The sequence below is a fragment of the Primulina eburnea genome, chromosome 4 (genome assembly GCF_022965805.1).
Source record: "Primulina eburnea isolate SZY01 chromosome 4, ASM2296580v1, whole genome shotgun sequence".
Classification (NCBI taxonomy): Eukaryota; Viridiplantae; Streptophyta; class Magnoliopsida; order Lamiales; family Gesneriaceae; genus Primulina; species Primulina eburnea.
In genome coordinates, this window is record NC_133104.1 from 39,627,323 (window position 1) to 39,699,411 (window position 72,089).

General features: G+C 32.6%; 5 protein-coding genes across 7 annotated transcripts in view; 3 read left to right on the forward strand and 2 right to left on the reverse strand.

Annotated features, from left to right (window-relative positions):
* Positions 1-11,398: 11,398 nt before the first annotated feature.
* On the forward strand, positions 11,399-22,537 carry LOC140828847 (kinesin-like protein KIN-UA). Of its 2 annotated transcripts, none has more exons than XM_073191706.1 (19): positions 11,399-11,795; positions 12,779-12,882; positions 13,006-13,128; positions 13,441-13,626; positions 13,781-14,002; positions 14,094-14,250; positions 14,893-15,042; positions 15,846-15,934; positions 16,161-16,364; positions 17,244-17,390; positions 18,635-18,769; positions 18,871-19,002; positions 20,004-20,142; positions 20,236-20,328; positions 21,005-21,130; positions 21,222-21,347; positions 21,461-21,604; positions 21,884-22,012; positions 22,089-22,537. In XM_073191706.1, the coding sequence occupies exons 1-19, from the start codon at positions 11,594-11,596 to the stop codon at positions 22,250-22,252; spliced, it is 2,772 nt and encodes a 923-aa protein (XP_073047807.1). In that variant the 5' UTR covers positions 11,399-11,593; the 3' UTR covers positions 22,253-22,537. The 2 variants fall into 2 exon arrangements, with proteins under 2 accessions (XP_073047807.1, XP_073047808.1); XM_073191707.1 differs by having other exon boundaries at positions 12,782-12,882; positions 22,089-22,536.
* Positions 22,538-25,297: 2,760 nt separating this feature from the next.
* Positions 25,298-27,012, reverse strand: LOC140828848 (AT-hook motif nuclear-localized protein 22-like). Of its 2 annotated transcripts, XM_073191709.1 has the most exons (2): positions 26,690-27,010; positions 25,298-26,395 (listed from the first exon to the last, which is right to left on the reverse strand). In XM_073191709.1, the coding sequence occupies exon 2, from the start codon at positions 26,308-26,310 to the stop codon at positions 25,570-25,572; it is 741 nt and encodes a 246-aa protein (XP_073047810.1). In that variant the 5' UTR covers positions 26,311-26,395; positions 26,690-27,010; the 3' UTR covers positions 25,298-25,569. The 2 variants fall into 2 exon arrangements, with proteins under 2 accessions (XP_073047810.1, XP_073047809.1); XM_073191708.1 differs by having other exon boundaries at positions 25,298-27,012.
* Positions 27,013-31,523: 4,511 nt separating this feature from the next.
* On the reverse strand, positions 31,524-35,716 carry LOC140828849 (ATP-dependent Clp protease ATP-binding subunit CLPT2, chloroplastic-like). The gene is made up of 5 exons (XM_073191710.1): positions 35,408-35,716; positions 34,863-34,901; positions 34,609-34,718; positions 32,304-32,483; positions 31,524-31,854 (listed from the first exon to the last, which is right to left on the reverse strand). The coding sequence occupies exons 1-5, from the start codon at positions 35,638-35,640 to the stop codon at positions 31,697-31,699; spliced, it is 720 nt and encodes a 239-aa protein (XP_073047811.1). The 5' UTR covers positions 35,641-35,716; the 3' UTR covers positions 31,524-31,696.
* A 23,127-nt stretch (positions 35,717-58,843) lies between these two features.
* LOC140828850 (ACT domain-containing protein ACR8-like) lies at positions 58,844-61,979 on the forward strand. Its single transcript, XM_073191712.1, has 8 exons — positions 58,844-58,960; positions 59,042-59,116; positions 59,811-59,856; positions 59,941-60,055; positions 60,193-60,260; positions 60,368-60,934; positions 61,037-61,141; positions 61,233-61,979. The coding sequence occupies exons 2-8, from the start codon at positions 59,055-59,057 to the stop codon at positions 61,593-61,595; spliced, it is 1,326 nt and encodes a 441-aa protein (XP_073047813.1). The 5' UTR covers positions 58,844-58,960; positions 59,042-59,054; the 3' UTR covers positions 61,596-61,979.
* A 9,295-nt stretch (positions 61,980-71,274) lies between these two features.
* LOC140828853 (germin-like protein subfamily 1 member 16) overlaps positions 71,275-72,089 on the forward strand; it is a 1,053-nt gene continuing 238 nt past the window's right edge. Inside the window, exons 1-2 of the mRNA XM_073191715.1 lie at positions 71,275-71,489; positions 71,666-72,089. The exon at positions 71,666-72,089 is cut by the window's right edge and continues 238 nt beyond it. Coding sequence (XP_073047816.1) covers positions 71,369-71,489; positions 71,666-72,089 — 545 coding nt within the window. The 5' untranslated portion in view covers positions 71,275-71,368. The remainder of the gene's footprint in view (positions 71,490-71,665) is intronic.

Sequence of the window (72,089 nt, forward strand, 5' to 3'; positions counted from 1 at the left end):
AATGTTTAGACTTGTCGTGTTCTGACAGTTAAAAAATCGTATAACCTCATTTAACAAAAACATGTTATGACGGTTGATTCCATCATACATGTAGGAGCACTAACTCACATGATAGAATCAAGGCCCAAATTTAGCTACACATACACGGAGTCCGCTAATTTTTTTAAAATCACATATGTGTGTGAATCTTGTCCATCCAAATCATTTGGAGACAGTGTCCCCTTTGGTAGCATCAACTTAACCAGTTCTGACAGTTAAAAAAATAACTTCGATCAAATGTTTTTTTAAAATACATAATAGTATGTCAAGAAGGGTTATTTTTATGTTAAAAAAAATTTTGATCAAGATTATTTTTCTAAATTTTACAATATTCTGTCTATGAATGGTGTCATGTCGTGTTTGATGGAAAAATAATAAAAAATTTTAATATGAAAAACGAAAACGATGTCAAAATTATAAGTCCAAAAAATTTGCAATAATTCACTTGTTTTTAAAGCATATAATTCACATTTTATAACCTGCAGTTCGTTAGTGGTTGATATTGTTTCGAATAAAAATTACATGATTTTATAAAATAAGTCAGGGATTATCTTATATTTCTCAACGTCTCATAAAAATTTAGTATCTCATTTTTTAAACATTATATATTTGTTAAAAATTAACAAACTCTTATAAATATCAGATTAAAATAAAAAGGGTGAAATCAATTTATTCAATTCAATTCAAAAAGTGAGCAAATACAAAAGACGAGTTGAAATATGTGTATGTATCTTTTACAATATATAAAAATCTACATTAATATATTTTCAATATAAAATAAAACTAATATCAAACACATCAAAATGAATTTAAGTAAAAATAAAACAAAACGACGCCTAATATTTCAAAATTGGTGGAAAAATTTGTCGTTTTCTTTTATTTTTTTTAGATAAATGTTAATATATAAAATATATGTTTTGTTCTTATTACATGAGTCATGTATGAAAATATCAATTCTAAATTAGTAATATTTAATAGATTTACTAATCGAAAATCGAATTTTTTTTTACTTTATCCACTTAAATGTCTTCTCACAGAAGATGAAAAGACGGAAGCAACCTTCCCACATCAATCTAGATTTTAGCTAGGGGCGTTGATCAATTGGTTTTCTTTCCATTTTGTACAATTTATTTACATTTTCGGTTTTGTAAATAAATAATATGATATATTTAGACAAAAATTTGTGTCAGACGGTTTCATGGATCGTATTTTATGAGACCGATCTCTTATTTTTGTTATCCATGAAAAAATATTATTTTTTATGCTAAAATTATTATTTTTATTGTAAATATCGGTATGATTGATCCGTCTCACAGATAAAGATTCGCGAGAGCGTCTCACAAGAGACATACTATGATATTCAAATCATTTTATTTCTGATTATTCTTTCTATTAAAAATGTTCTATTATTTCAGTTTAGATATTTTTTAAAATAAATAATTGGAATATATTTTAAAATATAATATATTATCTTCTTATTTAATTTTTTGGACGAATCTTTTAAATATAAATCCTACATGAATTTAAAAAATAATAATCAACGAAAAGTTAACAAAATTTAGTTAATTCACTAGATATCATTTTGTAAAATATATGATCTGAATAAAAATCTAAAAAAAAAATAGTGATCTAATTAAACTTCGTATTTGACATATATAATTCAAAACCAAACCATATAAACTTCGGTTTTAACATGTGTATTAAAAAATTTTGATTTTCGATTTGACAATTCTGCTTTTTTTAGTTTAAAACAAAATTTGAACGCCCTTGTATTTAGCATACACCGATCTAGTTGTCGAGTTCAAGCTCGAATTTTATACCAAATTTTTTTATATATATTTATCGACCACGGTAATATTAATGTATGTCAGTATGTGTTCTAAATTATTCGTTAATGTGATAGAAAGTGGAGTGTTTCCTCTTTGATGTTGATTCAAAATTGTTAGTTAATGTGATAGAAAATGGAATGATTCCTCTTTGATGTTGGGCAAAAACTTGTGTGAAACGATCTCACTGATCGTATTTTGTGAGACATATATTTTATTTAGGTCATTTATGAAAAAATATTACTTTTGATGTTAAAAGTATTACCTTTTATTATGAATATCGGTAGGGTTGACCCGTCTCACAGATAAAGTTTCATGAGAGTGTCTCACAAGAAACCTACTCTTGATGTTGACTCGAATGCTCTAAGAACACTTCAATTTTTTCTTTGGCATTAAAACAGCGAAGAAACGGTCAAGGCCTATTGGGATTCATGGATTTCCTAGATGAAGCTCATTAGTTTGATATAACAACGTAAAATGTGTTACATATGATTTTCATGTGACATAATATATTCATGAAAAACGTAAAAAATCGAATATAATACTTATTACATCATTGAATAAACTTTGGAGCAATGCATTTAACGTATGATCGAATAAATCTATTTGGGAGTTCATCGGATAACGAGTGAAAAAAGATTTTTACGTTACAAGAGAGGGAAATAAACTCTTTAACAATAAGCTAATGTATCACAGCTATTTCAGAAGGTATCATTTTTTAAATCTATAAAAGTAGTTTTTTCTGAGAGTCTCACAGATTTTTATCTGTTAGATAAGTTGACTTGATTCATAATTATCATAAAAATTAATACTTATAGCATAAAAATTATATTTTTTTATGTATTAAGTCGTGTCAAAAATTTATCTCACAAAATTGATTCGTTAGACAATTTCGCGGAGTTTTTATGATCTAAAATCGATGTAAATCTCACCGACAGTCGAACTAGAAATTTAGTTGACACAAACATCAAGCAAATGATGAAAAGACATATATCGTGACATTTAATACTTCTTTTTTAATTATTACTTTTACCAAATATATTAATGTCAGAAATATTTTATTTTAATTTTATAATACTTAACAAACTAACTATAATTTTTACAATATATTTTAAATGAGTAATATACTTTCTATTTTACCACTTGTGTAAAAAAATTGTTTCCACTGATGTTTATTAATATCGATGCTTCATGATTTTTTTTTTAGAAGCAACTTGTAATTCTATTAATACATATACCATATTATTAAATTTGAGATACTTGGAGTAACTAAAATTTGATATCATATTTTGTTTTAATAATTATATTTATATATATATATATATTAATAAAATGTTAAAATTTTAATGTAAGTCATATTTAGTTCATCAGATAGAGTATTTATTTATCATCTTTATTTCTCATCAAGACGTAAGTTCAATTCTTGGGTCTATTTTTTCTTTTTTTAAAAATTTATTTTTTAATTCATATCAAATTGCAGTATAGTCCATCATTATTTCATATAATTATATTTTGATCATTATTTAAATGTAAAACAAATGAATTATAAAAAATATTGTATAAATACGCTATACATGCATTGATACACTAGTTATGTTGGGTGTAATAATTGTCTCTGCTTGTTAGAGCGATCGAACCGTGGTGCTTGAGCTGTTGTGCGGTTTAAAAGATTTGAGTTGCACTATTATCACTAGCTATAGTTTTTAGTAAAGAGATAAGTACTCGGTCGTACAAATTATTACAATGAAAGGTTTGTCATTACAAAGTTTACAAACCAAGTAGAAAAAGTTTCTGTCACAAAAAAAAAAAAAAAATGAGCGAGAAGAAATAGTAAATTTAGAATTAACAACTCGGTACTTCAATAATTTAAATAATAGAAAAACTGAACACATTAATTCCGATCCTATCAATGTATTTTAAACACTTCTAACCATGAAAAATAGTTTGTGAATCTTCCACCCATACAACCCCCTAATCTTTCATGGAAAATATTTAGCATGCACAAATATGTGATGCCTAAATTATTTTTTCTAGCCCAAATTCGAAGAATCCAAAACTCATCTAAGGTTTACAAACTTTTTAATACACCAAATATAGATTGAAGAAAATATCTTTTGTATTTGAAACTTATGAGAATGATAGATTATGTCCATATAATCGGATTTTATTTAGATAAAGAAATTTATGCTTCTAACTAACATTATAGACTATTCTATGCAACTGTCTCATTAATATATTTCCGTGAGAAAAATTGACTCGATTCATACATGTGGTCACTTTTAATAATATTATACTATCATAGAATGTCTATAAAACAAATATTGAAGAAAAAAAATTAAATAATAAAACATATTCTAAAAGCATCGTCTCCTATAGCCACTGACATTTTGTCTGGACCATCTAATCTGAGACCTGTCCCCTGAAAATAAGGTGTTCAAGATATAAAAGTAAGGACATAATGTATGCGTATAAAAACATATGGGTGCATGCATAAATCATGAACCGTTGATAACATATCAAACTGCAAACCTATGCTTAGTCTAGATGCTGAGTATATAACAAGTTGCCGATCGAATTAGTTGGTGGCTCCTACACCCACTCAAAAATCTTGGACCTGAAATGTCATGGGTCACCGTAGCACGCTGACTGTAAAGTCAGTGAGCATTTTCTTGTACTCAATCAGTCCTAGAAAAGAGGGCCGAGCGACCTTACTCAACAAGGTTATGTCAAGGATAACACACTCAACAAGATACGCAAATATCATATATAATCTGATATAAAATGCATGCTTCGTATGACATGTGAAATGCAACGCATAAGAATGCATATTCATTCGGATATCTCAATCAGTGTTTACGTATCTCTAAACAGTATTGGAAATACTGGATGTCTACTCACTAGTTCTAAGCATAAAAAAAATAACATTGCTGACTTCTCATATTCTCGTTTTTTTTTTTATTGAATTTGCTCATACTTTTAAACATGTTGTAAAATCAATATCCCCAAACTTTTTCTAAGACTCGCGGATGATACCTTCGTCCGTTCTCAGCCTTTTGAGGATGTTTGCTTTGTCGACCGATCTTGCACTGTCGACTAGTTCGGAAGCTCGTAACTTCTCGTAAGTCTTCAGTGCACTAAATTTTGAGGGAGACTTGTATAAATCGTGTGAGAAATGAGAATCTTGCATGACCTATTCATAGGCGGAGCTCATAATCTCCAAACCGACATTTGCCCAACGTGTGATGCTCACCTTGACAGCCCATCGGATGATGGAGATTAGAAGCTCCGATCCAAGGTTCGAAAAGTCCGCACTGTTACATGTCGGTGCCCATTGGACATGTAATTGCCTTGCTGGTCGTGTAGGCTCGGAAGGTCTTAACTATCCGAGGGTTCCGAAATGACCTTCGTTGATTCCGAACTAGCTATTGATTAATTGTTCTAATTTGCTTAAGTAATTATACTATAATCATATTAAATGATAATGAGTTTGAGTCATTATATTACGTACAGTACAAGAAAAAATACTTATGGTGACATTCATAAATGTCATCATATTCAATATTTAGTGATATTTAAGTTTTAGTGACACCTCTAACAAATGTCGTCTATTCCAATGTCGTCTTGAATTTCTGGCATTTTTTAATGTCATTATAAGATGTTAATGACAACTTCATACGTGTTACTAATTATTCATATAATGACAATTTTAAATTTCAGAAAAACTTATGTTTTAAATACATTTATACATGCCTTGTTATTATAGTAATAATGACAAATTCATATGTCAGTGAGTCAGTCAAAATCATTTATAATGACAACTAAAAGTGTTGTTTATGTTATTTATAGTGACAACAATAAATGTGAGAATATTTGGGTTGGATATATATTAGAGGAGGGAAAAATAGATAAAATAAATGTGGGAATAAAAAAATATATTAGATTAGTTATCTTAACATTTTTAATTGATGTCATTTTTTATATGGAGGGAAACAATTATTTTCCCTCCTCCAATATTTATCCAACCCAAATATTCCACATTTATTTATAATGACAAATTTTAGTTTTTTAATGAGTTTTTACGATGTGGGAAAAAAAATGTTTCTCTACATATAAAAAATGACATCAATTAAAAATGTCAGAGAAACTAATCTAATATGTTTTTTATTTTACACATTATTAATTTTTTACAAGTGTCATTATTAAGTATTTGTAACAATATTTAATTAAAAGTATCTACAAAAAAGTGTCACAATAACCATTTATTGTTGTAGTGGTAAAAGTAATTATGTTGATATAAAAAATAATATTTTTGCACTCAAATCATCAATATTATGCAATATTTTTTAATAATATAACTAACCAAAAATGAAAACTTTGCAATGAAATATATTTTGTACATGTGGTATAATACTTTTAACTCAAATTAGAATATATTACACAATATTTTGTAATAACATAGCAAAAAATATGAAACTTTGGACATAAAAGTAATATTTTAATGGGTTGAATACTTTCCATTCAAATTAACATATATTACACTATATAACTAAAAAATTATACATTTTCAGTGAAAATAATATCTTAGACATAAAAAGTAATATATTTCGTGGTTAGTTCGGAGATTCATCTCATAAAATTGAACTGCGATACGGTCGTATTATAAAACTTATAAATAATATGTATCAGCTAAGTTACTTACGAATTCATTTAAATACTACACACGCACAGACATACATCTATGTATGTGTGTATATATATACATGTATACTATTAATTAAGATGAACCCCTAGAGTGGTTAATTTTGGCGTGTTGGTTTAAATATGTTATTTAACCACTCAACTAGTTCATATTCAACACTTAACTTTCAAGCGTATTTTTTCTCAATAACTTGTTGAGTGCAATAATTGTTCTTGTTTATTAGAGCGATCGAACCATGGTACTTGAGCTGCTGTGCGGTTTAAAAGATTTGATTTACACCATTACCATCAGCTATAACTTTTGATAAAGCGGTAAACACTCGATACTATATAACTTTTAAGACATACTTGGTAGAAGAGAATGATACGAGAATTCATGACCATTCTCATCTCATTCCTTGTAACCATGATTGATATGACATTGAAATGAGAATGTCCATATCATCATTCTCATATTCATAGGAATAGTCGTTCCATCCATTTTGGACGATAATAGTCATTCTTACTCCTCATTTACTCATATTTTCTATATTTGTAAACTGTTTTTCTTATTTAACTTAACTAGCATACATCTATATCTAATAATAATAATAATAATAATAATAATAATAATAATAATATAAAAATATACAAATAATTGTAAAATAGTAATAATATTTTATTGAAAGACAATTATTTAATAAATAAAAAACTACTTATAAAAATAAAATTAAGGTCAATAGATATATTAGTTTTAAGATAACGATAATTTAATATAATAAAACGAATATCAATATTTATACATTATTTTTTAATAACAAAAATAATAAACAATATATTTGAGTGTTTTGAAATTTAATTATGAAATTATTTGATAATTTCATTTAATTCATGTTTCATTTTTTACCGATTTTTTGACTGAAATAAACATATCATTACATTCATATTCTCATTTCATTCCAAATTTGATTTCGTTCATATCTTATTTCATTTCAGTATACCAATCATGACTTTATATTAAAATTTCTAAAAAACTATTTTGACATTCTCCATTTTTTATATGGATCACAATATAATATAATGATAAAATAAATTGAGAATATATATAAATTTGGACCCACGCATCACACGATATAATAGTGAATTCTACCTCAATTAAATGGCGATGCAAAGTCCCTATCATCGATATATCCAACTCATCTTTCCTTCGAGGCTTTTCCACTGCTCTAACTATATTCATTTCATGAGTTGTAATTGATCAAATTCATTGTAATTCAACGTTCTATCCCATGGGCCGAGCTTCCATTGCATATCCTTTTATTATCTCTATCAAATTTAATCAAATTTATAAATATCGTGGACTTCTTAAAATTATAAACTTAAACATCTTACGTCATGTGTTAATCAAATGAGTGATGATTGGACGATGTTTGTCTTGTTGTCAGGGTGAACATTTGATCGGTTCGGTTACCGACAGAACTGAATTAGCCATAACCGAATCGAACCGAAATATTTATTCATAACCGAATTAAACCGAATTAATTTTCATAACCGATGAAAACCGAACCGAATTAAAGTCGGTTAATTCAGATTAGTTTTAAAAAAAGTTATGATTTAATTTTAATTATATATGTAATTTTTCTTGAGATGAAGTCAAAAGTGGAGAATAGAGAAGTGAGAATAAAAATTTCGGTTAGAGAAGTGAGAACGATACCCTATATTAAAATTAGGGTTGATAAAAATTAAAAATTAATATATATATATATATATATATATATATATTAATATATTTGATAAAATAAAAATAAAAATTTATTAAATAATAATATTTATTATATCGGTTAATTCGGTTTAACCGAAATATTGTTCACCCTACTTGCTGTCTATGTAGAGAAAGAAATATTCTTAATAGTTGATAATGAAGTTATTCTACAAATGTTTCAAAATTCGAAAACTTGAAAAAATCAGTTGTAAGATAATTATTTTGTGTATGAATACTTGATTAGAAGATTTTTATTTTTCAATTATTATTTATAATATATTATGGCATTATGCATACATGAACCAAGATTCTACCTCGTCTATACTCACACATTATCTATAAAATAATGGGTTCAATATAGGTACACGGCCTTTCTGTTTATCTATATAACTCTGCCTGTAACATGGTTTTAAAAAATTAGTGTGATTTAGAGTCTTAAGTTTTATTTGTAACATAATTTCAAAATTGCTGATTCATAGCTCAATTTAACATAAAAAATCTCTAGTTCGAAACGATATATTTTGTTCGAAGCTTAATTGTACCAATATCATCTTCGATTTTAAAAAAACGTAACATAATTTTAAAAAATCAGTCACTTGTAGACAGAATTTTAACTTTTTGAAAAATTACATAAAGTGGCACGATTGCTTGCATATTCAGCATGTTTTCTTTTCATGAAAAATCATAAAGCAAACATCGGGCTGTGCTTCTTTATAAAGAAGTTAGGTAATATTTCACTATTATCTTTGGTACATCGCGCACCTTATTTTCTTATTACAAATGCACTTACCTTATAATAAACTTTTTCGGATTTGCAGTTCACTTTATAAACAAAATTCCCAATGGTCTCGATCGTTTAATATTGCCATGAAATAATATGCAGCAGGATTCCGTCCACGAATGAGACTGTGAGAGTAATAATAGGACGAGTAACCTTATGAGAAGTTTTCGTGCGTTAAGCTTCTGCCATTGCGCTGTTTAATTTGGTTGGTTTGGTGAGCCGTAAAAAAATAACGTGAGATCTTAACTGGGTAATAACGTGTCTGCTGAGGACATGTCCGACTGTAAGGAAATAGTAAGACTGATATCTAAGATATAAGAAACAATATCAACAGGTAGACACACACCTCCTCGAACTCATGGATCTAACCGCTCGGCCTATTACCATCTACGTAGATACACATTGTGCTACCACTAATATAAAAAATAAAATTATACATTGACTAACAACCATAATTTTGATCTAATGATAACTCCTTGATCCTAACGTCCAACTTTACTTTATAAAATTCACAACGTTAGTTTCTGCCTCTAATTAAAAAACACAGAGCAATATAATCTAAAGCTATTTATTTTTTATTTGATGAAAAATTACAATGATAAAAAAAAAAGAAGAAAAAAAGGAGTTATTTGCAACTGAAATGTTTAGATTTATGTGAATGAATTCCATGACCCACCCCTGCTTATGAAATTCTTACCTTAAAAACCGCAATCCATTAAATTTTTGAAGAACATGAACGCAACAAATGCAGTCGGTGGACCATATTTAATTGGATTTCGCATCTTCGAATTTAAAATAAAGTTGGATGCATGGCCTTTTGGAGTTAATCGACCTCCATTATTATTTTCCCTTTAAACAATTTCTAACGTATAATTAAAAAAAGCAACATATTTTATTTATTAATATACGGGAATAGCGTATTAAAATTCACTAAAAAAGAAAAACGAAATGTAATCAACCACGTCGCAAAATGGCAATCATGCCAAGGAAATGGGGAAGTGGCCGGCCCTCAAATTAAGAATACATGTTTCTGTAAAATAACTCGTTAATTATTAATTTAAAACAAAACAGAAACTTATAAAATTAAACAACGTCCCTGGCACACGATACATATATACATATTAAAATCTTTTTATGTTAAATAATATTTGGTTTAACTTCTAGAAATATATTATAATAATTTTTTTTGTTAGAGATGATATAAACATTTGAAAATTAAAAAATATCGATAAAATAAAAAGATGTTGATAAAACGACGAGTGTTTTAGCTTTTAGGCAAATTTAAAATTACTTCGTTTGTTTAGTATAGAGGACTATCGTATTAAATATAATATGTTTCTTTTGAGACAGTCTAACAAATCTTTATTTCTAAGATATTTTAAGCATGTCTATAATATTTTTGACGTAAATTTTTTTTTTTTATGAGTGACTCAAACAAAAGAACCGTTTTACAAAATTATTTTAATTATTTTTTTGTATTATATAATAATATAGATGAAAACTGTCACATCTGAAATAAACAGCCCTTTTGGCGCCTTCGAAGTTCCAATGCTCCCCCACTTTATAAAATTGTGCCCACTTGTTTTCAAATTAATGACCATCAAATAAAATGGTTGATTTAAAAAACCGACTAAAACGTGATGAACGATTTTCTTTATTGGCGATTTTTTTTATTGGTTGGTCGAGTTTGTAATAAACAATTTATTTTAATATAATTATAAGTTTATCTTTCAAAAAAACACTACGGTGCGTTTATACAAAAACTAACGATAAATTCGATGGATATGTATTTTAGGATGTTTAATATCAACTTCCTATTTAATATAATCGTGACTCAATTTATCTAATACTACAAAATATCAAAAAATTATTACACGGTGTCTTACGATGTTTAGAAATAAATAAAACCAAGTTAAATGAGTAATAAAGTTGGTTATAAATATGAGAATAATAAATGAAAATATATTTACTATTAGTACACACATTTAGTAACGCAATAAAGATCTATTTTTGTCTTTTTCCACGAAAATTTGCAAATAATTTCATAATATAATTCAACTGTTATTTTGATTTAGACAAAAAATTTGTGTGAGATGGTCTCACTGGTCATATTGTGTGAGACAGATATCTTGTTTGATCATCCATAAAAAATATTGTTTTTTATGCTAAAAATATTAATTTTTTTATGAATATCGATAAAATTGATGGATCACATAAAGATTCGAGACATTCTCTTTAATTTAACCAAACAAAAAAAATATTATTACTGAAGAAAAGAATAGAGAAGATGCAAAATAGTAACAATACAAGTCCCGCTGTATTCCCTTTTTCCGATAACTAAAAAATAAATAAATTCCAAGTTTCAGTTCATTTCTTCAGCTGTGTGCAACCAAAGCAAAGCAAATCAAAAGTCTCTTTCATTCAAAACTCTCTGATCACTTTACTGGAAAGTTATTAGGAGAAATTATGTGAACTGTAGAAAAGTTGGAAGAAAGAAACCCGGAGGAAATGTCGAGCTCTAGTTTCAGAAATGGCAGCGGCGGGGTATCTAGAGGAGGAGCAATGAAGATTGACATTTACAATCCCAAATATTCCCCTTCTTCTTCCTCGTCATCTTCTTTTAAGTCAAAGGTGCAGCATTCGACTGCTTCTTCCGGTTTTCGGCGCAGCAGCTCCGGTTCACTTGGTTCAAGCCGAGATGATTCTGCTGGTAAAGTTTAATTGATGTACTTGAGTGAGATATGAGATGGGTGTTGGTTGTTTTTTGTGTAAAATTGTGTTTAAGGCTGAGGTAATTCCGTTTTTGGAATATTTTTGTGCGTGTCAGTTCTGGTGCGATGTAAAGATTTGATTTTTATAGGTTTCTTTAGAGAGAGTGTGTGTGTGTGTGTGTGTGTTTGTCTGTGTATGGTAGGTCATAGTTGGAGAAAATCAAGCGAGAATTTAGTGTTTACTCCATTGTTATTTGCAAAATTAATTTGAGAGGACTGTGTTTTTCTCGGATGCATCTCAGCTTTCTGCAAGAAAGTTTTTGATGTTCCCTTGATAATTTCCTTTAGTAGACTTTGGTGCCTGTTGCATCGATTGTTAGCGTATTAATTTCTTTGAGAGGTTTCTATAGTTCAGCTGTGGCAGAGTTATCTGCTAAGAAGGGGAAGGTATTTTTGGAACCGGTAAAGGATATATTTGTCTCATTCGGAAACTAAGAGTTTTAACTGTAGTATGCAAATCCCTCGTTCTTTTCATATTTGGGCTTTCCTTCCTGTTCTGGTGTATTTTGTTTGCACAAATTGCATTTATCAGTTATATTTCAATCACTAATTTATCGTCTGCTTTGCTGCATTTCATTCCGCTGTTCTTTCATTGATGTAAGCTGATTTGGCACTAGATATCACACCCATATTTATGTGTTTTTCATGGTAATAAAACTACTGAAAATTGTTTTAAGGCATTTTCCATTCAAAATAGTGAAATTATATCATTGTGAAAGTTGTATAGAAATGGGAATAACTATTACCCCTATGATACACCACTTCAAATAATAATATGAGTGATTTCACCATGAATAGTAGGAATATTGTGATTTCTATTGTCTAGCCCTTCTTCTATTTACCAATCCTTATGACATGATATTACCTGTAATTTGTAAATTGTTGTTTACTTATAGCGTCTCAAATATTGAAATCTTTGAAGTAGTTTCCGGGAGGGTTCGAGTTGCTGTTAGATTAAGGCCTCGAAATGCTGAAGAGATGGTGGAAGATGCTGATTTTGCCGATTGTGTGGAATTGCAACCAGAGGTAGAGCCTGCCTGCCATTGTATCCAGATATTCCATTTTGCTATAAACAGAAGATCATTTCTGAGATTCAAATTGGATATTTTCACGTCAGCCACAGATTTGATTTTTCTTTCTCCTTTTCAGCTTAAGAGGTTGAAGCTTCGGAAAAACAATTGGGATTCTGATACTTTTGAATTTGATGATGTATTAACCGAGTTTGCATCTCAAAAACGTGTATATGAAGTTGTAGCGAAGCCTGTTGTGGAGGTAATTACAAACTTGACTTTTATGCTGATTCTCAATATTTTTCCAGTTTAAATTTTCACATGAAGAAGTTCATGCTGTCACCTTTGGCCTCACTGATGATCCTGAGTCCTAAACTGTAAATATCTAAGACTTCATTTCACTCAGTGTTCCTGCTCAGAGTTGTGCTTGGTTAATATTGTGTTGTTATCATATGGACTTTTGAATTTTCTTAGTGTTGGTCAGTTTCCTATGTTGTCTACCCCCCACGTGCCTCTGAACTTTCCAGTTCATTACATTAGTTATATAAGCACCGATGTTTATTGTTTTCTGCAGAGTGTTTTGGATGGTTACAATGGAACAGTTATGGCATATGGACAGACTGGTACAGGGAAAACTTACACTCTTGGAAGACTAGGACAAGAAGACACCGCTGATCGTGGAATAATGTTGCGGGCAATGGAGGACATATTGGTAGAAGCATCACCAGAGAATGATTTGGTTTCTGTCTCTTATTTGCAGGTTGTTACTGATGAAGAATGCTATTTCCCTTTTAAACTGAAAACCCCGCGTTTCTTTCTTTTTTTAACACTGGCTGTCTGACTTGAGCAGTTTAAGGTTTTCTTGTTGGCTTTTCTACTTGCGCAACATTGATTTTCTTCCTAAATTTATGCAGCTTTATATGGAAACGATACAGGACCTCCTTAATCCAAGTAATGGTAATATATCTATTGTGGAAGATCCAAAAAATGGAGATGTTTCTGTACCTGGTGCGACACTGGTAGAAATTAGGGATCCCAAGAGTTTCATGGAATTACTGCAATTAGGGGAAGCCCATCGTTATGCTGCGAATACAAAATTAAATACAGAATCATCGCGTAGCCATGCCATTTTAATGGTGACATTATGCATTTCTACATTATCCTTTGTTATCAGTACCTTCTCTTTTTCTAATTTAAACTTTTGTCTTGAATTTTTTCCTTTTGCAGGTACATGTAAAGAGGTCAGTTAAGGGAAGAAATTCTTCTCTTTCAAGTGAAAATGGCAGCATTACTCTGACGGGTAAAACGCTGAAGCCTCCCATTGTACGAAAGAGCAAACTAGTTATTGTGGACCTTGCTGGTTCAGAGCGCATTGACAAATCAGGTTATGTATGACATTGTGGGGAATATGGATATTTTCTAGTGCAGAATATCAGCAGCCAATATTTGATTGCTTATTTTATTTCACCGATTTTGGATCCATCATGAACATTCAATCATAAGTTCTTGGATGAATCTTTCTGTTTGTTTTTCTTCTACCATTTCTTTCCAAGAATCCTTGTCTGGTTGTCTTTATGTTCTTGTGCCGATTCTTTTCCAGTTTATTTTCTAAAGCCATCATCTAGCAAAACAGTTAATTAATTATATGGCAATGTTGGGTGTTGTTAGTAGACACCCATGAAGTTTGAAATATTACAGCATGCCCTGGTCAATCTTAGGACTCACTGTTCAAAGAGGGCTGGTGTAATTTTTCAAACCTCCAGGGGTTTGAATTTATTTAAACCAAATCTCTGGGTGTCAAAATTTAGTTAACCTTGGAAAAGGCCGCTACTATCAACATAGAAGTTTTTAAGTGCTCTTTTTTTCCTGTATTAGAGGAAGGGATCGCACAGGACATTCTCACTGGTCATTTGTTGTGCTTAGCAGGAAATCAAGTGTTAAAGCAATGGATTTGGCATGTCCAGGATTTAATTTCAACTTTAACTTTTCTTCCTTCTGCTGAAAATGAGCTGTTTCCATGTTGCAGGCAGTGAGGGTCATACATTGGAAGAAGCAAAATCTATCAATCTCTCTTTGAGCGCATTAGGGAAGTGCATTAATGCATTGGCAGAGAACAGTGCACATGTTCCTGTTCGTGACTCCAAGCTCACAAGGTTGCTCCGAGATTCTTTTGGAGGTGATTATTTACTGAAATTAAGGTTTTTATGAATAATGTGGCTCAAAACAAAATATAGCAACATAAAACTTTGGTGAAAGAAAACAGCGGCCGAAAGACTTGATAGACAATTTCCTCTCTCATCTCTCATTCACTCTTTGTTATTTTATATTTATAATGTCCTGGAAAACCTGGATATTTAAGTCATGTTCATTGGAGAATCATGATGAATTTAATGAAACACTGTGTTCGAATTTCGAAGAATATTTTCTCCTGGCCTGCTATACTCGCTTTTTTTGTTTCCTTTTCCCCCCACAATATGTATTTTTTTGTTTATTGAGGTTCTTACATTAGAATATGTGTGTTTCGGCTTCGAGTAATCTTTTATTGCAAAAGGAATGTCCAATTATATTTCTTAGTTTCTATTACTCATAGCCGTTGTTGGATCACTCCTCCCTTCTTGAACTTTATTGTACTTTTGTTGGTCTGGATTGTTGGATGTGTGATTACAGCATCTCACCAGCACAATCATTCTCCAAAAAACGTGATCCAGGATCTTTAGATTCAATGCTAGAATACTAGGACACTGAGTAGGATGAATTCCAATTATGTGATGTTGCATGAGAAATGGTGATCAAATGATTTGTGGAATTTTATGTCGGTGGTTGTTGACTGGAAACTTCCCACATTTTATGATCTCTTCTTCTGCATGGGTGTCTACCTTTACAACTCTCATTTAGACACAATGAAGACAGAATTAAACAAAGGAAATGGTTTAAAATTCCTCGTCATTAATTTTTTTTAACTTAATGTTCAATCTACAGGCACTGCTAGAACCTCATTGATTATTACTGTTGGGCCATCGCCACGACATCGAGGAGAGACATCCAGCACCATAATGTTCGGACAAAGGGTAATTCCTCATAACAAATGTGCATCTAGCCTTATCATGTTATTTAACTGTGGTTTCCAAAGTTCATTGTACAAATTTGTGGTCGTTTGAATGATTTCCTATTGTGAATATTTTTAAGAATGAAGTATGTAATTTTGGTTATATGATATTTAAGTATGGCATCTTGTATAACATGTTAAAATAGGACAGATTATTAATGACATTAAGTTTCTATGACTTATTTCAGGCTATGAAGGTAGAGAACATGTTGAAAATTAAGGAAGAATTTGATTACAAAAGTTTGTCGAGGAAGCTTGATATACAGTTGGACAAGCTAATTACCGAGCATGAAAGACAACAAAAAGTGTTTCAAGATGAGATTGGAAGGATAGCTTCTGAAGCACAAAAACGTGTTGCTGAGGTGGAACAGAACTATGCTGATGCACTAGAGGTATGTGAATGCACTCAAGGGGTATGATTCTTGGTGCGAATATCCGTCAATTTTCATGCTCATCTTGATTTCATCTGGTATAGGATCGTGTAACACATATGATGTCTTCACTCTGAGGATACCATAGAGGAAACTTAGGAACAGAGAACTCAAGAATAATATCGTCATTTTTCTATTTGAGAAACGTCTACATCATTTCAGCAATAAATAATTTACTATTGAACCATTCCTACCTATATCATTTCTACAAACCAAAAATAAGAAGCTATAAAATTTAATTCGACATAGTCTCTATTTGTTTTTAAAGTAGTTGCGAGGCCAGTGTTATCTATTCTATCAACTACATTTTCTTAGTTCTAAGGCCTGGGGAGTAAAATTCATTCACAATTTCTTTCAATCCTGTTGTTTCAGCCATGATAAAACTCATGTAGTTGAATATATTGAACTCTTATTTCCTAAAATTCCCGAAAAAGACGCTGTTCAAAGTTTTAGACCACAGTCACATTCTAAGATGCATATATCTACACGTGGAATGGAGAATGTGGGCGAAGTCGTGACCTGATGCGGCTGACTAAAATATATGGGTTTCTAAGACTGTGGAAATTAGCATCTGTGTGCTTTTATGCACACTCTTCTCGTTGTTCGGTTGTTTGTAAACTCGTTGGTGGATTGGCTACGACCTCAAGTTATTCTTTCTCCATTAATTGGAGATTTGAAAAGGATTTGCAGTTATTTTAAACCTTAGTTTAAGCTGAACTATGATGTGCCGTAACTAGGAAATTTCATGAGTTTTGATTTGACCAGCAAGACGAAGGCTTGATCATCTATGTCCATCTAATGGGTTTACCTGCTTCATCTGTTTGCATCTTATCTTTTTAGCTGGAGAAACTCAAGTATGAAAAGGACTATATGGAGTCAGTAAAGAAGCTTGAGGAACAATGGGCGATCAAACAAGAAAAGCATGGACATCAAAAAGTCAAAGTTGGCCCATCTGATAATGGCATCCATCAGAGGTCAAATGCGGAGGTATCTCATTTATTATTTGTCTGTGCGTGGTCTTAGGAGCCTTCAGTGGTAAAGTTAACAATATCTTATTATTATGAGATTTGGGTAAATAACTCCTCGTTACTTTTGCAAGTAATTTGGAAGGGTAAAGCTGTAAATGAAGTATAATTTCATTGCGTGCACCAGTTGAAACGCCTAAATATCTTGGTCATTTGCTTACTGTCAACTATCTTTGAGGTCCCTTGCAATTTTAACTTGTTCGTGGGAAGACTGGAGGAATCAATTATCAAGTGAAATGCAAGAGTTAATCTTTGTTTTAGACAACAAAAGTTAAACGTTATTGTGGTAATGATAAGGCATTGCTCTTCGTTAAACTTAAAGTTTTGAAATTAGAAATCTGTTGGCAATTTTTTTAATCAAAATTAAACTTTTTGACTACTCTAATTTTTGTCATATGTTTTTCTGTATCTTTTTATTTGTTATTTGGGTTTCTGAGACACTTATGATTGTTTTTCCAATGCTTCTATGATACTTCTATGTTACTTATTTCAGCAGTTTGATCTAGTTTAAAAAAAATCTATGAACTTCCTTGTTTTGTTGATGTAAAGCATTACTATGTTTGATTTACGTTCTATAACAAAAACATATATAATCTATTCTATATTATAATAGTTGAGAGGGTTAGAAAAACTGTATGAGAATGACACCGAAATTTCTTTCTTTTTTACCCATCTCTTCAACACCAAAATACCTTTCTTTTTTCTACCCTAATATTATTACATTTTTTTATTGAAATTAAATTTAATAGAAAAATAGATTTTTTGTCATACATAATAATATGTACGAACACTCTAATTATAATATTCATATCAAATTACAAATGTCTAATACTCATTCTATAAATTGATTAAACAATATTCCAAATATCTAATATTATGTTACACGCAACGCGTGTGCCTCAGTCGCTAATATTTGTTATAAATGAGATTATGCAAATGATAGTCATGTGGTCTCAACATATCATCCACCTTGACATAGAAGTCAATATATTTCTTTACTGAACAATCAATGAAAACCAAAGTCACGTGTTCGAATATTGTCAATCTAATTATTTCATTATTGATTTGAAAGTTTAGAGTTTTTTCGTCTTTTCTCGTTTCTTTGAGCTCTAAATATTTTTTATTGTTCGGGAAGTTGGTTATAAATTTTCCAAGTTCTTGGTACTGGCATTAAAAGTAATTCTAATCAATTTTATATTCTTGCAGTCTCCTATGCTGTCTGCTTCTGGAGAAGTGGCAGAGATTACAAAGAAGTTTCAAAATGAAACTCTTTCACGGAAAGCTGCAGAAGCGGAAAATGATAGATTGAAAAGTGAATTGACTCATTGGAAAAAAACCGAGGTGTGGATTGAGTGTGCGATTGACTATTCTTCTCTGTATTATTTCAACTTAATCCCTATAGTTGTGGCTTACCACCTGATAAATATCAACCGGCTCTCCAGGCTACTGGGAATGCTGAACTTGTGAAGCTTCGTAAGATGCTGGAAGATCAAGCATGCCAAAAAGCAAAGCTTGAAGACGAACTCTCACTTCTGCAAAGGCAATTACTGCAAATAAGTTCTAATGCTGATGAGGTATGCCTTTACAAGGACCACTTACTTGATCAGTGAACTGTGTTTCCAAATTAACTGCACATGAGCCTAGCAGTGCCCTTCTGTCCGACAGATCTTTAGGGTGCCTTTCTTCCCAGTTTTCCTCCAGTTACAAGTTCCTCGTTTTTTTTGCCGTTCTTTCGATTACTTCATTGTTCATTTTCCAGATTTCAACTTTGATGGGCGCAGGTAGTCATTTTTTCGTATTTTTGAAACATTGTGTGAGAATGATTTGGCTGCCAACTCCTAAACTTCGGGGTCTTGCCATCTTTCTGAAATCTGAATCAGTACTAATAGACTTAGTGTTGCTTATTGACTGCACTTGCGAGCTTAGTACTCTTCATTGAAAACATTACAGTCATGCCAGTCTTCTAGATGATAATACCGAAATGGCAATGTCTCTGCCCCTCCGCTTAATCTTTTGTTCTTTACCGAATATCATTCTGCAAAATATTGTCCACAACTTTACTTTGACATTGTTGCATCTCCATCTGCTGTTTTTATTCTTTCTGTTGAAAGATTCAAAACAACCGTTTTTGCAATTGTTCTAATAGATGGAACTGATAGTAGAGAAATATGTAAACTAATTGCGGTTATCTTTAATTAGATGTAAGCTAGGGAGATTGGGTTGGTCAGCCATCGCTGAAAATAAGAATGCTTATGTTGGCTGGAAGTGAATTACCTTATATCTTTAGCGAATTTTCTTGGTCCCTGGACTTGTTTATCTGAGCTTCAACATTCTATAAATTTCAAGTTCAAGTCAATGTTACTTTCAGTTATTAATATTTGGGTGAGATTGACTTGGCTTTGGCACTGAGTGCAATCTATTTGCGTGGTTTAAGCTACATTAGGCAGGAAATTGTTGCAATTGAATAAGAAATAACACCTTCTGCATATCAGGAATTTAACGTGCTGAACTAACATGTTTATGGTTGTCATTTGCATGAAGATTATCGACTTTTTTAATTTCTTTGGCTGCACAGACAAGAAAAAACCTAGATAGAGGTTTGAATGGACGAGTACCTAGTTCCCTGGATTCTCTCGTCCCTCAGATAAAAAGTGAACAGCTAAGAGACACTGGAGATGGAGAGAGAGCTTCAATGGCGAAACTTTTTGAACAAGGTGGACCATTTTTCATGTTTGACTTTTTCTCAAAAATGTGTGCTTTATCCTCATCAATGTTTTCTCCTGCTGAAATCTTCTGCATTGCAACAGTCGGCCTTCACAAGATATTGTCATTACTTGAAGCAGACGATGCTGATGTTCGCATTCATGCTGTGAAAGTAGTAGCTAATCTTGCAGCAGAAGGTAATGATAGTGATGAATGCCCTTTCTTCTATCGTTCTTTGTTTTCTACTTTGTTCGTCTTCTAACATTCAAGTCTTGATCCAAACTTTTTGGATGACCATATGTTTTATAAGTTTTTGGATGAATGGATTGAGATGGTATTGCCGGGTGAATTGTAAAATCCTTGGGACTCCTTTGATTGTTATTTTTTTCACTTGGTCAGGTTTTTTGTGACTAACATACTGAAATAGTTAGTTATATTATGTTTACAATAACAAGTATCTTCCTCTGCCTTTTCCACTTAATTAACTCTCGATTTGTCTTGGAATGTAACTCACTGATTCATGAGGGTTTAGATACTCGTTCTCTGGTGTCAAACCAGTGTTGTTAGACTCCATTTCATTGTCATTCCAAAAAAGGAAGTGATGCAAAGATACCCTGAGTTGTGAAGGGAGGTGGTCCCGTAACAATTTGATTTGTGAATGCATGTTTTCCTGTCTAAACAATCACTGACAGATTATCGACCAAGTTATAAACAACAAATGAAGGAACTTACTCTTGCCGCACTGTTCACTAAATTCATTTCATATTTGATCACCTGTGTTGTCCACCTTGATCTTCTTGTAATGTGTCACACTTATTATCACATTACTGCTGACCATTTATTATCATTTTCCTTTGATCCTCGCTTCTGCAGAATCAAATCAAGAAAGGATTGTTGAGGCTGGTGGACTTACGTCCTTGCTCACAATCCTGAAAAGCTCCAATGACGAGACCGTTCACCGGGTTGCAGCTGGGGCAATCGCAAATCTCGCAATGAATGGTAATTCTCATTACCTACACTGGACTAACTCACATATAAGATTATTCTATTTTATCACCGGCTTATAAGTTTGATTCATGGTAAATGGCAGAACTTAACCAGGAGCTCATCATGTCCCGAGGGGGCATCAGCTTGTTGTCTTTGACAGCGACTCGTGCAGAGGATCCTCAGACTCTCCGTATGATTGCTGGAGCCATTGCTAATCTCTGTGGGAATGGTAATCAACCTTGCCCATATTTGCACTGACATTAAAAGCCAATGTTTCTAATTAGAATTTCTTTATCGGGTTATATTGTTTGCTTTTAACAATAACTCATTTTACATTTTCAGACAAGTTACAAGCGGAGCTAAGAGCTGAAGGTGGTATTAAGGCTCTTCTGGGGATGGTCAGATGCAGGCATCCAGATGTTCTTGCTCAAGTTGCTCGAGGAATTGCAAATTTTGCGAAATGCGAGTCTAGAGCATCCAGTCAAGGTGAAGTTTTTAGGCTCCTGGAGAACACTCCCACCCGATGAAATATAAATTCTTTTCTGCAATTATAAACCATACGAATACGGATATATTTAGTGCTCTCTTAATCTCTTTTATACCCTGTTCTGATTCATCGCTGGTGGTTTTCCAATTCTCATTCAAGTTTGGATGACATATTCTCTTCTGAGAGTTTGATTTGGAATTCGAAATCTATGCTAAGTTTTGTCAAATTTGCCACCTGAAGTCTGTAAATAACTCAGCATCGACAATTGGTTGTTGCAGGTACTAAGAATAGGAAGTCTATTCTAATCGAAGATGGAGCCCTTCCCTGGATTGTGCTGAATGCTAACAATGAAGCTTCTCCAATCAGACGCCACGTTGAGCTAGCACTTTGCCATCTAGCACAGCACGGTACACCATTTTCATTTTACATCCTAAAGAAAGGTTTGTAGTATTTAGATTCAGTTCCTTAATTGTTTCATTCCAGAGGTCAACGCGAAGGAAATGATAGGTGGAGGAGCCCTGTGGGAGCTTGTTCGTATTTCCCGAGATTGTTCACGAGAGGATATTAGGACTCTCGCCCTCAAGACCCTAAAGTCCAGCCCCAGTTTCGTGGCAGAGTTGAACCGACTGAGGATTGATCATGGATGAAGTAGTGCAGGATGGAATTGGGCATGTTTCGATATGAAAACCGTCATGAGAAAAAAGATCATTAAGTAGGTGAGCAGGGTTCAAGATTTATGTTAAATGTAGCTTATACCTTTCATTTATTTCTCATCCTGTGGCCTTATAGACTTATTGTAAGCTGTAAATAGTCGGTTCTTAATCTGAAATTTGTATCTTTCTAAAATTTATGTATTGGCAATCTGCCATTGCGTGGGATGAGCTTGAAAGTATTTGTATTTATTAAACAACTGTTTTTTTTTATAGATGTTATATAAAAGTTATTGATTGGATCTAAATTAGTGGGATTCTCTGTCTTTTCGAAAACATGAAAAAGTTAACTGGTTTCACGAATCTTTATTTGTGAGATGAATCAACACAATAAAAAGTAATACTCTTAGTATAAAAAGTAATAATTTTTCATAGATGACCCAAATAAAAGATTCGTCTCATAAAATACGACATGTGAGATCGACTCAGATAAGTTTTTGCGTATAATTGCAAAGGCATAAGTATACACACAGATGGTATGTTTTCAATGTTCAATTTGACCAAAGTCGTCACACAACAGATGTATACAGCCAAACATTTCTTAGGATAATTAGATAATAGTGGGACATCGATCATTTTGACTTATTGAAGTAATCCACCTTCATAAGTGGATAAGAATATAAAATCCCTTATCCAAAATAATTTAAAATGCAGGACGTAAGATGACTATTTAACTCATCAGAACACAATTATCTTAACCACATTATTTTTCCTCATTGGGAAAAATTGTGTTTCAAATCTCTTTTTGGTATGTATCTTTACTTGTTTTGCAATTTTATTTATTTTTATGTGAAAATATATTGATGTGATGTGAGATATTTTTAGAGTGACGTAAAAAAATATTAACGTGGTTGTCGATTATCACTGAATTTCTAGCACTGTGTCAACATTCCTACGAAAAAAATAACTTACAAAAATTGAAATTTGATTATCGAAATAACCGAAATTGTAATGCGACCTTAATTTGTTATCTTCAAGAAGCTGTAACTTCTAATTGTCTTGTCATATTAACAATAAAAAATGAACACCAGCCTTCTTTTATATATAGATATAGACACACACACACACTATAACACATGGGAAATGATTATTTTTTCCATTAATTTTTTCAATTTTGGGTTTTGGTCCATTAAGTTTTCAAGTTAAATTTTGATACACTAACTTTTAATTTTTGGTATTTTGATCCAATTGTTGATATAACATTGGTCAAGTCAGATATTTTCGATGTCAGTCAGCAGTTGAGTCGAAAAAATTCGAAAATTAAAACTTAGTGCATCAAAACCAAATTTTGAAAATTGAATTTCCCAAAACCCAAAATTGAACAAGTTAGTAACTTCATATGCGACAATATTTATAGCTTCCAACAATCCATCTATTAATAATTAATATATTTTGAATTCATGTTAATCGAACATATGAAATTTGTCATTAACATCAATAATTAGATCGACTGTTTGTTGCTTAATAAATTATAGTACTTGATAATGAACGAACAAAATTCAAATATTTATAACTATATTGTCATCTAAATGTACTTCGTTCCAGCCAATATAACACATGGACAACTATTTATATATATTTTAATTCAATATGCTTAGTAATCCAGCTAAGTTACATATTGTCACACCTGGAAGCTTAAGAAAATGCGCTATTTCTTATTTAATTTGTGTAACCAATTCGAGAGTCTCTCTATTTATAAAGTAAGGAACAATAGTCAATATCATGCAAAAACAAGCTAAAACAAATAAATACTTATCCCAAACGGACGTTTATTATTTGATTTCAATAAAAAAAAAAACATATTATAAACTTCTAAACAAATATATATTATTATTTTATAAAAAAAACGAATATAGTTAAGTAAAAATACCATTAACATCAAACAAACCCTTTGTTATTGTCATCAATCATGGATAATATACTCCTATTGGCTATAAATGAAAAAACTCATGAAACCAAAGAAGTCAGATAAAAGTCATTATGTTTTAAGGAAATCTAAAAGAGAAGGAAAGCTGACATATAATTTCATTCCAAAAGAGGAAAAACAGTTAAGCTTCAGGTACTTTTCTTACATATGGCCAGAAACATAATCCAGATATCTTATTTCAAAATAATGTTGATTCATTCGTCATTTAACATGAATTAGAACAGAAGTTAACTAAATTTCAAGAAACCTTAAATAATCCTCCTCCAGGAACTTTGTCCCTGCTGTATTTTGCCTTTACAGTCTAAGTCTTTGTGCTTTGCCTCAAAAAAGAGCTTCTTCTCACAACTGTGCACGTGTGTGCCAATTCCTAGACACCTCCATATTTATAAAATAAACCCTAAAAAATCTCTGAAAAATGAAATCTTGGAAATTAGATTATGATCGCCCATACCTAGCTCTTTGCATCTCGTGAAATGTTATTGAAACCGTCAATGGCTTTAATGAAGCTGGCTTTTCTCTATTTATGAGTGTTGGTCAGATTACATGTAATCGCACTGATTACTAGAAAATCTTAAACAGATTTCATAACAAAACAACATACTAATTAACCAGATTCATAACGAACCAACATACAATTTAGATCCTTTAAATTAACACGGACTCTTTATTTGTAAAGGCGTATAAATAGTTAATTGCCTCAAAATCAAGCGCACAAGCACACACACACATATATAGTGCTCTGATGACTATAAATCAATTCGTTAAGTTCAAACTCAAATGAAAAAATATCAGTACTAATGTAACAGTAAATGAATATATTTTCATAGTAAGCAATGTAGGATGATTTTTTTATGTCAAAGTGGTGATCTCTAGCTATCTCTATCTATCTTAGTTCATGTACAGGAGTTCTTGCAAATGTATTAGTGACTGGAGTCTGGAGAACTTGTGATATGATCTATCATGCGATATAGTAACCAATCTTTACATGAAATATGAGATTTAAAACCAATTATTTGTATGCGACAATCACATATATATTAAATGAAGAACTAAGCTAGCCAAGTAACAAATTTTACAAAGTACAATAATGACATTACAATATATATTCAGCATCGTCAAACTCAGAAAAAGCTAAAAGGAAATAAAATCATAGTGATGAGGGAAACCCAACAACTGTAATGTTAACAAGAAAACAACCACAGTTCATCTAACCTAGATAAGTTTCTTGCTAGGAGTAATTAGTTCTTGATCTGAAATCAATTTTGAAGACAAACTAGCAAAATAAGCAGAAAACGTTACCCTTCTATGACTTCAATCCCGAATGGAACTAGAAAGATGGCCGACCGGTAGCCCAGAACGCCTCGTTTGGCATCTGAATGGAGTTGAGGAGATTCGGTGGCATTCCTTGAAACAAAGACGGATCAGCCAATATTTGCGCCTGATTTTGCGATGGCTGGCCGCCGATTCCTCCAGGCGGCGATCCTAGTGAAGTTCCTTGAACTTGAATTGCATTTTCTTCTTCTTCAAGCGGCAATCTTTCATATGCAGCATTGCTGAATGAAGCTGCCATTATAATAACTGGCCCTGATGCCACAAGCTGCCCCACCACACTGCCCCCCACAACCTGCCCCTGCCCTCCGGCCAGGTATATGGTCAGTCCAGTGGCTGCAGGTGGAGCTGGTGGCGGCAGGAACGACCCCGACAATGACAAGATCTCGAATCTGCCATGTAATGTTACTATTGCTCCTGGGGAAGCCGGTTGCTTTAGGGTTACGTTCGTCACGTTGCCACTTCCACTCATAATGCATATTCCCCTCTGGCGGCGGCGAGCGAAGTTGGAGACACCCTCCATGATGTCACAACCGTCTGAGATCTCCATGACATGGGTTCGGAGTGCGTTGGCGCTGTCTCGAGTGATGATGATCGGTGGCTTCGGCTTGTTTTTCGAACCGGCGGGGCGGCCTCTAGGCCTTCTTGAGCCAGACATCTCTCCTTCTCCACCGGCGGAGCCACCATCCTGGCCTGCGGAATCACCCTTGCCTTCGTCCCGGTTACGCTTCTGTCCCATGTTTAGGCCTCCGCCACTGGTTTCGCTTTGCTCGTCCTCGGAGTTTTGGCTATGGTGGTGGAACTGGTGTTGCAGATTGAAGTCCCTGGTGTTGAATGGAGGTGGAAGAGAATGGTTATCCATGGTTATTTTTCTTGCTCTTTGGTTCTTTACTAAAGAAAATTACGAAAGAAGGATGTGGTTTAAAAAAAAAAAGATTGATTAGTGGAATTAATTAAGGAGGAAAAAAAAGGAGAGCACAGACTTTAAGGGCCTCTTTTCTTCGCTCTTTCTTATTTTCTAGCTTTTGTAGCTAACTTTTGTTGGGTTTATTGCCTTAATTAATGAATCAAGATTCAAGAAAAGGGGTGAAAGAGTGGAGTTTTTATGTATAACCCACCAAACTCTATGCTGAATCCGCCATTATTTCCACTTCTCCGACACCCCTACACGGCGGCGCTGCACTTTGTCTGAGGAGGAATTCTTCATTGGACAAGATAACAAGATTGGTGTTTGTGTTTAGATTTCACAGGTTTTGAGTTTTGGATTAGCTAGGGTTTCTCATGGGGCGGTGGAGTTGTACCTCTTTCACGCACAAAACACACTTATACACACAGTGATCATGTGTGTGGAGTGTATCTATTGTATGTGTGTATACACCTCAGCAAAAGAAATGATCATGGAGATTTTTTATATTCATGTAAATCCAAAACTCTCTCTCAAAATTCAACTATGTCTTTGTCCATATGTTTCACTAGGTCTCCATCAAATTACAACTCAAAGGAAGAGTGGCATTTTCTTTTGTCAATTGGGAGCAGCTTTGATTTCTTATAATATATATTCTTGTGCTTGTGATGTTTCATTGGTTATTTGCCACGAGTACCCAAATGACTAAAATTCCCATTTTTTATTTATTTATATATGAGGTTTTCAAAATATTTTTTACTTGATTGGAACGGACACTAGTCGTCTCTCTATTTACTAGAGACGTTTCTACACAAAATGACACTAATTTTGTATGTACGCGATTTCATTTCGAGATGATTACAGATAGAATTGACCAAAAAAAAAAATCATTAATTAAGTAAGAAAAGGAAACCGTGCAATAATTGAGACTACAAAATGAAAATCCAACATGGGTTGGCGTTGGCTTGGGATTCTCGAATTTGAGTAGCTAGCTAGGGTAATTCGGATAGGATGTCCTACAGAGGAGTAGGTCTCTTGTGAGACGGTGTTACGAATCTCTATCTGTGAAATGAGTCAATCTTATCGATATTCGCAATAAAAAGTAATATTTTTATCATAAAAGATAAGATTTTTTTATGGATGACCCAAATAAAAAATATGTCTCACAAAATATGACTCATGAGATCGTCTCGCATAAGTTTTTGTCCCTACCGAATATGAGTTTACCCAATTTGAGATGAAGAGATGTTCATCGCATATAATCGAGAGCCAACGAGCTAATCTTGTCTAATTATGCTTTTCATAAAAACTAACAGATCGTGACACAAACTAGGTGTGTGTTTCATAGAAAAATTAGAGAATAGATTAGTTTTTGTTATTATTATTATTATTTTATTGTGATAATTATAATTTTATAGATAAAATAAAATGTAAAAAAAAGTGGTATATATCGTTGGATAATTAGCAAAATATTTGTACACTAAAACGAAACTTTACCATCGTATCAAAATTAGCTATTTGGTTAAGAAAATATATATTTACATAGATAAATAGCATGTATATAAAATTAGTTAGGTATATTTTTGTAGAGCAGACGAACGCATGCGAGTATAATATTACATAGCAAAGCATCGAAATGAGAGCCAACTCATTTTTTTTATAACAAAACTTGAGACCGACAGTTTTATGGGATGGCTTACTTACATGATCTGAGTCATGAAAAAATATTATTTTTCGCTCTCGGATCTATTCGTCTTGCATGATATCTAACTACTGGATCTACTGGTCTTGCATGATATCTAACTACTTTTTGAGTAGGTCTCTTATGATACGGTCTCACGGATCTTTATATGTGAGACGAATCAACCCTACCGATATTCACAATAAAAAATAATACTCTTAGCATAAAAAGTAATATTTTTTCATGGATGATCCAAATAAAAGATGTGTATCATAAAATACGATCCGTGAAAACGTCTCACACAAATTTCCGCCTATTTTTTTTATTCAATCTAGTTAATTGATTAGGTCGGGTGGGATCAAAACTGTAGAATCAAGCAGGGGCTACGGTCTAAATCTAGAGGCATAACAGAATTATTTTTGCAACATTAAAGAAGAGGAAGCGACACCATTTAATTGGAGTCTGACTTATTTGAGATATACGCATGCATTAATTAATATAAGGCCCATGCTTGACAAATATAGAGTCAAAGTTGTAGATAAAATTATTTAATTTGGCCTTTTTTTTTTCCTTTTTACCATATTGATAACATATCATAGCTACTTTATAAAATATAAGACATTGAAATTATTCATGAGACGACATATATATAATCGATATGAAAAGGGTTATTTTAAGAATATGTCTGATTTAAGTTGTAAGATCGATTAATAGATGTAAGAACCAAATAGATAAACCGAATACGAACAGGTCTATTATTAGACAATCTTATGGATTTATATACATACGAAAAGTAATATTTTCATGAATCAGATAAAACAGAAGATCTATTTCATAAAATTGACTCATTGATATGGTATATATTTGGAGATATCTAAAGGAAGGTTGTGGTCTATAAAATGAGTTGTCATTTTTTCTTTTTTATATTTATTCTCAGCGCCACATATCATGCATATACCTCGATTCTTTTTAAGAATATAAATAGACGAGGGGGACACAATCTGTCTGTACAATTTTCCACGTGTCGCCTCCCGCGCGATCTGCGGGTCTATTCGTTGAATATGAATTGGCGGTGGTTAATTGGTCCTCTCCCATGTAAAAATGGCCGATTCCTCCAAAAATATGAATCATATTGAGTGCTTTCTGTAAATGTTCCAAGGATGAAGGATCTCTCTTTCTTCTTTTTATTATATGGGTCGGGTACCGTCACCTGGATCCGAATTTCGACAAGACCCGATTATCTTGTACTATGATGCACATTATATATTATATTAGTTTCCCGAGGATTACGGAGATTAAGATTGATTTAATGAGTTTCGATTTCCTAAAGTTTCCTGGATAAACAAAATATAAGTTGATTTAATATCGTTTCATATCAAGCTATACAATATCAATGGTAACGATAATCGAATAATTATGACATATTTCAAATAGACTAAAGATGAATGTAATTTAAAATTCATCAATCAAATTCTTCCACAAATTAAATGCTTCCCTCCAAATCAGATTCATGATCAATATTAATATTTTTAAGCAACAAGGAATGTCTATTCTTTTTTTAATATTTTACTATATATATATATATATATATATATATTTATTTAGATTGTTGAATATAAACTATATGATTTTTTTAGGTTTTAATATAACAATAATGGATTTATTTATCTTTGTTTGAGTTTTCTTATGTTTTGGTAAGTGTGGATAAAGCTTACAGAAAATTTAAATAGACTGCAGATTTCTAAAATTAAGTAATTGTATAGTACTGTAGGTAGGAAATCAAATCATGACTATAAAATAGTATTTTATAATAAATAAAAATAGGAATATTTAATTGTTCAAGTACTACTACATGTCACTGCCAACGATGCATGACCCAATGAGTAAAGTTGAGATTATTTGAGTTGTTGATCTTTGGTTCGAGTTTAGCTGGTTATAGGAAGTTTTTCTAATTTACATAGTCATATTTAATTATTTCTTTGTCCAAATAAGCAAATCTTGGGTTCATGCTCAACCCGTCTATAGTACGGAGAGTTACATTATAGTAGTTATAGTTTGCAACAATATCATATGTATACTCTTAAAAAACTACACGTCACCAATAAAAGAATTTTCTTATGAATAAATATGACAAAAAATTGTGTGAGACGGTCTCACGAGTCGTATTTTGTGAGACGGATCTCTTATTTCGATTATACATGAAAAAATATTATTTTTTATGCTAAGATTATTATTTTTTATTGTGAATCTCGGTTATTTAAATCATCCATGAAAAAATATTATTTTTTATGATAAGAATATTATTTTTTATTGTGAATATCAGTAGGATTGACCCGTTTCACAGATAAAGATTTTTGAGACTGTCTCATCAATAAAAGAATTTTCTTATGAATAAATATAGCATAAATATTTGTCACTTCATGTTTATTATTTGAATAATGGATTTATCGTTATTTTTATTTATACTGCAATGGTGTTAGCATAAATTTTTGTTTTTTAAAAAAATATAGGTTCTTATAATAAAAAAATCTTAGCTCATAACTTTTTTATTAACAAAATTATTTTTTCATAAAATTTAGGCCACGATGGCAAGATCCTTGGTCCGACTGATCTAGAAATTACGAACGCGTGGATGACGCTGACACCATTCACAGAGCAGCAGTCTCCGGCAGTGACCGGAAATCTACGCAATTAAGATGCTTATTGTCGGAACAAAATTATTACTATAGCAATCACATCAGATTCCGACATTGTTATCCAAGCCGAATGCGGTGACTTCGAGTCAAGTTCCAATATTTTGTTTGGTCATTTTTTTTTATCACAACTAATTTGGGGAGAAGAGATTCGAACTCGAAAAACCAACTAATCTGACAAGAAACAAGATCATTGAGTTACAAACACGGAATCTTGTTTGAGTCATTTTGATTTAACTGAAACTAAAGTTGGCTCTCATACGTTCTTTGACCTTTCACTTTGTAACAGATTATTCTAAAAATTGATATTTAATGTGTGCCAAAAACTTCACATTCCAGGTACCAATTTCGATTTTAAGAAGTCCAGATTTCTGAAATCAAATTGGATGTGATAAAAAAGAGAATATATAATCGAGACTACTTTTATAAATATTAGAGTAGTGATATTGACATTGAGAAACATGCAGAGAAATGAAAAGGTAAAAGTTACTTTATTTACATATTTGGTTATGATTTACCATTGAATTGCATGTTGACGAATAATATTTTAATTGATGCGGCATTCTGTTAAAGAAAAAAACAGTAAAAGGATAATTTCACAGATTCTGTTACCTCAACATTTACGTGTAATTTTGTGAGTTTCACGTGTTTAGATTGCAATGAATATCAACAGAGAATGAAAATGATGATGGTATAAATATCAGTGTTGAATATAATGTAAAGTAACTTATAATAGCCAAAACAAGATGATAAGAAACTTATCATGAGAACGCAGAAAATGATGAGCGATTTTTCAGGAGAAAAAATTGCGCAGACACGAAATATCAAAGGTTGGTTGGATAACCTCTTAATCGTCTTTGAATCCAGGTTTAGATATCAGAGAATGGAGCTCCTTGGCTTTCTCATTACTAAATCCTAGGGACACCAATACTTGATGGCCAAGTGATTCTTGTTGCTGCCATAACCCAACAAGCATATGTGCAGTTGTTACTTCCCCGTTTTCACCTGAGTTTTATTCACAAATATTACACACCCAGACATCTTCAAAAAAATGCAGCAAGGGAGAATCCAGACCAGAGATTGCATCCAAAACATTTTTTTAGAAAAAAACTAATCTTTCGATTCTAAAACCAGACATAATCATGAACATGTCTTGCCACAGGAGGAACTGGGACTTGATCAGAATAAAAGAGACTACTTCTTTGATAAGACTGAAACATCCATTCCTATCATTCAAGATAACTTTCAGTTTCTAACTCAGATCAGATATGACCAAGATTACATTCATCGATATGAATGGTACACATTAAAAAATATTTTCCGTTCACATCCAAACACATGTAGATTTTATATTTATTTTTGCTATATTTGTCATAATTAATTTGTCTGCGACTTTGCACTAGGCTTTAAAAACTCGTGCTAAATGCAATAACTATTTAAAGCAATCAAATTACCTGATTTTAACTTTTCGTTGATAGCCCAATCAAGGGCCCTTTGAGTTGCTTCAGTTAAAGGAGGATGCTCAGGACTGAAGAAGAACATATCAAGTTTTCCCCGTTTTTTCCCAATTTCATCACGCACTTTAAGAAGTGTAACACCATTTGCTCGCAAAAACTTTGAAGCAAAGCTAGTTCCTGCTTAAGAAAGTACCTGCAGGTTAGAAGTATGATTCTTTTAGGTAAACAATTTGCATTATTAATTATCATCTTAAGATGCATAGATAAAAATAAGAATGTTGCATATGTAATACAATGACACAGAAACAAAATTCTATAAATTTCAATATGTTAGGATTCAAAGAGAGACGATTCGAACAATTTATACATAAATACATACTAGGGAGTCCTGACCCTTTGCTCGTGTTGCATATTTATACCTTTGAACATTTACCTAAACTTGATAATTTTTCTTATTTTCAAATTAATGATTTTTTAATATTTTATTAGGAGTGTTAGATCATCTAAAAATTTTAAATATAGTTAAAGATAGGACTGAATTAAAAAATATAGATAAAAACCCAAGTAACCTTTTTCAATAGCTAAATCCTTGGCTTTTAAAATTTGTAAAATGTCCCCTAGCTAGCATCTCTTTAAAAACAGCAAAACTATCCAGGTTGTATCTGATGATTGTTTTCTACGATAACTTATTGGCGTTTTTCTTTTTTTTTTTTAGTCTAATCCCCACTCTTGTGGGCTGTGGCATATGAATACATCGAATCCACCTTATATCCTTCACCATTTCGTAACCAGTGCGGTATCCTACTATTTTTATGGGGACCCATGCATAACAGTACACAGGTCATTTGTAACTTTCGCTGTGGTAATTCTAGCTGCAAAGTTTCTCTTCAGAAATTCAAGCAGTAGCTTACATATAAGCATATAATCCAGTTCAATTAGAATGAAACTTAAAAATGTTTTGCTATTCAGTGCCAAAAAAAAAATTTGCTACTCATGCGAGCCAAAACTGGATCCTATGGCTTATTTTTTGAACCCTAACGATTAAAGAATAATCAGCCCTACACTTCCACAAAATCTCATAAGAATTCTTTTTCTCTTACACTCATTGCCTCTCTCTTTCCTAGTCCAACATAATACTTAATGATAACAATGGCTCCAACGTTCACATTGATTGGTGCACTCTTTGCTTTGGCAGAAAAAATTAGCTAAACGTGAATCATTGTTAGACAAATATTTGCCCCAATCAGATACTGACTTCAACCTTTCGACATCTAAAAATCTGCTTGGCATCATTGACTGAGCTTTCCAATAGTATAATTCGTAACTAAATTGTTCACACCATTTAATTTTCTTAGGAACGTAAGTATCGTAGTTTTTTTCAGGACATGTAGAAGGTTTTGAGCTAAGACATACCAGAACTTATTAACTTGATCTCCAGAGGTTGAACGTATCCATTATTTTAATTTTTATATTTATGTTATAGCAAACTTCGAAAGTTGAAGTTTCCTTACACGTTACAAATAATCGTTCAGATAAATCTCTCCTTGATCAAGTTTTTATATTGAGGACGAACAATGTTTATTGACATTTTATCATCTTAAGCATCTGAATTATTGCTGATCTCATTATTGAAATTCAAGACATTCACAAACTTACCTAGTTGGTTATTGGTAATCTACAGATTCATGTTATAATGATTTTAATAAGAAAGCGTAACAAAATTTTTCCCACACAAAGGGTAATGCTTAATTTGCAACAGCTTATGAGACACGTCATGGTATTATAGCTATTTTTCATTCAACAAGCAATACCAAAAGGTGAAAAGAATACCGGAGAGAATGCCATTTTAGTGGTCTCTGGCTTGTCAGATAAAAATATCTTTTGGATATCCGTGAAATTTGTAAATGGATTGTTGCAATAATTTAAAGAACAACAAATCAAAAGAAATTCTATAAACTTTTTCTGATCTTCGAATAACCTTGCTAGTTAACCAAGTAGCAGATTTTACAGTTTTAAATAACGAGAGAAGTTACAACTTACAAGGATTTCATGTCAAACAAAGCATGATAGTCAGCGGAAAGATGTAAAAATTAACATCACACAGACTGAGACAAAAGGTTATTAGCAAATGTCTGCATGATAACTTATGTATATACTCACCACTCAACATCAGTAACAGTTTTTTCAAAATTTCAGGCCAATATGGACCAAAGACAATTCAGGGTTGTATCAGCACGGAGAAGACAGAAATGTAGATAAAAATTGAAGCATGCAAAACTTGAGAAAGAAAAAAATGGCTGACCCTCGATCAAGATTCCCATAAGAAGAGCTTCTGTGCCTGTGTTTGGGGACTTAATTTTCCTCGCTTCCAACTCACCCATTGCAAATGACTTTATCGCCTTTGATGACCATCTAAAATAACACTCGACTCATTAAATAACACCTCAATTCGAACATAACCAAACCAATCAAACAAAACACCCCACAAACACAAACACGGTACATTCATTTTCGACAGGAAAAGATGAAAAAAATGATAATTGAATTCATACTCACTTGGGAAGCTTCTCCGCGGAACCATCGGCCTCTGGATTACTGCAAAAGTTTGTGAATAATATCAGCATCAGCCTTTTCAGATATAAAAGCACTCATTTGAAGCATCAAAAACCAATATAATTATAGACTATCTAATCCACCAACCATCAAACTCTTGGTATTGGTCATGAAAACTTGAATGCTAGTTGAATATATCTCTTACACGAAGATGTAAACGAAGATTACTACGATAAAATGCATACCACATTTCCAAATGTGTGGCATGAACGACTAAAATTTTGATTAGCTGCAAAATATAAACCATTCTTTCACATGTGTATCCACCGGTGATGTGTCTACAACTCATAATTCTTAAGGTTTGAACTATTCTCTCCACAATAAATTGCACACCTCACAGGCAAAAGTCTCCAACTTTACGGCCAGGAAACTGATATCTGAACTATTTATCAACATATCCGAGTAGAAAGCGAAAAACGACCCTAAAAAATATACAGCAAAGCAAAATAACCGCACAAGCTAAAAAGTTTGAATTATGCCAAAATTACACGGTGGGGAGGCTCAATGAAACCGTGGCGTTGATAGGAGGGTATTTTGGTGAAAAGGGTCCACCAAGATTTGAGGGATTGCGCGTGAATTTGATGGCTGTATTGCCCAGCCATTGACTTCGAAGGCTATTACTCGGATTGAGAGAATTTGGGATCGGTAAATCCGGGTTGTGTTGTTTGGTTACGGTTCCGGTCATTTGGGTTGAGACTGTGAACAGTGATCGAGCTGCCATTTTCCAAGAAATGGACGAGCTCTGTTGCGTGGGAACGGGAGCTGAAAGTATTCTGCAGTGGAATCTGGATAAAAGGGATAAGCCAGACGACGTCGTTACATATTAGTCCAGTCCACTTAGGCATAAATTGGATCGAGGCCCAAAATAGCGGCTATATAAAATCCCAAGGCCCAGTAAATTACGTGGGTATCTCTCTCTCTCTAACTGTACAAATCCTTTCTCACCTTTTAAATTCATAACCCAGTAGAATTTAATAATTTGTGAACCCAAATTATAATCAATTATATTTTAGAACTTAGTATTTTTAAAATGAGTAGGTCTCTTGTGAGACGATCTCACGAATTTTTATCTGTTAGACGGGTCAACTCATAACGATATTCATAATAAAAAATAATAATCTTAGCATAAAAAGTAATATTTTTTCATGAATGACCCAAATAAGAGAGTCGTCTCACAAAATATGATATGTAAAACCGTCTCATACAAGTTTTTGTCTTTTAAAAAAACAGACACATTTACTGTATTTTCAAGGGTATTTTACTACCGATTTGTTTTAAACACGATATTTTTAAAAGGAGATACGTATATATGTTTTTTTGGGTTTTACAAGGGACCACTTGCTCCTAGCTAGTGCATACAAATACACTTCATGGCATTAATTAAATATGTCTTAAAATAATAAAAATGAATGATTTGATCAAATTCACATGATTCACATAAATTTATCGAAATACATATGCCATTAAATTTAAAATAAATTTTAAAACAATAAGCCTCGAGGGCCCTTCTCCGGCTCGGGGTTAAATTATTTGGCTGTAACTGTAATATTTTGAAAATCAAATGAAATTTAATTTGAACGTATGAGACTATGATGCTCGGGACGAAGAGGAGGGAGAGCGATGGGAGAGATTGCTGGTGTTAAGATGCATCATATTTTCGAGAGTTCGTCACTTAAAAACTTCAAATTTAAACGATCTCATTAAAAAATTTTCTAGATGCGTGTGAGCAATGATATAACACATAGAAATATCATTGTTGATATGGTAGAGATAGTCGTCGAAGGTGAAACGTTAGACAGACTATGTTGATAGAGTTTTATTTTTGTATTTATTATTATTATTTATTGCTATTGTTATTACTTCACCTCTCAAGTTGTACCTAGTATATATTAAAAAACATTGATTTTTTGTGGTCACATGTTAATTAACAATAAATCTGATTATTCATTTAGGAAAACCAATGAGGGCAAAAATTTGTGTGAGACGGTCTCACGGGTCGTATTTGTGAGACGAATCTATTATTTGGATCACCCATGAAAAATTATTACTTTTTATGCTAAGAGTATTACTTTTTATTGTGAATATGGGTAGGGTTGACCCGTCTCACGGATTATGACCCGTGAGACGGTCTCACGTGAGACGGTCTCACGTGAGACTCACTCACCAATGAGAAGCCACGTAGGCAATTATTTAGTTATGTAAGTTAAGTTAATCAGTTACTCATTCAATTTTTTTTATTAATAAGTAGGTTTTTTGGATGACGATCTCACGAATCTTTATTTGTGAGACGGGTTAACCCTACCTTTATTCACAATCTCACACAAGTTTTTTATTTATTAATATACTCTTTAATTTAATAATTAGAAATATATTGTGAAGTGCCCAACCGCCACGGCAGAATGGAGTGGTGAGGACTGAGTAGCCAAAACAAAGACACTAGGCTTTCTAAATCCCCATACTCCCTCGATTATGTGATTACGATTGGTTGAAATTTCAATTACATCCATAAATTATATATTTTTCAATACAAATATAAATTTGATATTTATGTCTTTGAAAGGTTGAATCTATAATTATTTCCTATAAATATAAAACTAAATTGATTTCAAGAGAAAACTAGATTGAGAAATTTGAGATTATTGATTCCAAAATTTTTGGTTTGCTTTATGGAAGATTGAGGTGGATTTTATATAACTTCATTTTATCATATCAAGTTATTTATCTGGGATCTTGTTTTAAAAGCAAAAATTTGTGTGAGACGGTCTCACGAGTCGTATTTTGTGAGACAGATCTCTTATTTGAGTCATCCATGAAAAAGTATCGCTTTTTATGCTAAGAATATTATTTTTTATTGTGAATATCGATAGAGTTGACCCGTCTCACAGATAAAGATTCGCGAGATCGTCTCACAAGAGACCTACTCTGCCTTAAAAGATGAACATTTATCAACATCTGTGAGTTTCACTTACGAGTCATCCATACTCATATTTACAATAAAAAATAATACTTTTACCATAAAAATAATATTTTTTCATGAGTGACCTAAACATTATATATGTCTAACAAAATTGAATCATGAGACTATATCACGTGAGTTTTTGTGCTACCTGTATAGATAAATTTTCACCCTTAGATGAAAGGGCAGCATGAAAAGTTCCTCAACTTAAATACCTATGAAATCTTTAGATAACAAAACTGCAAAAATTACTATCATGTAAATATATACTCACAAATACATGAAATGACATCCTTCTAAAAATAAAATGTGAAGTGCACGCAAATAGTTCCGGGCCTAAACCTAATACTAGAATTTCACTTTTAACATAATCAAGCCCACTTTTAGAATTATTGACCCGAATATTTAATGGGCCCGTGATTCTTTTCAAAAAATATGGAGACCATTCACTTAATTATTGCTTCGTGTTTACATGAAATCCATTTTACACGTGTGCATGCATAATGATTTTCTTAACATTCACGAAATTAAAGATATATATTTAATCAACAAAGTTATATAATAATGGTATAATTTTATTTTTAAATAAGGCCTCACCAAATTAATTAAAATTTAGTTAATATTTGAGCATCAACTTTAATTAATAGTATAGATTATTATTATTATAATAATTGGTGTTTCATTTTATTTCAATTAAAACTCCATTTATATATCTATCACCAGTTAATTTTTTTTATATTTTTCGAAAGGCAAAAACCTGTGTGAGATGTCGATCGTATTTTGTGAGACATATCTCTTATTTGGGTCATGCATGAAAAAATATTATTTTTTATGACAAGAGTATTACTTTTTATTGTGAATATCGGTAGGATTGACTCGTCTCACAGATAAATATTCGTGAAACCTATCTCACAAGAGACTTACTCTTTTTGAAAATAATAATTTGCGGAATTTCAATTTAAATTCTTGATATTGCAATTGTTTTAAAAGCTTTAATAGATATAACATCTTACATAAAATCGTATATAAAAAAACATTGATATGAGTGGTAAACTGATAATTTAGAGAGAGATTACATGAATTTTGTTGAGTTCGAAATAATATTTCCATTATTTTATTGTTGAAAATGGTCATTTTTGTTTTATAAACTAAACATTACCAAAATAATAAAGATTCTCCGTGTATAAAAGGGCATAATATGGATGGTGTATTTACCTAAAAATGTCTAAAAATATAAATTAAATCATCGCAATAATGGGGTTTCCGAGAACTAAATTTAGTCAATGAAAAAATTTGGTAGTACTCGGATTGAATTTCAAATTCATAAAATAATAATAATATATCAGTTCGTTGGTACAAATATAGTCGATAATAAATTTCAATTATTAAATAATTATTTTTGAGTCATTACCAAGAATTTTTAATTTACTCTAACAGAAAATCATTTCAAATACTCTTTTTCCTAATCTATCTTAAATCCAACATGAAATCAAATATATTACATAATATTTCCCAACTTCTCCGCGTGCGGTGAATAAATGTTATCAGCCCCCACCCAATTGAGCTCCTACATACTAAAGCTATGGCCGCCTATTCTTTATTTTACCGTCCAAAAGTTGACTTTATTACTAGATACTGTTTTAATACCAAATCTTACCAATAAAGATTTGCAAGCACTAACTTCTCCAAAATTCAAGAGGTTTAGTGCATGGTCGTTTACTTTTCTTGTTCAAGTCTGATAAGTATACATAACAAGAATTACAAGTTGAGTTTAAAAAAACTTCTTTGAGACGGTTTCGCGGGTCGTATTTTGTGAGACAGATCTCTTATTTGGGTTATCCATGAAAAATATTAATTTTTATGTTAAGAGTATTACTTTTTGTTGTGAATATCGGTAGGATTGATCCGTCTCACAGATAAAAATTCGTGAGGAGTGAGTCTCATGTGAGACCGTCTTACGGATCATAATCCGTGAGACGGATCAACCCTACCCATATTCACAATAAAAAGTAATACTATTAGCATAAAAAGTAATACTTTTTCATGGGTGACCCAAATAAGAGATTCGTCTCACAACTACGACCCGTGAGACCGTCTCACACAAGTTTTTGCCATTCGTGAGATAGTCTCACAAGAGACATACTCTTTATGCATTATCTTCATGGTGGATACAATGGTCATCATTGCCATGATTATAATTTTATTTTGTTTTAGGCGTAGAATATATATGTTTGGATCAATGATCGTCATCAGAATATACAATTATGCCGTTTTTTGCAAAAAATTAAAAACCACTAATATGTGCTTTTTAAAAAATTCCGATTTTCATTTTCTTTGCTTTTATTATTTATGTTTATATTATCGAATTTAAGTTTTTAAATTCATGTGAAAACACAATATGTGGAGTTGGTTTTTTCATTTAGATAAAAGATTTATATTGTTGAGTCTGTGTTTCTCGACACCAACATATAATGTCGATGCTAATCCAGTTGTCACGTGGGGACTCCATTTTTTATAGAATTTATATCATGTTATTTTTATTATTTGCATATACGATAGTATATTATTTCGTCATAAGCAAAAACTTGTATGAAACGGTCTTACGAGTCGTATTTTATGAGACAAATATTTTATTTTGGTCATCCATGAAAAAGTAATACTTTTTATGCTAAATATAGACAGAGTTGATCCGTCTCACAGATAAATATCCGTGAGACCGTCTCACACGAGACATACTATTCCTCATAATATTGCTACTAATTTAATTATTAAACAAAAGTCATGCAAAACTTTTTATAGATAACAAGATTTTTAATAATTACACAAAACTAATGTTAGATCGTCTCATGAGTCAATTTTTTAAAACGAATTTTTGACTCGATTCGACCCATTAAAAAATGTTACTCATCATGTTAAAAATATCATGTTTCACTATAGACATGAACCTGCATTGACCTGTGTCACAAACATAAATCAGTTAAACAGTTACACATGAAAGCTACTCTTATAATCAATCATAAAGGTGCCTTGTGAAACAAAGAGAGCTGTCAGGAGTAGTTAATTTTCCTTCAAACCAGAGGTAGATATATAGTGCAGGATATGGTATATTATTTGGGTATTAAAGGGGGAGATTTGATTTATGTAATAACTAAAGTATGTATGAAATTGTAATATTATCTGTTTTAAATTTGGATAGAGGAGAGATGCATATACTATTTATAATCAGATTTGTATGTTTATAGACAGCAAACTTGATGACAAGGAGAGCAATCTAGGTTGCAGGCTATGGCCAAACCCGTGATTTATTTACCAAAAAAGATCATCTGAAACTATACATGTTTACCAGCAGGACATATAAATTAAAGATAAAGATGAGATGTGAACAAAATTGTTGCGAATGATCAGTAATGAGAAAACGTTAAAGGCAAGCGACCAGCCCTTTGCCTAACGTTTACGTTTTTTTTGGCCACTTGTGTGTGCGTATCTTAGGGCTTTTTAAAAAAAAAATAATATTAATTAAAAAAATATTTAGTAAAATATTGAAAAAATGAGATGTTTGTAAAAATAGAGCAATCTGTAGAAATTTATAACGGATTTTAAATTTTTTTAAAATAAATTAAAGAAAAAGAGGCATCTGTGACTCTTCTCCTTGAAATTACGCGCATTTCCTTGGCTTGGAATATCTGTGTCTCGTTATTTATGGGCGAATGATTTGTGGGAAACTGTTAGACAAGAATATGAAATTTCATATTTGTCTGACAATCCAACGGTTGCACAAATCAAAATCAAAAAGAGAAGAAAGAAAGAAAAGCAATTTTTTTTAGAAATCTATTCAAGAAATTCTATCGAGATCAATATATATATATATATATATATATATATATATATATATATATATATATATATATATTGAAGAATAATGGTTACATATTCAAAGATAACACTCATATAAAGTTTTAATTGAAAAATTGCTTTGTTGTTCCGAATTTCGATCACACAGATTTGTGTTATTGTGTTTTGATTATTTTTGTTTATCGATATTTTAGGATGCAATTTATTTCTTTGATTTGTTAAAGAAGATAATTTTTCATTTCTTCACTAGTATTCGTTTTATAAATTCTGTGAGAACCCGAATTTCCAGCAAAAGCATTTCAGTAAGCAATGCAAAATTTCCAGCAGAAGATAATATTCAGAAGCTGGTATTTTTCCAGCAGACATGTATTTTCCAGCAGCAGCAGTAGAAGAACGAAAAATCAGCAGCAGCAGAAGAGCGAGAAAGAAGCAGCAGTCAGTTACTGATTCAGCTCAGACTTGTAACTGAAGCATTAACAGGGAATAAAGGCTGTTAATGTCAGATTATGGCCATTAATTGGAAGCGTAACAGTCAGATTGTGGCCTATAAATAACACCTTCAAGTCTCTGAAATGGGTTACACAAGCTTTGAGATTATCACTTAAATTTCGAGTTAAGAAAGAGTGCCTTTGTCAAGCAGCAAAATCCAAGTAGCGAGAACAGCCAAATTCCAGTAGACTTCAACCGAAACTTTAAGCAAATTACGGTAAGTGGGCTTATATATATATAACTTGAAATCCGTTTGATAATTCTGTTTTAAAGTCTGTTTCTGTATGTTAATTCTGACATATGTTTTGAAGCACTGAAACTCCCTAGTGAACTAATGGTAGGAATATATATTCTGAACATTTCTGAATTCTGATTCTGATTCTGGCCTCACCCCTTAGAGGAGAGAACATATAGGGGACTGATATCAGTTTAGCCATGAAATTCACTAACGTGTTCAGTGCTTACTAATTCTGATTTCTGTTCTGAAACCTGCAAAGTCTGAATTCTGATTTCTGTCATGAAATACGAGTTTCTGTATACTATTGTATTACTGTTTCTGTTGAAAACGATTTCGAAAACTGAGAGTTAATCCCGCCCCTGCTTACTGAGTGACAATCATATCACTCACCCACCAAACCCATCTCAGATAAGAGTACTGAAGAGATGTTAGAAGAAGAAGAGCAGATCCAGTTCTGGGACTGGTGAAGAAGACTGTTGTTCTCAGTTTATGTTTATTTTTATTCCGCTGCATCTGTTAAGATACTGTAATATTTGGTTTTACATTTCCGTTGTAAAACATCAGCATTCGAGTTGTAACAGACAATTGATTTATTTCGTATTATGAATAAAAGACTGGTTTATGAGATTCTGTACTTCTGAGGCTTGTTGTTTTCGAATGTAATATTTGAGAGCAACGTCGGTGTCAACCAACCCCCGTCCCGGGGCGTGACAAACTCGATTTATTTTCTAATGATTATTTTGAGTTGAGACAGTACTTGTGCATAATTATCTATGTGTTATTTTTAATTAATTAATTTATTTGTGTGTTTTATTATCATGCAGCATATTATCACAAGTTGTTATAACATTTGAGACAATATTCATATTTGATACACATCATCGTTACTGTCATGTTAAACAAAATCCTTTGCATACCGTCTATTGCAACACTCGTTTATTAGGTTGGCGATAAAAGTGGTTAGATTTCATTTGAGATGAAAAATTACAATTGCAAGTGAAGTTAAAATATTTTCCACATGAAAAAGAAATAACGAGATATAGGTAAGGATTGTGGTGTGTTGTCCTTTTCTTCCATGCTCAAATACAAGGAAAGGTCGACCTACATTTCACGTTGATGAAATGAATGAGCATGAACTTTGGAATATCCATGTCTTGTTATTTAAGTGCGACCAGGCCCATGAAAATATCACGGTCTATTACATTTTCTCAATTGATAAATTATGTGCATCGCATGCTGGAGATCGACACGTCAAAATTCTGCATCAAATTGTCAATGAAATATTCTTATAGCTCGTTGTCTCATTACATGGAAGAGAATGTCTATATCACAGATGATGATAATCTAGAATTTATGTTTGATTTACCCGCACTGGATTGCATGTGCTTGTATGTTGATTCATCACCAGTGTTGTCGAACGTAAGTGATTACGATTTGATGCAGTCATACCGGTAATAATGTAAGATTTGGGAACCGTATATTTAAATCAAGCGGGACCTTCTACATATCATGTTGATGAACAGTCAACTCAGGCATATTCTGGGATCGACACTGGTCCTTGTGATCACCATATCACGGCTCACACCGAAGAAAACTATGCATAAGGGATGGATAGAACACGAGTATGAGATTTTACTCCAGGGGATTGGGATCATCATATCACGATTCTCTCAGGAGTTAATGTTGCATGGGGTCCGAGTAGAACACGACAATTGGATTTAAATTCGTGGGATGATGAAGAAAAATACCAAAAATGTTAGACATTTCGAAAGTTTTACGAGAGTTGATGTTGCATGGGGTTCGAGTAGAACACGACAAATTGAAGATGATGGTCCGGGGTTACACTCATTTTGTGTCAACATCAGTGGAGGTTGCATATGATCTGGGCGTGTCTGTGACATAGATGCATATATTATGTCAGCTATATTTAATACACAGAAATAAATATATGTACATATGTAGATAAATTGAACATGTCTTATGATAAATTGTCAGTAGTTTGCATCTACAGGATGATAGTCAATGACGTTAGAAGGTACCATTGTTGGAGAGAGAAACATACAACCACCAATTATCACTAATGCCACACAACAGGAATATTGTGTCGCGTCCTCTTCAATGTTGTGATTATTGATCGTATTATTTAGGCAGTGGTCTCGCAAAGCAGCCAGATAAAGGTGTGCACTTTTAATATGAGAAGATGTAAGCGTAAAACCCAACTAAGTTGTGATGGGCATGTCATCAATATTCAAACCCCAAATAAGTGCAACGTACTATAGGGTGATTGTTGCCTCACCAACTGTAAGGTGAAATGTGTGAGTCTCGTGACAACATATCTCAATTATGGCTGTAAGCAAATGATTATCATAATTTTAATAGGATCACACTGAATTACACTATAGAAACACATTTGTGCTAGACATAAGCGGACACGGAGGTGAATCCCAGCATTCCAAAGACATTTTCCAGACCTACGTTGAGGTACGAGTGCATCCATGTTTTCGGCGTTTATATTATTTGAAATGTGTCTACCCCGCAAATACAATACATTATCCGTATTTTCAACCATCTTGCAGACAAAAAAATCAGAATATAACAAATTTTATATTTTTTATCGATAAAACGTAACTACATATTTTATATTAAATAAAATTATTTTGTTTCTCTATTGTAAATAATAAAATGTGGATGCTGATGATGAATTGATAAATATGATAAAAATGATTAATTTATTCTAAATTTAATAAATAAGTCTTAATACGTAAATAAGTTAATTATTTGTAGGATTTTTTAAAATATAAAAAAATTGTTTTAAAAAAAAATCCTAAAAAGAGTTAGAAAATTGAGATATATTAAAATATATAAGAATTAATCAATTCAATAAAAATATTATAACGAAAATTTAAACGAATACATTTTATAATTTGGTGTAACACAACATAACAAATAATTCATATACTAATCGTGTATGAATGAAAATCACAGATGATTGACCCATACATTGATATTAGTTAATCCAAAATATTTTAATCAAACTCAGATATTATTACAGTCATTCAAACTAGAAAAAAGAAATTTTAAAACTATATGATGGTTATCTCATATTGCAAACAAAATACTGATTCATAATTAATTATTTCTCAAAAATGTTAATTTATCTCGTACAATTTAGAACTATATAAATAAATTTTTTATTGTTCTCATAATAATAACAACAATAAATACAAAAATAATTTCAAAATTATCAACAACAAAAAAAGTTACCTTTTAAGAGTTCCTTGTATAAAATGACAAAATCAACAAAATAGTGTAATCAAATAACAATGTTAAACATTTTCATCAAAAAATATTATTATAAAGCATAATTAATTTAATTTTAGAATACTCACATTTTTTCAATAATATTATAAATTTAAAAAGCCCGAGTATCTTAGGCCTATCCAAAATGTGTCAAATCGATAAGAAGTAGGGATGGTAATTTCCTCCGAACACATTGTAGGATCCGATACCCGACCCGAATAAAAGAGGGTATGGAGGGATTTTTAGACCCGATTAAATAATTGGGTAATCGGGTATGGGGATTTTCGGGTTTGGGTATGGAGGCGGGTTTGATATAATCCGACCCACGTCCTACCCGAATACCCGTTTAAATTAATATATATATATATATGTATATAGTAATTATATTTATTTATATTAAAGATTCATTTTCTCAAATCCAAGTAAATTGATACTTTTTCTTTTCTCTTTATATATATATATATGTATGTATATATGTATATATATAGTAATTAGATTTATTTATATTAAATATTCATTTTCTCAAATCCAAGTAAATCGATACTTTTTCTTTTCTCTTCCCTTTCACTTTCACTTTTACGTTTCAAGGTTTTACCGATTTCCCATCTTCTTCATTGGTAAGTTTATTCCATGTTTGACTTTAAAAATTGAAAAATAATTTATTTTTTTTAAAATTGCGTACTTTTGTTCAACTAATATAAACTATTTTTAATATTTTGTTATTTTGTTTATAAAGTTTACTTTGCAAATTTTTATCAACAATAATTTTTCTTATTGTTCATTTAAATAATTTTTTTAAATATTCATAACTTCATTGAAACAATTTAAATTTGAAAAAATTCAATTGTATATGATAACAGGGTATTTGGGTAGAGTATGAGTATCCGATAATCCGATGGGTATGGGGATGTGGATGAAATTCAATACCCGATGGGTATGAGGATGAATTTAATAAATGGGTATGGGGATGGATGTATCAAATCCGACCCATACCCTACCCATTGTCATCCCTAATAAGAAGCCACTGGATTTTGATATGTATGATCTTTCTGTGCCCACAAAAAATGTAATAGAGGCTCCCCAAAAATTTAATTGTGCTGCCAGCGCTTTTATTTGGTGTTATCAATCTTTTGGATTTGCATCATCTTTTTGTGCATGTTTTCAAAACCAATATGAGAGATGAAGTTTTGCTTCTCTTACCATGTTTAATCACACGAAAATTGTTGCGATAAGAAGTTGGCAAAAACTTGTATGAGACTGTCTCACGGTCATATTTGTGATACAGATCTCTTATTTGAGTCACCTATGAAAATGTATTACTTTTTATGTTAAGATTATTACTTTTTATTGTGAATATGAGTACGGTTGACCCGTCTTATATATTATGATCCGTGAGACGGTCTCGTATGAGACTCACTCTAATAAGTTTTAATAAAAAGGATGGGAAATTAATCGGTTGAGATGACAATATAAGAAAAGGTTTTTTAGGGAAAATTTAAAAATGGGGCTGATTTGAAATTTCATCACTTAGGAATTGTGATTTTTCAAAAAGAAGTAAGAGAATCAAATGTAATGGGCAAACTTGGAAGAGTAGGTTTCAGATGTTTATTTGTGAGACGAGTTGAATAGTTATCATGAAGTATAATATTTTTGGCATAAAAAAAGTATATTTTTAACTTGGTTGGATCAGGTCGGGTTTGATCAGATCATAATCTTATCACAAAATTGACACGTGAGACAGTCTCACAATAATTTCCGTGAATTAATTAAGAATTATCAATATATGCCTTCATGCATTCAACGAATCTCTAAGAGAACTCCAACTTTGCACCAAAATGGTGTAATTTTGGTGCAGGGATTCTTTCTCCAATGGGCAAAATAGCGCAGCGCCATTTCCTCTGCGCCAAATTTGGCGCTGAGTCCAATTTTTTTAATTTATTTTTTGTTTTTATTTATTATAAATATTTGTATTAAAGATTATAAATATTATTTAAATGATATTATAATATTTATTTCATTATTTTAATAATTAGACATTTAATCATAAAAACTAAAGTGATAATTATTGATTTTTTAATATTTATTTATTTATTTATGTTAATTATGAATAATTAATGAAAAAAAGATAATAATTAATATATAAAAAAATAAAAAAAAACATTTCGAGAATATTATTTTTGGTATAAAATTTGAAGTAAATGTGTGGAAAATTAATACTATATTTGATGTAAAAATCACACTATTTTAGTATAAAATTTACATCAAAATATGTTTTGTATTTCATTTTTTTCCTTGTGAACCAGATTGCTTTAGCAAAATTTAGATTTACGTGCCTTGTGGCATATTTCCGGATTTTAACGAGATGCAAGAACATAAGTTGCATATAGACATCTAATTTTATTAAATAACGAAATTTAATTCTCATTTTTAAAAATAGTTCTTATCCCACTTTGGTCTTAGATTCATCCAAAGATTAACTATTCTAAAGTACCATTCTCATTCTCGATACATATAATTTATATTTCGTTTCCAATTGGAACTAACTAATCTAAGAAACTTGTGTGAGACGGTCTCACGGATCGTATTTTGTGAGACGCATATCTTATTTGGGTCATCCATGAAAAAATATTATTTTTATGCTAATATTATTATTTTTTATTGTTAACATTGGTAGAGTTGACTCGTCTCTAAAGATTCGTGAGACCGCACAAGAGACCTACTCAACCTAATTTTAGCATATGTATATGTTGGAAGGTGTTTAGGGACTAGGAGTGTGAAATGATGATACTGCCGGCACAATTCCTTTCACGACAAACATTGGCTTAACAAATAATATTTTCTTAATGTAAGCATGCTATAAATCGTGCTAGACTGTGGCTTGAACGTGCTTCTAAACATTCACCAGAAATCCCCAAACCACGATTTCTCACATCAATAAAAAAAAAAATTTAAATTAATATAAATTGCATAAACCCACACGAATAGGAAAAAGATTAGTTAGGACCCACATTAAACATGCTTAATCATTCAAAATCCATGGATTAAGCAACACAATTAAGTCTATATCCGCTTAGATTTGCAAGAAAACCTTTCCGCTAAACATGACCAAACATGTTTCGAGTTTTTATTTTTTTCTTTTCCTGTCAGAAATTTCTTTTCAAAATAAAATATTTTGTTCTATTTCATGAAATGTGTCTGGTTATTTTTTTATTTATAATAGAAATATAGATATATTCCCTTTGGAAATTTGAATCTTGGCGGTGTGAGTGGTCAAAAAGCATTGTGTATAAAGAGTGTGGATCGTGTGAAACTAAGAATTTGGCGGGTTTCTCGATGAGACAACCTATGACCGGTGACTGAGCTGTCATCTACGTGTCGCTATCAATATAATACGTGAAAATATTTTGTGGGGCCCATTTTTTTACATTCATACATGTAATTAAAGTTACTGGATCAAATATTTTAAAAATAAAATTAATATAACTAATTTTAAAATAATCTAATGCGTCAGTTGATTCATGGAATGCGTGAATCGTTTTTTTTAATGATGATCAATTCATAATCATTGTTTTTTTCCCGTATTATGTAAATTCTGGATTAATATAGTAGTATGTAAATTACATTAGTTAAGAAAAATATATATATTGAGTATAACTTATGTGACAAGCTAGTTTGATAAAATATTAGCAGGAGAAATAAAATTCTTTACAACTAGTCAAAAAATTACACACTACATCAATTTGAACATTCTTAAAAAAATATGTAAACTTATTCTTTGTCTAACTGTATATTTGCGTCGGTGGCCACTCTTGAAATAATTGGAATCGATGGTGGCACGGGAAAAGGTCACCAGCCCACCGCCGTCTTCCTGCCGGACCATTACAATTGCGACTGTCGCGACGACGGCTTCTAGGCGACCGGCGATCAACACGGTCCATGCATAGACTAATTTAATTGGAGCCCCGACATGGAACATGACGAAATCGTGAGACGTATATGCGAAGATCGTGAGGTGGGACAGTTAAATGCAACAACTTCATGCAATAATTCTTGGTTTTTTAAGGCTCTCGTGAGCAAGCCTACTGACTTGCTGTAAAAAAAATATAGGGAATTAAATAAATAAATAAATAAATATCTGGACTCTTATTTAAAATACAAAGTTTGAGATATATATGATTTTTTTAAAAATTTTGTACTGATTGGGGTGGCACGTCCTTTTTGGTCGTGGGTAGTGGCAATGATCTGATATTAGGGCATGTCTTTCAATACACGTGATCGCGGAGAATTAAGGAAACACCAATATACACGTAGTATTATTGATTTTTCACATCGAAATATTTTTATCTGAAATTGGAATATTCACTTTAGATTATTTATCTGATAAAAAAAAAGAATTTCTTCGTAGAGACAGCGGCCTCTCCGATAAAGAAGAGGCAAGCTTTTATATTTTGATATATTCTTCTTACCTTTGAAAATTTGAATTTCAGACGAAATTAGGAGGTGGATTAACATAATAAAGTAACGAAATTTATATTAAGAATGATAAAATAGAACGTGGTTTCGAAGGGGCATACACGTGCTTGTCAGAGGAAGGGAAACCCCATGTTTTAAGCTGATTTTAGGGCGAAAGCATAGTCGTCGTGCTCCTGCGTGTCGATCGACGTATGGCCGAATATTTTAAATCCAAAAAAATTGTTAAAATATTTAAACAAAAAAAAATTCCGACAAACGTACGTAGTAGTGTGGTTCCACGACTCCGTATGACTTCAAGTCATGCCCTTATACTTGTTCGCCATACATCATTAAATAATATGCCACTATTAGGCATGCAACTCAAATATACTAAAATCGCGATACCGTTTTTTAATCGACATGTGACGCGACTTCCACAATAAATGTATTCTTTGACCTAACCGTGAATTATAAACAATTCAGCTTAGTTTTACAAAATAATTTAATCAGTATTTATTTAATTCATCAACTGAACTCAAAATTAGCTGTCTGTGCACACATTGAAGTCAAATCTTAATTGTTAGGGTTAATGAGAAAGTACGCTAATTGTACATACTATCGCAACTATGTATGTAAAGGTGGAAATGTCATGACAATTTTTAATGTTATGTTTTCGAATGATTTTTCTGTGGATAATTTTATAATGTTTATATATGGTATATTTATGTATTTATATCCGTCTAAGAAGTTTTTTTGAGGGCAAAAACTTGTGTGAGAAGGATCGTATTTATGATACGGATATCTTATTTGGGTTATCAATGAAAAAGTATTGTTTTTAATGCTAAGAATATTACTTTTTATTGTGAATATGTATAGCGTTGACCCATCTCACATATTAAGATTTGTGAGTAACTCTCACATGAGACCCACTCTTTTTTGAGCCTACACTTTAAATATTAAACTTGTTAATTAACTCTATATATTATTTATTGAGTTTTATTGTGATTATTATTATTTATTGTAGGAGGGATTTTGTTACTAAAACTTCAAATTATATCGTGTGATATGATTTGTTATAGGAATAGTAATAACAATGACATGAAGCGAATCAGTTATTTTCATTTTACATTTATTTGGTATTATATGAAGGGCGAATTTATACGAGGACAAGAGGAGTATATATCATGCTAGGGTTCGTTATAAGCGGCAGCACAGATCAGCGCCGCCGAGAAACACAAGAAACCCGGCCGGGAAAAAGGACAATTAATCAGATGAAAAAGCCGATTCCAATGGTGTCATCACGTGCCTACGTCATAAGTGGTCGGCAAATCTCGCCTTAATCTCTAATCAACACCTCCCAAAGTTACTAATCCCACCCTCCTTGCCACGTGGATCTTATCTTGTGCCCCATTTACTGAGATTCGGTTCCCATAATCGTTTTTGTTTAATTCATAAATTACCTCAAAATTCGACTATATTATTGAAATTCGAATATTCTGATATGGTTAAATTTTAGTTGTAATCTTTATTTAAAAAATACACCTATTCTTTTCCTATTTAAGCTAAATACACGTATTCTTTTCCTATTTACGCTATATATGCATCATAACTTAAGTTGCAATAAACACTAGTTGTTTGGCATGAATTGGAAAGATTGAACATGGTTATTTAAGTTTTTTTTTTTTTTTTTTGAAACAAAAGATATTCATTTATCGATCATTGTTCCCACAATCGTGGTTGATGGAATTAAAAATAATATCTGGAGGATGATACGTAATAAACGGATTTGCAAAAGATCTAGCCGCGCGAGCCAATGTATGAGCCACCATATTTGCTTGTCTCCTAACATGTTGGGTTTTGAAAGAAGGATGAGCTTCTAGCAATTGACAGCATCCGAGAATAATCGATCCAAACTCTGTGTAGTCTACATTCTTTGCTCTTATTGCCTTGACCACCGTCTCCGAGTCCGTTTCAAAAATAACATCCTCGAGCTCCAAAGAAGATGTCCATTGAATAGCATCCAAGAGAGCGAGTGCCTCGGCTTCTTTAGCTTCAACCCAACCTTTTGTCACACAGGTTTTGCTTACCATAAAGTTTCCCATTGAGTCTCTTACCACAATGCCAAACCCCATTGCTCGTTGATCTTTGAACATGGCAGCATCTACATTGCACTTCATAGATGGGTCGGGAGGTTTCGTCCATCGATCGTTCTCATTCCGATGATAGATTGCATTTTGTCCCTGTAGCGATCTATTTTGAGCTTGCTTCCAATTCAGTATCATGTCATAGCCAAGCGCCACTGTGATATTTGGTGGTCTAGACACCCCATTCCATAGTTTCTCATTTCGGTATCGCCATAAACTCCACAATACTGCCGAGAAATTTGGTTGCATAGCAGTAGGGCATTTGTTCAAGCTCTCAAACAGCCACTTCGGGAAAAAATCCGCGTCTCCGGCACACTGTGATACCAAATCCTCAATCTTCATCACTTTCCAACATTCTTTTGCGTATGGACAATCTATGAATAAATGCCAGCTATTTTCCAGTCCCGATTCGCAGATCACGCATTGAGAAGGCACCTGAATATTTCTGGATTGCAACTTGATACGGCATGGTAGATAATCCCGCGCTGCTCGCCATAGGAACGATCTAATCTTTGGGGGTGTTGATAATTTCCACAGCTTTGTCCAGTTGCCTTCCTTTTGATGTTCTTGCGTATGGTTCAGAATGTTGTTCATAATTTGATGGTATCCAGATTTTACTGTGTAGTTCCCATGCCGACTAAAGTGCCATATCCTTTCATCTTTTGAGATTATCGGATTCAATGGTATGTTGGTAATCTCCATGACGTCTCGAGGGGTAAATACCTCTTGGATGAGTTCTAAGTTCCATTGCCTTGTACCTGGGATCATGAGGTCCTTCACATATGAGATCTCTTCCTGGTTCATGTACGGAGTTTGGACATATAGATTACTGGGCTCTCTTAGCCACGGATGCATCCAGATTTTCACATGTTGGCCATCTCCAATCTTCCAGCGTAAACCTTGAGCCATAACTGCTTTTGAGCACCAAATACTTCTCCAAACAAAGCTTGGGTTTGATCCTAAGCTTGTCTCCATGAAATCCTTCTTCGGAAAATATTTAGCTTTGAGAATCCTTGATAACAGAGTATTTGGGGTTGAAATGAGTTTCCAACCTTGCTTAGCAAGCATGGCGAGATTATAGGCCTCAAGATTTCGAAAGCCAAGGCCACCGCTATCCTTCCTAGTGCATAATCTACTCCAATTCGTCCAATGTATCCCTCTCGATCTCTGAGATGTAGAGCCCCACCAAAAGGAATTCATCATTTTCTGTAACTCGTCAAGCAGGGATGTAGGTAGCATGAAGCAATTCATGCAATAAGTTGGCAATGCTTGGGCAACTGATTTCAGCAGCACTTCTTTTCCTGCTTTTGACAGAGGGTTACCTTGCCAATTTTGAATACGGTTCCAGAGTCTATCTCGCAGGTAGCTAAAGATCACCTTTTTCTTTCTCCCAATCAGTGAAGGAAGGCCCAGGTATCGCCCCGTATCTAGTGGCTTCGTCACCCCAAGAATAGATGACAACTCCTGCTGTTTCTGGCTTTCAATGTTCTTGCTAAAGAAAATCCCAGATTTATCAAAATTAATAGCTTGTCCACTAGCCATTTCGTATGTGGTTAGAATCCTCTTCATTTCTACGCCTTCTGCCGTTGTTGCCCGAAAGAATATAAAGGAGTCATCGGCAAACAGCAGGTGAGATACTTTTGGTGCACGACGACAGATTTTCACCCCATGCACAACGCCTCTACTCTCTGCTTTCTCTATCAACGTGGTTAAACCTTGTGCACAGATTATAAACAAGTATGGTGAGAGGGGGCATCCTTGGCGGAGTCCTCGTTCTGGAGTTATAGGTCCGACAAGGTTTCCATTTACCCGAATCTGGTATTGCACCGTTGTAATGCAGAGCATCATAATAGCCACCCATTTTTCATCAAAACCAAGCCTAAGTAGCATGAGCTTCAGAAATCCCCAGTCAATGCGATCATATGCTTTACTTATATCAATCTTTAGTGCCACATCCCCATGTTTGCCACGATTCCTCCGCTTCATATGATGAATAATTTCAAAAGCTGCTATCACATTATCCGAAATCGATCTACCCTTAACAAACGCTGCCTGAGTTTCAGAGATTAATTTCGGCAGAAGCTTCTTGATTCGATTTGCTAGCACCTTTGCCAGCACCCTATACATCACATTACAAAGGGATATTGGCCGAAGGTCTCTCATGGTACTTGGATTAGCACACTTCGGGATAAGGGTAATAATAGTATCATTGAGCTTCGGTGGAAATTTTACCTGCTGCAGCCAGTGTTCACTTTGTTGGAATACGTCTTTGCCCATAAGATGCCAGAATTTCTGGAAGAATGCAGGATTATATCCGTCTGGTCCAGGTGATTTGTTTGGATCCATTTGGAACAACGCTTCTCTGAAGTCCTCAATGGTGAAAGGGGACATAAGGTAAGTGTTATCCTCTGCTGAAAGTTTTGGTTCGATCTCGTTGATTACTGCGTCATAAGATGCATGTCCTGCTGAGAACAGTTTTCCAAAGTATTCAGAAACAATGCGGCCGAGGTTCTGTGGATCCGTGAACTCCGTCCCTCTGTCGTCAATCAAGCTTCGAATTCTATTGTGTGCTTTCCTCCTTGTGGCCATAGAATGGAAAAACTTGGTGTTAAGGTCTCCCTCCTTTAGCCAAAATTGTTTGGCTCGTTGTTTCCAATGCATGTCATTTTTTATCAGCATCTGATTTAGTTTCGCCTTCATCTCCTCCACTTGTATCACCGATTGACAGTCTGTGTTTGATCGCATCCTTTCCAGCGTGTCTTTCACCTCGTCAATGGTTTTTCGGTTTATTTTTGGGTGTTTCCTACTCCATCTTGTCAACTCCATGGACAAGGCAGTGAGTCTTTCTATAATTGTAGCAGAGGCTTCTGTACTTTCCCACCTATCATTCACAATTTCATTGAAGTTTTCTTCTTCCATCCATCTATTCTCAAACCGGAAGGATATTCTGTTGATTTTTGTTGTTGCAGCATCATTGACTAATAGTAGAGGTGAGTGGTCTGAGCACGTGGCAACCGTGTTTAAAACTGATGCATCAGGAAACCGTGCCATCCAGGATGTGGATGCCAGAGCACGATCCAGTTTTTCCTCCACAAAATGTGATCTACCTCTCCCTTTTTCCCACGTAAAAGGGTGACCTTTCATTTGGATATCTTGTAGCATGCATTGCATCACTGTTTCTCGAAAGCCTTGGATCATCCATGTTGGGCGGTCTATTTCCCCTCGTTTTTCACTTGGGTCAAGAATGTCATTAAAATCACCAATAATGCACCATGGGAGTTGGTTTATACGAGCCAGAGCCTTAAGGAGGTTCCATGCTTCTCGGCGCCTTCTGTGTTCTGGGAAGCCATAATAGCCAGTTAGTCTCCAGTCTTCCTGTCCTGGTTCTGTGATTTTAAGATCAATATGGTTGCGTGAATATCTTGTTACTGTACAATGGTCTGAATATTTCCAAAGGGCTGCTATTCCTCCACTACGGCCCTCTCTGTCAACTGAGAAAGCCGCATCAAATCCCAGAGATAATCTTACTTCTTCAATCTTTTGTGTGTGTGTTAATGTCTCATATAAAAATATCACCGTTGGCCTGTGAGCTCGCACTAGCTCACGCAAGTTTGGAACTGCTCGAGTATGGCCCATTCCTCGGCAGTTCCAGCTAAGGATAATCATGGTTGTCGGCAGGCCTGGATACCAGGCCCTGCCGATAAAAAAGGCTCGTAAGCAATTTTGCGGATGTTGTTAGTCTCCCTCTCTTCGTCACCAAAATGTGTGCCCTGTTCTGTGTTGTCCGAATTTGCAGCATTTTCCTTATCAAGATCCATGTTTCTATACTGATTATTTTTGTCTCGAGATGCCCTTCTTCTCTTTCTGTCTTCGTTTAAGGTAAGCTCTATATCCTCTTCATTTAATCCTCCATCTATGGATATTGATCTTGATTTTGGTAAGTCTCCCGAGATTTGCGCAGAATCAATCATAATACTCTCCTTATTTGGGTTACCACTAATTCCTCCTGATTTGTCCGAAAATATTGGATTACGGAATATTGTCAGATCTTTCTTTATTTGATCATTCTCACCGTCGCCGGAGCTTGTCTCGTTCCGTGTCGTTGTTGGGTTTTCTCGTAGCCATTTGGAGCTACTTGCTGTTGCTGCTCCCCTCTTGTCCTGTGCCCGTAACCATGGTCCCCATTCTCTTTTAATGTTTTTGTCATTTGAGGAGAACATGACTTCACAGAATCTTTCGGTGTGTCCAAGGCAGCCGCATACAAAACAATAAGATCCAAGCTTCTCATATTTGAACTGAACAATGAAAAAATTTCCATCTGGTTTGCGAATTTTCTTGCATCTCTTAAGAGGTTTGCGTATATCCACCTCTACCCTTATACGCATATAGGTTCGCCAAAAGCCAGCATTATTCGGACTATCATATGTGAGGAAACGGCCAATGAAGTCTCCCAATTGTTTCCCAATAGCTTCAGATATACCCAATAGGTAATTCATAGATTTGAATCCAGAAAGGAATGGTATATAGCTCTACCTGTGTTGGTACATCGCCTTGTTTCAACTGTTTTAGAATGAGTGCCTGGTTATCAAAAGTCCACGGTCCTCCTTCCAGAACACGCTCCATATCAAACTCATGATAAAATTGGAATAGGTAGCGTTGATCTCCTATCTCTCTTATAGAAACTCCTTTCACCGGACGCCATATTTCTGCCATTCTGTTTTGCATGGATTGGAAGTGAATGTGTTTTGTTTGCAAGAATCTTCCGATGAGACAGGCCTCTGGGAGTTCTTCATGATGTTCAAGGATTGATGGATCAACTTGTAAATCTTCCTCCTCTTCCGTAGATAATGATAGATCAGCCATGGATTTCTCCATGCCAGTCACTGGGACGTTCTTAATTGATCAGCAAGAAAATAAGGGCTCTCAACAATGAGAGGAGAAACGAGCTCTCAACAGGGAGAGAATCATAATTGTAATTTGTTTTAAATGTCCTGGTTATTTAAGTTTTGAAAAATTATTTGTGAGACAATTTCACGAGTCGATTTCTTATTTAGATTACCAACGAAAAATTATTATTTTTATGTCAAAAATATTACTTATATTATTGTAAATAGGAGCAGAGTTGATCTATTTGACGAATAAAGATTCATGATACCGTCTCACAAAAAATGTACCAGTTATTTAAGATTTTGGGAACAAAATATCCGAAAAAGATATAATTACATCTTTTTTGGGATGAAAAGGTTCCTTCGGATCACATTTTAGCGAAATATGTTTAATAACTATAGGATTTGTCTTGCATGTAAATATAAATGTTCACATTTAAAAAATGCATCAAATCCCATCAAATATTCTTTTCTTTTTTGTTCGTTCACAATTCCCATTCATTTGAGTCGAGTACACGCAAAGCACAAAACTTTAACAGAGGTGTCGTCCACGCTGGCAATCCGAAACACCTCCCCATGTCCCAGGATCTAGACACGTATCAATTCATGGGTAGTTCGCTTACCAGTAATTTAAGTAAACTTTAATTAATCTTCTCGATTTTTTGTTTTATGCTTTATTTTTAATAAGCTAAATTACAACCAATATATACAACAATTATATCTTAAAATTTCATATTGAATTTATCATAAGATTTTAATAAATGAAATTTTTGTTATCGTAAGAATTATTGTACAAATCTCATTGTACATACAGTATGACTCTTTATTTTTTAAATCCGCTGTTTAAAAGATAACATATCATTGTACCAAAAATTATGTTTGAATTGTGATTTTATTAAAACTTATTTTGCAAAATAGCCTTCAAATACTCTTGAAAAACATAGATCAAGCAAAATTTAATGAACATATTTTTTTAAACAGAAAAATTCTCTGACAATTTTCACGTATCAATTTTGTGAGATCGACTTCCAATTATCGACACATTTCATAAATATGAACTTATGAGATGGTTTACAAGAGACATATTCTCTCTTTTAAATTGATCACATTCGAATTCCACGTCGTATGTATGTGTATTTTTAGACTTTATTTTTTTGGTTCTCCACATGGTTATAATATCAGTATCCAAAAATTTGATACAGTAAAATATCCATAATTTCATAAAAATTAAATAAAGTAGTTGCGAAGAGCGGCGAATACATGCCAATTGTGTGCAGATTTTTGGAAATAGGCGTGGCTATTATTTTTAGATTTCTAATATTTTTTTCAATCGAACTTTTAACAAAAACATTACCTCTATTTTTCCGTAAGAAATGAAAGAGAAATTTTAAAGTTTTCAATTCTTACCCAGTTGAATTTTTTTGAAAAAGGAATTGCCAAATTTGGTCAGCACGGGCAGCCAGCATTAGTCACGCATGTGATTGGCCAATACTTCTCTCCGTGGACCCAGCTTTTAAGAAAACTTAAAAAATCCCATTATTTTGGTAATTTTTTTAATATAATCATATTTAAATTTTTAAAAAATAATTATTACCTTATATAAATACTCTCCTTCCTCTTGAGCGAACCAAAGCAATCCAGCCTACTGTGGATGTTTTAGAGAGAGAAATTACTGAACGTGAATGCTTCGTCTGCCAGGGTTTTCCCCAGAGAGAGAGAATAAGGTCCGCAATATCCACTGAGGTCGAATTCACGGTCTTATGAGTTTCGGGAGCCACTGATTTTTGTTTTTTGAATTTTTCAAGGAGTAGAAGTATTATGGAGTGGCCAACGTATTTGGATGAATATGAGAAGCTTATTACTAGAATGTCTACCCCAAGGTTTGATTTCTTCGTCATCTTTCAACTGTGTGTATCAGAGAGTCTCCGCTGTTGAAAGATTCGTTTCTATATTTCTTTTTTTTTTTTTTGGGAGGGGAGAGGGGTTTCTGTGTATCGTTCGGGATTTTAAATTTTATTATCCGATTTTGGGGTGTCATTTTGTGCTTATTACGAGTTTTCTGGTTTGTGGAAAATGTTCTGGGTTCAAACTTTCCACCGGATATTATTGTAAAATTTATTTTCTGGGTTTTTCTAGATAAAGTTGCTCTGATATTTTTGGTGGAAATAATTTTTCTTCTGCGATTTCTCAAAAAACACTCCCCGGTTTGGATTCAGTTTTTTCGTTTTTAAATTACAGCGATTTTCGGGCTTTGTAAGGTCTGTTTAAACTAGAAAGTTTTATAGTTCCCTGTTTATCTCCTTCGACAGAGATTTAACTGAACCTGGTATGTTAGGATTTGATGATTATTCCCTATTTTCCAAATCTCTGGAGAGTTAACGCCTCACTCATTGTTTAATTGAAGAAATCTCTACAGAATTATTCAAAATTTTATGTAATAATTTTATTTTTTTGCTGATTTCTTTCCTTTCAAGTTTCTGTGACTCCGTCAGTTTTCGGTCTTCAATCTTCCCGTCCCTTGAATAAAATTCCAACAATGCCCTCATCTGACTGTTTCCCCGTCGCCATCTGCAGGGTCATGATCGACAATGCTGGTTGCGCAACCGCTACGCGAGTCATGGTAAGCCGCTTATTAGTAAAAGTTAATACAATTCGTATGTAAATTTAGGAATATTGTGGTTAATTAGTTTCTATTTTCTTGCAGATCGATAGTGGGAGAAAGCATAGGATCCTGTTGGATGCAGTTCAAATTCTTATAGATTTGAATCTGTCGATTGAAAAGGCTTATATTTCTTCAGATGGTCTGTGGTTTATGGACGGTGCGTACCCGACACTCGCCGCTGTTTTTTCCCCTTTAGCTTTAAGTGCCCTTTAATCCACATAATAAATGGGCTTTATTGGTTTTCAATGAGGTTGTTCTCACTGTACGGTTTCATATTTCTTGTGAAAGCTGCAGTTTTTCATGTGACCGATATGAACGGAAACAAATTAACCGACGAAAGCGTGTTGAGTTACATTGAACAGGTAATTATTTTTTCTTTTGTAATGATTTATCAAAGTTTAATCAAGAAGATATGGATAAATTTAATTTAATCTGTTGTTAATTGATGATTTTGGCCTTGCTATTGCAGTCTCTTGAGACAGTTCACTGCAAAAGAGCTAGAAGTTTCAACGGCTTAACAGCATTAGAATTAACTGGTACAGATCGAGTTGGTCTTTTGTCTGAAGTTTTTGCTGTTCTATCCGATTTGAACTGCAATGTGGTCGAAGCTAAGGTCTGGACTCACAATGGTCGAATTGCTTCCTTGATTTACATAAAGGATGACCATTCGGGCTCGCCGATTGAGGACTTGCATAAACTAGAAACAATCGAGGCCATGTTGAGGAATGTGCTTAAAGGTGATAATGATATCAGAAGTGCCAGTACCGTCGTCTCGATGGCTGTCACCCATACTGAGAGAAGGCTTCATCAAATGATGTTTGCCGATCGTGATTATGAGAGGAAACCAATAATCAAGACTAGTGGTGATTCCCCTATTGTCTCAGTTCAGAATTATTTGGAGAGAGATTATTCGGTCGTAAATATTCAGTCCAAGGATCGAACCAAGCTTTTGTTTGATGTCATCTGCACGCTAACGGACATGGAGTATGTCGTATTTCATGCCACTGTTGACACAACCGGAGATAGAGCATCCTTGGTATACATATATTCTTTTAACTTTTGTTGAATATTTTCTTGTGGTGTGTCCGACTATTGTATGATTAGAGGTGAAATGGAATAAAATGGTTTTTTATTGTAGGAATTCTTCATGAGACACATGGATGGAACCCCGATTAGCTCAGAAGCTGAAAAACAACGTGTTGTTCTTTGCTTACGAGCTGCAATTGAAAGGAGGGCGTCTCAGGTCTGAAAGTGGTTCTTTAGTCGTTCATTTGATATGGTCTCTTCTCTTGTTCGGTTATAATAATTGAACGTTCTTGTTTCTTTTATCACAGGGTGTGAGGCTTGAGTTGTGTACATCTGATAGAAAAGGACTACTAGCTGATGTGACTCGAACATTTCGTGAAAATGGCCTAAATGTCACAAGGGCTGAGATATCCACGGCCGTTGAAACGGCCCATAATGTTTTTTACGTGACGGATGCCCTAGGGAACGTTCCAGATTCCAAGATAATTGAATCGGTTCGGCAGAGGATTGGCTTGAGTAATCTGAAAGTAAAGGAACTGCCCTTTATATACCACCAAAAAGGCGAAAAGGAAGAGGCCACGGTGGGTACGGGAGGTGCCATGTTGTTCTCAATTGGAAGCCTTGTGAGGAGGAATCTATACAATTTGGGATTGATCAGATCCTATTCTTGATTGGTAAAAAGCAACTTGTGAGGCGAGATATTCTTTTCTTAGAGGGGTAGTATAATGAGCTGGGCATTTTGTACATAGTAAATGGCATTTACTTACAAAGTGGATTTATTTGGTGAAGGTAGTTAAAAGTAGTTGGCTGGACAGGTTTCGGAAATATATGCACAGAGAATGGTAGATGCAATGGGGGCCCATTCTTTTCTTTTTAAATGTTGGTTTGTTAGAAGGGGGAGAGATTTGAAATTGGTTGGGGGAGTCGGGAATTCTTAGAGTGAAAAGTCTTGGGTTGGTGGTCATTACTTGTCTCCCTTAGCTGGCAGAAAGTGAGCATGTGGAAATCTTGTAAATATTTCTACTTTTATTTTCAAGGAAAGGATTTCTTTCTTACTTTACAACTTTTTTGTGTGTTTGATTTATATTCCACAACCCTTTCTTTGGGACGTCACCCGGTGTGGATGAGTTGAATTAAGTCGAACCATTTCAACTCTAAGCAACTTGAATATAATAGTATGTATGTTACATTGTGTATTCAAACTGGACAATCCATTTAAATAATCTACTAATGCGAGACTTTTCTATGGATCCGTGGTCCGTTGCCCCTAAGGAATTGAATTTCGGACAGCCCTCGAATAATTTCTGCTTTAATTTGCGTGTGTCCTCGAACAACTGGCAATCAGCTTAGTGTAACGTGTACTTTCTGGTTGACATTATCCTTTTTCTGGAATTTATTTGACTTCTGACTTTAAGATGTTCTTTTCATCCAATCGGGTTAAGATTACGTTCCCACGCCTAATTCTTATCTTATTAATTAAATATAGTAATGTCATTTCATAATTATTGAGGATATCACCAAATGTTCTGATATCCATTTTTATTCCAAGTTCAACAGCTCTAGAAACCTTATATTTAGGATTCATAAAATTTTCAATCAAGTAACACCTCTTTTCGTTTTCTTCATACCGTGCATTCAAAGAATACTTAATAATTAATATGATTCAATCTCAAAGAATACAAATCTTATGTGAGAAAATTACAATTTTAGTTCTATAAATTGACACGCTTTTAATTTGTCAAAGTTTGGTTTTTATTCCAGTAACTTGGTTTTTTGTTTTGTTTTGATATTTTTTTGTTTAAAACAAATAAATTCACCAGATATCGTTTATTTGACACTGATACACTCTTACGTAGCTCATATGACGATAATAAAGCTCATATTGTTGATGAATATAGAGAAAACAATATGGAATAGAGAATAAAGAAGTAGTGTAGGGAAAAAAACTCGGGTTTGAGGCGTATTAGGAATACTTTCCTTTAAGGTTTTATTTGCACTCACTTCTCAAATTTTCCTAATGAGTTTTGGTAGTAAATTACCCCAAGATACAACAAACCCTTCAATATAATAACGTAGCAAGCATATTGTATTGGATAACATATATTTATACATAGACATGAATTGCAATGGAGAGTTGTGTCATTTCATGAATCAATGTGTCTTTCCATGAATGAATCTGTCCATTAAAAATGCGCGCAAATTTTAGTAAATAATTGATATAGATGCATTTTGGAATCAATGATACAACCAAGAGACACAATGATACAACCCAAAAGTTGTGAGAGTTGGTTTGACACTTTTATGCTGCACTCTTGCTTCAATTACAATCTCTTACATATATATCACACATTAGATATACATAAACAAAAATACAGGGAAAAACAAAGTTTTTTCCTCTCATTTTGAAGTTTTGGGGTTGTTTTGCTTCATTTATTTATTCTTGATGAGATAAATTATAATTTGAGTAATTTAAGTTTAATTTTCGTCACATGTTATACGTAGGAGAAATTCAGTGCCAAATATTTGATGAGTTTAATGGTTCGGGTAAAAAATGACCAAAAAAAAAACCAAATTATTGTATGAAAACTAAAAAGTCATACGACTTAAACAAAAAATAAATATATTTACAAGACTAAAATTTTAATTTTCCCAACAGACATTAACTATGTTGGAATCAGTCCAGCCCGTCTGTTTCGTTAATCTTGAAGATGTTGTCTCATTGATTGTTCCACCCCTTTGTGTAGATTCTGGAAACTGGTTCTGTTCGTCTTTTTGTATATATATGTGTGGACAACTCCAGTCATCTTGCCCAAAAAACATTTAATATTAAATTTTGTGATTTATTTTAATAAAAAAATTGGTTTGGCTTTTATTAAATTGCTTTGGTTTTATCAACATTCTGATATTCTAATTTCGTCTATTAAATCCTCTAATTTGGTCTTGTGTTTTCGTAGGTGCTCAACTCAAGACAAAGGAATACAAGGATGTACAATTGTAAGTTTCTGGCGGCAAGCGTGGATCGTCAATACCAATTAAGAAATTTTTAAAATAATCATATGTAAAATATAGAACCTTAAAATTGAAGCAAAAGTTTAGAAATTTTCAAGATATATGTAGCTACTTCTTACTAGCTAGATTTATCCTGTAAAAAACATTTTACGTTAATTTATATATTAATATAATAATTAATTTGATAACAAAGATGTACTATGTCTGAATTTCTGAAATTTAAGGCTCCTCCGGAGTCCTCTATGCCTGCTATCCTAAACACATTGTCGGATTTGAAATTTTAAGACCTGAGACGATTACAAAAAAATGATACCTTCATACTAATTAATTGAACAAATCGGTGCGGATGTTGTCTTGATAAAATTCTGAACTTAGAAATTTGAATTTTGGAGCAAGGCTAGTTCTTTTTAAATATTTTGGTGTCCTCAAATTTTTTTTTTTTTTATACTTGAGACACTTGCCTGACATAATACATTGTATGCCAAGCCTGCCCTAAAGAATGGGATCTTTTCGACCGTCGGTCAAGCGGGCTTGAACATTCTGATTTTTTAAATTATTTAAAATCATAATCAATAATTTTTTTTCCAGACTTTATTGTTAAGTTTGTTTTGTCGAGTGACATGCGAAGCATTGTGCATGCATGACCGTAAGGCGCGGGGTCGGGGTGCGCAACAATGCGGCGGCAATTATGTTGGTCTGTATGCTTTTGAGCGGACTCCGCTCTATTAGAAAAATATAGGTTTAAAAATACTTCTAATCAAAGTTAAATTAAGTTTGTTTCATCTTGGTATAACATTTTCAAGTTTATTGGGATAGTAAATGAGGGTGCATGCAACCACCTAAATAAACCATATGTACTCAAAATTCTTCGAAAGAAAATAATACTTCTTTCTCAAGGTATTATTTCGAGGAGTAAGTCTCTTGTGAGACAATCTCACGAATCTTTATCTGTGAGACGGGTCAACGTAACCTTACCAATATTCACAATAAAAAGTAATATTCTTAGCATAAGAAGTAGTATTTTTTCATAGATGATCTAAATAATAGATCCGGCTCACAAAATGCGATCAGTGAGACCGTCTGACAATTTTTTTTGCCTATTTCGAGGGTATCATTGAATTAAAACTGAATTAGAAAATATTTCTAAAAATTATCTTTACAAATTAGATACTACTACTACGTTGCAAGGCTAACGAACATAAATCTTAACATAGGATAAAAAAAGATGAGCAAAGATCATTTCCAAATTCCAACTCATGACTGCACTGGATTCTGTACAGCATTATGCATTACACTAGTTTTACATAAAAATCATCTCCAACTCATTACACTACATTTTGTACTACGATAGAATATTCTCATAACATTATTTTTTATTTCGACATTAAGATTTCTATTTCTATAATTTTTATTTGGTAAAAATTTGTGTGAAACGATCTCACGGGTCGTAATTTGTGAGACCGACCTCTTATTTGAGTCATTCATGAAAATGTATTACTTTTTATTATAAGAGTATTACTTTTTATTGTGAATATCGATAGGGTTGACATATCTCACAGATAAATATTTGTGAGACCGTATCACAAGATACCTACATTTTTTATTTTTATGTTTTGTAGTTTTTTTTTTAAATTTATAATTAATTAAAAATAAATATAAATTTTATCATTAAATGGAAATATAAAATAGTTCAATTAATTTAAATTATTTAGGAAATTGTTTTTTTTAAAAATAAAATTGTGAGCAATATCAAGAGTTGTTCCAATCCAGCGTTGAATTGGGTGTGGGATTGAAGCGACTGGAGATGATCTAATAACCACACTAGAAAAACTGAAAACTATGCATAAAAAAAAAAAAAAATCGCTTCAGAAACTAGAGAATCTCCATTTGTTAACGGGAATATGAACTTTTCCAATCCAATAACCCAAATAATTGACGGTAGATCCCATGAAGCTAGTGAGCACAAGTAATTATTCCCATGCAAAAACTTGTGTGAGACAATCTCACGGATCGTATTTTGTGAGACGAATTTTTATTTGGATAATCCATGAAAAAGTATTATTTTATATGCTAAGGGTATTATTTTTTTTGTGAATATGGATAGGGTTGACCCGTACTCTTATTCCCATTGATATATATAAAAATGTTCATATTCAGTATATATTATTTCTTGAAAATAATATTTTTTTTTATACACAATCAACGTATTTAGGTACAAAGATTTTTGAAGAAAAAAAATGAAATTTCACAAAAACCAATGGTACTTGGATGAACTTCAACCTCTTTTTTTTGAAGGATGGACTTGCAAATATCTAAATTTCTCAATTCCCTTCGCAGATTCTTATATTCTTTTTATTGTTTCAGAATTTGATTAAGCTCACGTGATAATAATTATTAATTTGGATCGACTATTCTCGTATCAGAATAAATATTTTCCAAACGTGGTAGAATTTATGCTTGGAAATGATTCAAAGAGATATTTTTTTTTAAAAAAAAACAATTATCAAGCTTGCAACAATAGTACATGCGTACGAACTAGAATTTTAAACTCTAGAATTTTTTAATATTTTAAATTAAATTGTCCGAGCTAATATCATATTATTCTAAAATTATACAGCATTTACATATAATTTTTTTAAAAAAATTGGGCTAGTCCGGGTATACTTGCATGTGGCTCCGCAAAGATGTCTTAAGATTGGAATATGAGCAGTCGCCACCAAGTATATTGGGTGATAATATAAATGACTAAAATCGTGAGATATCTGTAAAAACGTGTCCAAAATATCCAATTAAACTAAATTTACATATAGAATATGAATTTTGTGATGCTTCAAATTCATGTCTTTTTCTTTTGTCGTACTTCCAGTTAATGGATTCCATATGTAATCTTACATGTTTATTCACTACCTCATCCGAATCTCTACGTATAAGGCTTACAAAAGCACACCAAGTCTACAATTGCTGAGTGCACGTAAGAATTTGAAATTCACGACTTTAAATATTTAATTGTTTATATAATTCACATAAAAGAAATTCAAATGCATCTTTTTTTTTTTACATTATAATTGTATTAATGATCATCATGAATTTTAAATTCTTAAAATATTTGATCTTTTGAAATTTATTGTGATATGTCAATTACAAAATATCTCACATCATACGTTAAAAATAACAAAAAGTAGATAAAAACTGGTGTGAGACGGTCTCACGGGTCGTATTGTGAGACAGATCTTTTATTTGGGTCATCCATGAAAAAATATTATTTTTTATGCTAAGAGTATTTTTTTTTTAATTGTGAATATCAGTAAAGTTGACTCATCTCACAGATAAAGTTTCGTAAAACCATCTCACAAGAGACCTACTTCAAAAAGTAAATTATAAACTCACGAAGTTTAATATTATTCAATAGCCAGTAGTTTAGGGAATAAAATTAAATTATATTGGCTAAGATCGAATATGTATAATTGCTTGCAACCTAATGTAGAAATAATCACCAATTCTTAATGACAAATTTGTTCAAATCATATTGAATAAACGTCCACTACAAGAATAAATGCTTATGGTGACATTCATAAATGTTATCATATTCAATATTTAGTGACATTTAAGTTTTAGTGACACCTCCAAAAAATATCATCTATTCCAATGTCGTCTTAAACTTACTGACATTTTTTAATGTCATTATAAGATGTTAATGACAACTTCATTCGTGTTACTAATTATTCATATAATGAAAATTTTAAATGTCAGGAAAACTCATGTTTAAATACATTTATACATGCCTTGTTATTATAGTAATAATGACAAATTTATATGTCAGTTAAAATCATTTATAATGATAACTAAAAGTGTCGTGTATGTTATTCATAATGACAATAACAAATGTGAGAATATTTGGGTTGGATAAATATAGGAGGAGGGAAAAATAGATAAAATAAATGTGAGAATAAAAAAACATATTAGATTAGTTATCCTGACATTTTTAATTGATGTCATTTTTTATATGGAAGGAGACAATTATTTTCCCACCTCCAATATTTATCTAACCCAAATATTCTCACACTTATTTATAGTGACAATTTTTAGTTTTTTAATTTATTTTTTACGATGTGGGAAAAATAATTATTTCCCTCCATATAAAAGACGACTCCAATTAAAAATGTCATGATAATTAACTAATCTAATATGTTTTTTTATTTTACACATTATTAATTTTTTACAAGTGTCGTTATTAAGTATTTGTAACAACATTTAATTAAAAGTGTCTACAAAAAAGTGTCACAATAGTCATTTATTGTTGTATATCTACTTAACCCAAACCTAAGAAATCTGTATTTCGTAGTTATTCCATTTGAAAACGTAACAATTTTATATTTTGTAAAAGAACCATGATATTTAAATTTTTTATCATAAAGATTATTAATGCGCCATATAATTTTGGAATATTGATTAGCAATGCAAGAATTAAATTTAAATAATCGAATGTGTTTCTTCACTCTAACAGACGTTCTTTAACTTTAGGCAATCACATGTTCTATTTTCTACCATTTTTTTGGACGAGTTTGGCACACTATATAAAACTTTCCTAATGCGGTTTACTTGATTGACGTAGTTTGCAGAGTACCGCATTAAACCCGAAGATTTATTCAGTATGCACTTATGATTAGTGATCGCGGGTTACCCCTTTACCGAAAAAAATTTAAAAAATCAATCATGCATACATATAACATACGTAGAGGAAGGGATACGGAGATGGAAGACTAATGGATCACATTGCTGGCTACTGCATACGTCGAATACTCTGTGGCCCAACGAAAACAATCTTTAGCAATAATGGAAGCCCAATCTCAAGAAACCTGGATCGAGTAAAATGTAATTGAAGCCCAAAACCTTAGATTTTCTATTTAATTTGAAGTATATAATTTCGAATTTATTTTTATTATTAAATAAGTTAAATTGAAGAAACTCAAATCTATCATATATTTATATACATTATAATTATATTAAACACAATGAATTTTAAACGAGCCTAATGCTATAAAGATGAGTATGTCTCTTATGAGACGGTATCACGAATGCTACCTGTGAGACGAGTCAATCCTATTGATATTTACAATAAAAAGTAATACTCAATGTAGACTACATAGTGTTGTTTGCTTTTATTTCTTTGATCTTCTCTTTAATTAATTATTTCAATTATTTTTAAAAAATACATTTATTTTATTATTTTTAAAATTGTTTTGAATTATTATAATTAATTTATATGAATAATTATAACACGGTATTGTTTTTTGCATTATTATCTTTATAACCTATTATTGATGATTTGGGAACGGGTCGGGAGACACACATGCATATCATGGTTACAGACATCGGACGGATCGATATAATTAGAGATGTAATCGAGTCGAGCCGAGCCGAATTCTTGAATGTTTGAGTTTGGTTCGTTTATAATCGAGCCGAACTCGAGCTTTATTTAACGAATATACATAGCTCACGAGCTTATTCAAACATTTATCGAGCCTAAACAAACTTAATAAATATGAATTATATATTTAAAATTTCATTAAATTAATTAAAAAATAAATTATATATTTAAAGAAAAATATATTATTCTTACTAAAATCTATAAATTTATTATAATAAATAAATTTAGTAGATTTTTCTATATATTTCATAAATAATATGCAAAATCAATAAATCAAATATCAAAACTATTATTTTTTCATCTAAAAAATTATTCATGAACTTACCAACGAACATGTTTACGAGCTAACAAGCCGAATACTGTAAAGCTTGAGTTTGATTTGCTTATCTTAACGAGCCTCATTAAACGAGCTCAAACGAGGTTTTGTCGAATCGAGCTTCGAATAGCTCATAAACAGTTTGATTCGTTTACATCCCTAGATATAATAGTATTTTGAGGAGTAAACGTTGAAGCAGACATATTTGGAAACGAAACATAAATTTTATTGTTAACATTTAAAAGTAATCTCAAAAAAACAAATTTTATTTATTTACATATTTGTTACACAAAGTATAATGAATATCAAATACTTTCACTATTAGATGAACTTGAAATATGTGCTAATTAAAGTGAAACATTAACATGCAAGAAGTTGATTTGAAGTTTGGCAAAAACTTGTGTGAGACGGTCTCACGGGTCGTATTTATGAAACGGAGCTCTTATTTGGGTCACTCATGAAAAAGTATTACTTTTTATCGTTAATATGGGTAGGGTTGACCCGTCTCACAGATTATGATCCGTGAGACGGTCTCACATTAGACTTTTACTCTTGAAGTTTATGATCTTACTCATCTAAAATCACAAAAGTATATTAGAAATCTATGGAAATCTATATATCAATCCAAATGCAATCATAGAGATTTGAAAATCGTGCAATACAAATTATGAGTCTTTCAATGTTCAATATTTTTTACATGGTAAAAGTTTGTATGAGACGGTCTCATGGGTCGTATTTTGTGAGACATATATTTTATTTGGGTCATCCATTAAAAAGTATTACTTTTAATGCTAAGAGTATTACTTTTTATTGTGAATATTGGTAGGGTTGACATATCTCACAAATAAAAATTTATGAAATCGTCTCATCAGATACCTACTCTTTTGTACAGACACTCTGGTTAATTAGGTTCCTGAAATTATGTAGGTTTTTAGAAAAGCTTTCAATGCTCTCTTGGCTCTACGATTGTCCTGGCTTGGTACATATTGTACTCATCTGGTAAAAATAAATTATACATGTTCCGTAACCTAAAAATTATAAATATTTATTTAGAATTAAATTTATTTTTTATAACACGATAACAACTTGTTATAAAAAGGATGATTAATATAAATTAATTATATGTAAAAATATTTTTTAAAATAAACAGCGAATTAATAAATTGATTTTTTTTAATTATGAAATTCAAGAACTATGGTAAATACACACACACACACACACACACACACGGAACAAGTAAACTGTTAAAAGACATATTCTAAGAACATAATGAACGAAATATACTAATTAAACATAAATCAATTATTTGCTATTTGACTGACTTGGTCGATATCTACATATATAATTCTTGGTTTTCTACCCTTTTTTGCGTCGCTGATTATGATAAGATAAGATTTTAATAATGAAACAATTAACAGATGAATGCTACCTGTGTATGTAAATTAATTAATTACTCATAGTCAAAAGTTATGAAATTAAGACTGGGTAAGTTATCCAACTTTATAGGTAAATAAAACAGGACAATTTCAAACCTATTTTTATTAAGGAAATTAATCGACTTGTTCAAATATTTCAACTATAAATACCTCAACAATTCGTGCATTTGAAACCACTTCTCAAGCTCAGCGGCACTAGTAATCTATTGCATTAATCCATTCCTAACATATATCTAGCTAGCTTCCATATTTAAGATGGCCATCGGTTTCTTTCTAGGCTTTTTTGTAGTAACTTCGATATGTTCATTGGCATATGCATCTGATCCTAGTCCTATTCAAGACTTTTGTGTCGCGGTCGAGGATGCAAAGGCTTCTGGTAATTAATTTTATGCACGTTCTCACAAATAAGTTAATCTCATTTTTTAGCTATATCGAAGTAATAATGTTTGCTTTTTATGGGGTTATTTTGATCAACTGTTTCGAAACTTTATACCATTTTATTTTCATTTGCATATTGTGTAATTTCATGCAAAATTATATGTATGATTGCAGTTTTTGTGAATGGGAAGATTTGCAAGAACCCAGATAAGGTTTCGGCGGATGATTTCTATTTCAGTGGTCTGAACAAACCCGGAAACACATCAAATCGAGTAGGCTCAAGGGTTACTCCGGTAAATGTAAACCAAATACCTGGGCTCAACACTTTGGGCATTTCTTTGGTTCGAGTTGATTATGCACCATACGGGCTCAATCCTCCTCACACGCATCCTCGTGCCACTGAAATTCTTGTCGTAACTGAAGGAACTCTATTCGTTGGGTTTGTGACTTCGAATCCTGCAAATCCAAACCAGAAAAACAAGCTTTTTACCAAGACATTGCATCCAGGAGATGTGTTTGTGTTCCCTGAAGGCCTCATTCATTTTCAATTCAATACCGGAAAAACCAAGGCGATTGCATTTGCCGGGATAAGTAGTCA

Coding starts and splice junctions, on each gene's coding strand:
- LOC140828847 (XM_073191706.1), top strand. CDS start 11,594: ATGTCGAGCTCTAGTTTCAGAAATGGCAGCGGCGGGGTATCTAGAGGA. Junction 14,251..14,892: donor AGAGCGCATTGACAAATCAG/GTTATGTATGAC, acceptor TCCATGTTGCAG/GCAGTGAGGGTCATACATTG. Junction 17,391..18,634: donor ATCAGAGGTCAAATGCGGAG/GTATCTCATTTA, acceptor ATATTCTTGCAG/TCTCCTATGCTGTCTGCTTC.
- LOC140828848 (XM_073191708.1), bottom strand. CDS start 26,433: ATGGATAACCATTCTCTTCCACCTCCATTCAACACCAGGGACTTCAAT.
- LOC140828849 (XM_073191710.1), bottom strand. CDS start 35,640: ATGGCAGCTCGATCACTGTTCACAGTCTCAACCCAAATGACCGGAACC. Junction 34,719..34,862: donor TCCGCGGAGAAGCTTCCCAA/GTGAGTATGAAT, acceptor GTGTTATTTTAG/ATGGTCATCAAAGGCGATAA. Junction 32,484..34,608: donor TATGGGAATCTTGATCGAGG/GTCAGCCATTTT, acceptor TTTCTTAAGCAG/GAACTAGCTTTGCTTCAAAG.
- LOC140828850 (XM_073191712.1), top strand. CDS start 59,055: ATGGAGTGGCCAACGTATTTGGATGAATATGAGAAGCTTATTACTAGA. Junction 60,056..60,192: donor TGGTCTGTGGTTTATGGACG/GTGCGTACCCGA, acceptor TGAAAGCTGCAG/TTTTTCATGTGACCGATATG. Junction 60,935..61,036: donor CCGGAGATAGAGCATCCTTG/GTATACATATAT, acceptor TTTTTATTGTAG/GAATTCTTCATGAGACACAT.